Genomic DNA, 72,089 nt, shown 5'->3' with positions numbered 1-72,089 from the left:
GAAGATGAATTAATTCCTAAAAGTATACACTATACCAAGAATGAATCAGGATGAAGTGGAAAATATGAACAGACTGATTACTAGCAAGGAGACTGACTCAGTAATAAAAACATCTCAACAAACAAATATTCAGGACCATATTGCTTCACTGCTGAATCCTATCCAGGTTTCAAAGAATTTATATCAATTCTTCTCAAACTTTTGGAAAAAATAAAAGTAGGAAACTCTTCTAAGCACATTTTATGAAGTCAGGATTACTCTGATACCAAAATCAAAGATGCCACAAAAAAGTAAATTATAAGCCAATATTCCTGATAAACATAGATGTAAAAATTCTCACTAATTATTAACAAACAAAATTCAATAAATTTAAACGATTATACAGCATGATTAAGTGGAATTTATTTGAGTGATACAAAGATGTTTCAACACCCACAAATTAGTCAATATCATATGCCACATTAGCAAAATACGATCATCTCAATGAAGTGAAGAGAAGTCGCTCAGTTGTGTCCGACTCTTTGGGACCCCATGGACTGTAGCCCACCAAGCTCCTCTGTCCATGGGATTTTCCAGGCAATAGTCCTGGAGTGGGTTGCCATTTCCTTCTCCAGGGGCTCTTCCTGACCCACGGATCGAGCCCAGGTCTCCCGCGTTGGAGGCATACGCTTTACCCTCTGAGCCAGCTGGGAAGTCCTGGTAGACTCAACAGATGTAGGAAAAGCTTTTGATAAAGTCAAGCATGCATTTGTGATAAAAACTCTAAGTCATACAGTGGGTATAGAGGGAAACATGCCTTAATATTATAAAGACCATATATAACAAACACAGCTAACTTCACTAATAGTGGAAAGCTGAAAGCTCTTCTTCTAAGATTAGGAAAAAGAAAAGGATGCTCACTCTTAGCACTTTTACTCAATACAGTACTGGAAGCCCTAGTTAAGCAATTAGAAAAGAGAAAGAAAATCCATCTAAATTGGAAAGTGACAAGTAAGACTGTCATTATTTGTAGATGACATGATGCTGCTTACAGAAAAATCCTAGAGTTCATCAGCAAACTTTAGAATGAATAAATTCAGTACAGTAGCAGGATACAAAATAAATATGCAAAAATCTGTTGTCTTTTTATATTAAACAGTATATTATTAGAAAGAGAAATTTATAAAACAATTTCATTAACAATTGCACAAAAAGTAAATCCCTAATATATTTAACTGAGGAGGCAAAAGACCTACGCATTGAAAACTGTAAGACTCTACTAAAACTAACTGAAGAAGACACAAGTGGACAAATCCCCCATGTTCATGAGCTGGAAGAATTAATGTTGTTAAAATGTTCATACTATGATAATCAATGTACAGATTCCATGTAATCCCAATCCCTATTTTGATGGTATTTTTCATAGAAATAAAACAAAAATACTAAAATTTGTATGAATGATGAAAGATCCCAAATAGCCAAAGCAATCTTGAGAAAGAACAAATATATAGGCATTGCATGTCCTGGTTTAAAACTATATTACAAAGCTATGCTAATTAAAACACCATGGCATTGACAAAAAAAGCCACATGGGTCAATGAAACAGGGGAGCCCAGAATTAAACTGCAGCATATGCTGTCAACTAAATCCTGAACAAAGAAGCCAATAGTATACAATGGTAAAAGGACAGTATCTTTAATAAGTGGTGTTGGCAAAACTAGATAACCAAGAGCAAAGAACGAAACTAGACCATTTTCTTACACCATATACAAAAATTAAATCATAATGGATTAAGGACTTAACATAAGACTTGAGATAGTAAAACTCTTAGAAGAAAACACAGGCAGTAAGCTCCTTGACATAGGTTTAATGATGATATTCTTTAATCTGATATCAAAAGCAAAGGCAACAAAAAGAAAAATAAACAAGTAGAATTACATGAAACTAAAATGCCAAAGAATGCTCAAACCACCACATGATTGTACTCATCTCACATGCTAGTAAAGTAATGCTCAAAATTCTCCAAGCCAGGTTTCAGCAATACATGAACTATGAACCTCCAGATGTTCAACCTGGATTTAGAAAAGGCAGAGGACCCAGAGATCAAATTGCCAGCATCCGCTGGATCATTGAAAAAGCAAGAGAGTTCCAGAAAAACATCTATTTCTGCTTTATTGACTAAGCCAAAGCATTTGACTGTGTGGATCACAATAAACTGTGGAAAATTCTGAAAGCGATAGGAATACAAGACCACCTGATCTTCCTCTTGAGAAACCTGTATGCAGGTCAGGAAGCAACAGTTAGAACTGGACATGGAACAACAGACTGGTTCCAAATAGGAAAAGGAGTACATCGAGGCTGTATATTGTCCACCCTGCTTATGTAACTTATATGCAGAGTACATTATGAGAAACACTGGGGTGGATGAAGCACAAGCTGGTATCAAGATTGCCAGGAGAAATATCAATAACCTCAGATATGCAGATGACATCACCCTTATGGCAAAATGTGAAGAAGAACGAAAGAGCCTCTTGATGAAAGTGAAAGAGGAGAGTGAAAAAATTGGCTTAAAGCTCAACATTCAGAAAACAAAGATCATGGCATCTGGTCCCATCACTTCATGGCAAATAGATGGGGAAACAATGGCTGACTTTTCTTTTTCTGGGCTCCAAAATCACTTACTCCTTGAAAGCCATGAAATTAAAAGACGCTTACTCCTTGGAAGGAAAGTTATGACCAACCTAGACAGGATATTAAAAAGCAGAGACATTACTTTGCTAGCAAAGGTCCATCTAGTCAAGGCTATTGTTTTTCCAGTAGTCATGTATGCATGTTAGAGTTGGACTGTGAAGAAAGCTGAGCACAGAAGAATTGATACTTCTGAACTGTGGTGTTGGAGAAGACTCTTGAGAGTCCTTTGGACTGCAAGGAGATCCAACCAGTTCATCCTAAAGGAGATCACTCCTGGGTGTTCATTGGAAGGACTGATGCTGAAACTGAAAACTCCAATACTTTGGCCACCTGATGTGAAAATCTGACTCATTTGAAAAGAGCCTGATGCTGGGAAAGATTGAGGGCAGGAGGAGAAGGGGACGACAGAAGATGAGATGGTTGGATATCATCACCGACTCAATGGACATGAATTTGGTTGGCTCTGGGAGTTGGTGTTGGACAGGGATGCCTGGAGTGCTGCACCTCATGGGGTTGAAAAGAGTTGGACACAACTGAGTGACTGAATTGAACTGAACTGAACTGAACTGAAAAACCTTTTGTACAACAAAGGATCCCATTAAAAAAATGTCAACCTACTGAATGGGAGAAAATAATTGCAAATCATATATGATAAGGGGTTAATATCCAAAATTTACAAATCACTCATAGAGTTCAATAACAATAACAACAAGAAAACAACAAATATTTCGGTTAAAAATGAGTAGAAGATCTGAATACTTACTTTTCCAAAAAGGACATTCAGATGGCCAACAGATATATGAAAAGATGCTCAACATAATCAGTCATCAGGAAAATGCAAATCACAACCACAAACAGACATCACCTCACACTTGTTATAATGACTATTATAAAAAAGAGAAGAAACATAAGTGTTGGGGAGGATGTGAAAAGAAAGGGAACTTATGCACTGTTGATGGGAGTGTAAATTCATTCAGTGACTCAGAAAAGGTGCATGGAGGTTTATTAACAATTTTAAAATTTAATTATCTTATGATCCAGCAGTTCCACTTCTGGTACTTATCCAAAGAAAAGAAAAACATTAATTTGAAAAGATCTCACTCCCATGTATATTGCAACATTAACTGCAACAGTCAAGAAACAATCTAAGTGTCTATCAAAGGATGAGGGAATAAAAAACTGTGAACCTGGCAGATATTTCACTAAGTGAAATATGTCAGAGAAAGACAAATACTGTATTATCTCCTTCATAAATGGAATCCCCCCAAAATAAATACAAGCATACAGATGCAGAGAACAGATAGGTGGTTGCAAGAAGCAGGACTGAGGGTAGATGAAAGAAATGGGTGAACTGTTTTGTTCTTGTTTTTTAGGTTAAACAAACTGAATAAATTTTTAAATGGCTAGAACGTAATATATTAAAAGGAAGAACACGATGTATGTGAGACCATATGTCACACAGGAAAAAACACTATCTTTCACATAAATACAGTCATTTTTTAAATCAGAATTGCTGAAGCTATGGAGCTCCATTTGGTGATCTACATAGCTTTATCAGGAATTTGAGTCATTTACCCGAGCTATCAATGTGTATTCTCTCTTTCTCTCTCTGAATATTGTAAGATTCTGGCTCTGCTCAATAATCATTATGCTTCTCACCTGCTAGTAGCTGAATCAATAGAGTTTGTTCTCTACATGGATTTAAGAAGTGCATCTTGATTTCAATAAATGCTTTGTAGAACCAAGGGTTTTTAGGGCATGACTATGTTAAATACAGAACAACTTTACGATTGATACTAAATCTTGTTAAGCTTAGAAACTGTTAAGAATGCCATGAATATAGACAACCCATAATTTAAAAGATGCTATTCCTAATGAAAATAACTGTTATTGAGTTTAAAAAAAATTAATTGAATATTCATTCTGTCATTATGACAGTATAGGAGCTAGCCGTATAAAACAGGGAAATCATATATAATTATATTTAATTTTAGCAACATCATTATTCTTTCTTGGGCTTACTATATCGAGTCAAATATGACAAAAATGTGGGAATTTGGAGACTATGAAAAATGATTTTGACTTAGGGACACTTGGCCATCTATGTCCTAAGATTTCTTCTGTTATCTTTAGCTAAGAAAGAAACTGAATACTATGCATGGTTTATCCAAAAAAATATATGATTAATGTATCTCTTAGAGTGAATGATGATTAATAATAATAATAGAAGTAGAGTTCTTCAGAGTCCTAAGTTACACATGAACAATTGTGAATAGTACTTCACATGCATCATTTGATCGTTATACATTAATATTGATAATAACAACTACTATCTTTGTTCAAGTGTTTACTTGTATTTAGACACTCTGTAGAGGAAACTTCATAGTTTCAAGGAAAAGACATTAAAAACCCTGAGGCTTAAATACAGTATTTTACATTGCTACTATACTTTGAAAGCAATGAGCCGAGATTCTTTTTCACATTTATCTGACTCTGCCCAATACACTAGATTTCCCCCCAAAGTTCTTGAAACAAAGGCAAGATAATTATCATTAACCATTCAATAAGTGAGGCTCCATAATCAGAAAAATCTTACAGACTTTGAATAATAAACTAAATCAGATCCTGCTGCACCCCCATATAACCCTTCTTCAATTATGAAGATAATGAGTATGTACAATAAAGAATGAAAACTCAAAATCCTTTGTGGCATTAAAAAAGGGATATAAATAGTAATTTCAACAGACAAATATAGGTACTTTCAAATTTGTAGAATATGAAAGGAAGGGAAAATCATATGAAAAAAAATGCTTCATTCATCCACCTTACAACTTTTTATGAAAGAAAGTTGGTGAACAGTGGTATATTGATTAATTTCACCCTTCCTTTTTTTCTAATTCATTTTTCTTTTCTCACAGTTTTAGGAGATGGCACCTTAGAACCAGAAAACTTCTTTCTTTAACTTAAAATTATTTACATTATAAACATCAACTACTTAAGTTATTTTGAAAGAACTTTGAACAAGCAAACAAAACCCACTTACTTCCCACTTGTTCTTAATGGTTTATAATAGAGTATAATTATATTGTGTCCCTTTTCTTTCTTTTTCACTTATCATACAATGACACCATTGTTTTCAGATAATAAGATACATAATACTGTACTCTGCTTTTTCCCCTCTAGTAGGCTAGCACAATGTAAATGTTATCACCTAACAATGAAGATAATTGTTTTAAGAAAAAAAATCTTTTACATCTTCTGTGACAAAAATGATTTAAAAAAATTGATGTAGTTACAACCGCTAAACAGAATTTTTTTCTTTTACTTTCGGTTCTTGTCAAGAGGAATAAACACACAGCCCTTAGCACATTTTAGAATATATTCTAATACCCTGCATTTAATAAGGTATATCTCTCTGTCCCCACAAATCTTATGTATAATCCCCTAAGAATGTACAATAAACTGCATTCAGCCTGTTGTCAAGAGCCTGAAACCAGGAGGTCAGAGGCATGAAGCTATTAAGATATAAAACTTGTAATCTCAGTAATGTTTTACTTTGAACGCCATTTTATGAGGATTTTCCAATACCTTTTCCCAAGTTCACTGAGGTTCACAGGGGCAGCGTGAAACAAGGAGTTACAGGCCAAAAATTTGGGTCAAGTTCAAGCTTACTGACTGAATTCATTCAAAACTTTATAAGGTACATGGACCTTGTTTTTATCCCCATTTCCTCGCATAGAACTTGGCATGGATTAAGAACTAAATAAATATCTTTTGAATAAATAAAGACATGAGCTCAAACAAACTGTTAATGTTCCCTGAGTCACAGATTCTTCAGTTGAAAAATGGAAATAATAATATCTGAACTGGGATGACAATAAGAAACGATATGTGTGTTTGGTTGGTTTGTGTGTATGTGTACATGAAATGTTCTGAAGTTCGTGGTAGCTATAAAGTACATGTACATGTAAAGAATTATTATTATTATTTTTAAAATACTGGAATCCTTTTTGAAGGCACTAAGTGAGGAAAATGAGCACTTTATGATCCTCACTCACTATGATAAACATCAAAAAGCTTGTAAATCCAAAGTGAGGTTTATAAATACAAAATGTGAGAATGCCCCTATGCTTCCCACTTGTGATAAATTGTCCTGACCCAAATACTCACATCTGTTCCCCGAGAGGCAAGTTAAATACCACTTAATGTTGTCAATAGGATGTTCAAGAAGAAAACAGTGTCTTAACGTGTCAGAGACGTTCTCACACACTGCACTGCCGTTAAATATGCACATCAATCAGGGCCTCATTAAAGGAAGGAGTGGGTTTAACATTTAGATTATCCGTAAACCTTAGAGCACTCACTGCGATTGGTAGGAGCACGTCAAAGATGAGTCAGTGGGAGCCGTCCATCTGTGGAGCAGGCAATTCACGAGGTGCACTGTCGGTGGAGAATTTAGAAACAAAAATAGAACTTGACTAAAGTTGCTCTGCTTTTTATTAACACCATGCCTCAAGTCAGTGATAAAATTGTCCTTCCAGAAAAAATCTGTTTTTTTAAGTACTAAACAATTGCTATGGTTACTACTCAGTTTTAATAATATATATGTAAGCTTCAAATTAGCACATTTTTCTTACTTATCCTTTGGTAAACATTGTATTCTACATGGAATTTAATTTAACTCTCAGTTATACAGCTGGGCTTGATACATGCATTTGTTTCAACAACAAGTTTTTAAAGATGTGGAATCATTTAAGCTCTCTTCAAGCACAGTTCATGGTTCCATTTAAACAGCAGAGCAGAAATAAACAAGATAGGCTAGTGCTTGTAAAAAAGGAACAAAGCTTGATAATCTATACTTTTATTTGTGTTAAGTATTGGAAGCTGCTGGAATTACTCCTAAAGAAACAAAGATGTACAGCAATATGACACTTTCTGGAATTTACTGTAAAATGGGATTTTTATAACTATGGCAAAAGTTTTTCCTTATATTTTAGATTACTAAAAATTGTATAAATTGATTGTATCATGTGAAATAAAATTTTTGAAATTAAAATTAATAAGAAGTGTTTCTCAATCATTACTATAAGTAGTCATAGTGTTACTAGTTATATTGCCTATAACCATAAATATTTTAAGAAGATTCATTTGATAAAGTCATTGATATATCAACAGATTAATACTTTGAAATAGAAAATGTAAATTTATTATAACTCATTACAACTTTAAATATATGATATTTTCATAATCTTTAAAAGACACAGTAATAAACTAAGAAATACTAACTCACTATAATATTCCTTTCTGTAATATATAATAATTCCACATTTATATTCAATAATTTGTTTTATTGATATTATATATACGTGAAGTTCAGTAAATAAAACCTTTACTCTCTTTGTTCTTTCTGGACATTACTCTTATGACTTTTATTCCATGATTATTACTTGGTAATGACCCACTCAGTGTGTCATTTACGCTAGCTATGCTACGGATGATTCCTGACCCACAAATTGTTGTATAAAGAAAAGACTGTTGAAACAAGTTATGTCTATTTTCAAACAATATGGGAGTAATGGATTGTTCTAAATAACAGACAAATTCACTTCTCAATTGAATGGTACAATACCAAAGGGGAAAAAAAAAGTCAAGGTTGGTGGTTCAGATGGCAGAGAATCTGCCTGCAAAGCAGGAGACCTGGGTTTGATCCCTGGGTCAGGAAGATCCCCTGCAGAAGGGAATGGCAACCCACTTCAGTGTTCTTGCCTTGAAAATTCCATGGACAGAGGAGCCTGGCGGGCTATAGTCCATGGGTTGCAAAAAGTTGGACACTGAGTGATTTTTAAGGGACTAACACCACCTACCACGGGCAAATATACAGAGTAGCTAGTGGTCGGAGTCTAAACTGGTACAGTATTTTGCAAAAGCATTTAGTTATAGGCATAACCTGGGACCCAGAAGTTTCTTGTAAGAGGGACCTTTGTTGTTGATTGAAGTTGTGTCTGACTCTTTGTGATCCCATGGACTGGGGCATGCCAGGTTCCTCCCTCCTCGACTCTCTCCCAGAGTATGCTCAAATTCATGTCCATCAGGGTGATCTAGCAGCTTCATTTATGATGTTTAAGAACTGTAAACTACCCAGTCTCTTATCAACGGTAGAATAAATGAATTATCTGTGACATATTAATAGAATTAAATATTCTAGAGCAATGAAAATGGAAAATCTACTGCTAAATGCAGTAAGATGCATTCTCACAAAATTCACTAACATACTTTCTATAAAGTACATAGAAAAAAGAACTCCTACAAAATTTATATTAAGTTCAAAACTGGACAAAACTTTTATGGAAAAAAAATCCTTTATAGAGCATCAGAAATCAGGGGAATAACTAATTTGGGAAGAAGTATTAGTAACTGGGAGATACTTCAAGGAGGAATTTTGGCATGCTAGTAATATTCAATTTGTTAAAGTTTTCTATATGCTTGTTCTACTTCCATAAAAAGTGTTTATAATAAATGATAATACATAACACTTATTGTAATTTCAAGAACATAGCAAGTCTAAACCAGAATTTCACTTGTATAGCAGAGTCACAGAGACGATATCTCTAACCTATAAAGGCCCTAAACATAAACTGATCTTATAGCAGCCTTTGTCATAGGCATTGGTATAGACATTTATGTTTTATAAAAAATGTTTTAGATGTTAGTCTTTAATAGGCAATTTAGATACAATTGGATTTTGAGATTGAGGGGAAAAAATCTATTACTTTTGTTTCTTATATGAAGATTTGATATCTCGTTCACAGCTTAAATCATTATCTCACAAAGAATTATTAGACTGCCTAGTGGAATTACCAGTTAAAGAGATATAAAGAATATGTGTGTTACATTATTCTTAGTATGTCCTTTATGAGTTTTCACAGATGTCTTGAAATGTACATTAGGGACAATCACTTTGCCAGACATATAATTAATACTTTTCAAATCAAGAACCTATTGAAAGTTATACCTTCACTATTTTGAGCTTTTCTGATTAGGTATATGCTGTTATTTGTTGTAACTGATTTTATTTTTTTCCAAGAAAACTCAAACAGGTAAACTTTCTGGGTAAAAATCCTTGAATTTTCTTTAAGGACAGAGGATAAGGGAATAGTAACAATGTATTATAATGGCAAGAAGAATAAATGTGTGCTTTTCTTTTTGATTTCCTGGATTATGCATATTGATTAATATTTATAATAATGTTTTATAAGTCAATTTTATTATTATTATAATTATATGTGAAATTTCATCAAATATGAAATTATTATGTTACTGGTAAGTTAAGAATAAAAGCCCCCATACCAATGTTGTTCAAATTATTTAAATATTATCAAAATTTATAAATGAAGAAAAGAATTAGTAAACCAAAAGGATAAAATTTTAAAGTGCTTGACAGACAACTAAACCAAGGTTAATAAACTCTGTCCTTTTATCAAACAAGAAATGTTTCAAAACAATGTCTATATGATACCATTAATTCTTAAATCACTAGGAAATTACAAGTCCATATGCAAACAAACTCAGTTTTTTATAATGTGAGATAATTGTCATAAGTTATGTACACAGAAATTATGCAAGGGTTTAGCGTACTGACATCACTGAAAAATCTAAAAAAAAATATGATTTAGATATTATGCTTTGATACCAAGGCAGAAAATCATGGCTTGGGTCATGGAAAGACACTTAAAAAATAATTTTTTTTCCAACTACTACACAGCAAAACTATGATTGGGTAGAAAGTTAATTTTTTTCCATATTATGTAACTTATCAAAGATAATTTACTTTCATTCCCATAAATCACGCAGTTAGAAGGAAACATTTGTATATACCATTGCTCCACTTGTGGGTTTCTATTAAAAAAATAATATCTTAAAATGCAACGAGCAGTTAAAAAATCTTGGGTCTGCTATAATTTTCAATACTGTCATCTCTGTGAATTAGACTTCAATCTCTTAAAAAACTGTAATACACAACAATCCAGAAGTTACCTGTCCTGATGAAATTTTGGTACTTCTTTTTATAGGTCACTTTCTTAATACCCTTAAAAATGACTGTGCTAGGTGCTCAGTCACGTCTGACTCTTTGCAACCCTGTGGACTGTATAGCTCTACAGCTTGCCAAGCTCCTCTGTCCATGGAATTTTCCAGGCAAGATACTGGAGTAGGTGGCCATTTCCTTCTCCATTTAATTAATCATTAAAAATGATTAATATATTCAATTAACATATTTTGAAGCTGGTTTTTAAAAACAATTTTCAAATTAAAAAAAATTAGAATCTGATCATTTCAAATAATTCTCATGAAGTTCTATATGAAAATATATTCTTGGGACACAAAAAATTTGACCGGATGACCAACATTAAAACTGGGGCATCATTCACAACAAATTCCCAGTGGAAGCTTAATGAATAATTATTTTTCTGTTGCTTTCTTAATTTTTTTAATCTGTTCTAAATACAGACACAATCAGTTACCCCTTGCCTGAAATTCTTTACTACTGTGAAATGAAGGTGTGACTTTTTATCCTGAAATTTACTGGTAGGAAAGTAAAAGACCATAATGTTGCAGATGAAATATATGGATCAGATACCCTCAGACGAGTCAAGAAAAAGTGTGAAAAGTTGGCTCTGCTTGCTGTGGTATTAAATGAATGGGACATGTATATTTTCTTTTTTAAAATGTTTTTGATGATATTTGTTTAATTTGCGGATTTTCCAGGGGCTCAGTGGTAAAGAATCGCCTGCCAATGCAGGAGATGCAGGAGACTTGGGTTCAGTCCCTGGGTCGGGAAGATCCCCTGGAGAATACTGGCAGCCCACTCCAGTATTCTTGCCTGGAGAATCCCATGGACAGAATAGCTTGGCAGGCTACAGTCCACGGGGTCTCGAAAAGTCAGACAGGACCTAGCGACTGAGCACAGCACAGCAGCACATTTGCTCACTTTCTAGGTTCAAGTCAATGACGTCAATGAATTAAAGATTTTAAAGATTCTATTTAGATAGATATGAATTTTTAAAAATGTAGCCACAATATATTACCTGATTTAAAAATTACTATTTCCTTAATACTATCACAAAATATACAGATTAAACCATAATTTGACTTAACATGGATACAAATGAGATCAATATTCCCCAGTTTTCTTCTAAGTGTTTATTGTGAATAATTCATATTTATTTAATTATATTTTCCCATAATACCTCTTTTTCGACTTGCAATTTTTTTATTGAAAAAAAAAAAGAATTGTTCAGTGGAATATCACAAAGTTTGGATTTTTCTGACTGCAGTGTCATTTATTGAACATATTTCTTCACAGTTTATATCGCCTGAAAACTGACAGGTAAATCTTGAGGCTTGATTTTACTTCAGGTGAGAGACTTCATAATTTTTTTCATTCAACATCAGCTAAGAGTTTGGAAAATTTATTGTTGGCAATTAAGCCTACATTGTCCTTATTCCCAGAGTGTTGTTACTCTGAGTGGTGATGAGGTTTCTTCTCGATGAGAATCAATGTAAAACATCCTGTGGCAGAAAATATGAGGACGATACAAAGCATCATCTCTCTGGGGTTCCTGTTTGGATTGGATTTATAAGGTAACAGTATACCTCTGTATTTCACTGGGGAGACATAAGCAGAGTCTTTAATTCTAATGAGTCCTGCTGAATACTTAGCAGGGCTAAGCTACTTTCTATGTGATCTTCTACTTATTTTCTGGAGAAAAAGTTTGTTTTATCTTGGCCTGTAGTGAGCTTTTGGGAATTAATGACAAAGTTTTGTCAACTTAGTAGAAAGGAGTACTGAGCATTTGTGCTTTAATTCTCCACATATTAGATGTGGCTTAGTGGTAAAGAATCTGCCTGTCAATGCAGGAGATACGGGTTTGATCTCCGGGTCGGGACGATCCCCTGGAGAAGGAAATGGCAACCCACTCTAGTATTCTTGCCTGGGAAAACCCATGACAGAGGTGCCAAGCAAGCTACAGTCCATGCAGTTGCAAAAGAGCCGGGCACAGTTCAGCAGCTAAACAACAAACACCTCTGGGCCAGGCACTGTTTTAGAAAATGAGGGTATAAATATTAGTGAAAACAGATACGTTTTCTTTTTATAGCACTATGATGATATGAGAAATATAGATAATAGTACTGTTCATGGATTTCTCCTGGCAAAAATACTGGAGTGAGTTGCTATTTCCTCATCTGATGGAGGCAAAAGGAGAAGGGGGTGGCAGAGGATGAGATGGTTAAATACTATCACTGACTCAACAGACATGAATTTGAGCAAACTCTGAGAGATAGTGGAGGACAGTGGAACCTTGTGTGCTGCAGTCCATGGGGTCGCAGAGTTGGTCACAACTTGATGACTGGGTAGCAAGTAGCCACCAGGATAATTTGTGGAACATAAAAAAATATTTCTCAGTTTCAATCCCAGATATTCATTAAGGAAGGAAACTCAATTCCTGAAAACGTTTCTGAAAATCTTTGAGATATCATCCTCACACTTTTTAAAACTAGACATTGAATACAAGGATTATCCCTGAAAGGAAGAGAGAGATAAGAGATATAATTTCTAACTCACAACTGCTTGTAAATCACAGGCCTTCTCATCCCTCTTGTTTGCCCATATGGTCCACATGGAACATATTGGGTAAGCAAAGAACTATATCTGGTCACAGAGTTCTGACTTCTGGATAGGTCCAAACATAATTTTCACTGCTGTTTGTAATTCAAACTAAATAGTGTAGTGAGTATATCAACTACATCAATACTAGGCTAACTAAGTTGCTTTGTCTAGAAATAGAGACATTTCTCATAGGCCACATGTAAAGCAACCATAAATAACCATGTGAAAAAATATGAACGCAAGCTGAACAGCTTTAGAAATACAATATCCCCTACATCATGAACTATTTCTCTACTTTGGCAGTTCTTTGTGTGAGAGAGGCACCAAGACACTTTAATATACAGAAACCACAACTTTTTTTGTAATAAATGGGAAACAGAAGAATTGAAAAACAGAATATAGGAAATAATTTATGAAGAAAAAGATAGAAAACAAAAGAACAATTTTTTACTTATAAAATTTTGCAGTCTGATACCTGTCTTGCTCATAGGAACCATTTTTCAGAGAAGATAAGTGGTGACAGATGCGGCTTTGTTATGGAAAGAATGGAATGTCAAGCAGCTGAGCAAGTACACTTCTTAAAGAAATTAATCCTGTCTTCCTAATTGGACTCTTTTTGTCTCCCCTTTCCTCCTTAAATTTCTAACTGGCATTTTCAGTAAATGATAACAATCTTGATGGCATCTAATGGTCTTAGTGATATTACATTCCCAATTCTTTCTGTTGGTGGTATTTATAAACACCTTTATAGTACAAGTGCCCAAGGTGCAATAATTCATTTGAAAGGATGGCTATTTATTTATGATATGTTATCATTTCCATATATATTCTCCTATTACTATATATTTTCTTTCTTGTTATACTTTTTTCAAAGGAGAAATAGGTGAAGTGAAAGTTGCTCAGTCATGTCCGACTCTTAGTGACCCCATGGACTATACAGCCAATGGAATTTTCCAGGTCAGAATACTGGAGTGGGTAGCCTTTCCCTTCTCCAGGCAATCGAACTCAGGTCTCCTGCACTGCAGGTGGATTCTCTACCAGATGAGCCACAAAGGAAGCCCAGAAATAGGTTAGACAATGATAATACTAGTAATTCTATTTTATAGGAGACAAAAATACCATTTTTATATGTTATATATTTAACCATGACATTTGAGATTCCTGTAGCATGAGGATAACATCTTTTAGTGGGGAGGGGCAGTTTTGCATTTCTACTAGCTAGAATTTTATACCAAATCCTTTTTTTCTTTTAATCCATAATAAACAACAGAACAATCAATGACAGAATACCAAATTAAAGGCCCTCTGTGTGTGTTAAGTCGCTTTAGTCGTATCCAGCTCTTTGCGACCCCATGGACCGTAGCCCGCCAGGCTCTTCGGTCCATGGGGTTCTCCAGATAAGAATCCTGGAGTGGGCTGCATGCCCTCTTCCAGGGATCTTCCTGACTCACGGACTGAATCTGCCTCTTTAACACCTCCTGTGCTGTCGAGTGGATGCTTCACCACTGCCGCCACCTGGGAAGCCCAAAGGCCCTCTGGGACCTTTTTTTACCTTCCTAAAGACCCTCTGTGGAAGATATATAGAGGGTGGAAATTTTATATATATATATATATATATATATATATATATATATGTATATGTATATGTATATGTATAATACCTTTCCTATTGCCATATGTATTGGGTTGGCCAAAAAGTTTGAGTTTTTCCATAAAATGTTAAGGAAAAACTCACACAAAATTTTGGTCAACCCGTATTTTGGTCACCACACCATGAGGACTCTCCCAGTGACAGTAGGGCCTTGGGGCTATCCCTGGGTGGTGATGGTGATGGAGTGAGGAGCAAGGGGGTGATTTATACTGTGGGAGCCTCGTGAGCTGCTCAAGGAGAGACTGTGATTCCAGTGATACTTCCCTGGTCTTGAACGACCATTTTCACATTCCAATGAAACAGCTCCTCACCGCTGTGTGGCGTTGCCTGGCTCTGCATGTGTAGTCTTTCACCTGGGATTTTCTATTTTCCTGTCCATCGTCTTCTTACATCATGGTTAAGCTCCTCAAGGAATTCTAAATCCGTGCTGTCCAAGAGAAATATTATTCATGATCCATACATAATTTACAGTTTTCTAGTAACTATATTAACGAAAGTAAAAATGAGTAAATTTTAATGTCTCTAAACTAAGATATTAAATATTATTTCACACACATCTGGAGAAGGCAATGGAACCCCACTCCAGTACTCTTGCCTGGAAAATCCCATGGACGGAGGAGCCTGGTAAGCTACCGTCCATGGTGTCGCTAAGAGTTGGACATGACTGAGCGACTTCACTTTCACTTTTCACTTCCATGCATTGGAGAAGGAAATGGCAACCCACTCCAGTGTTCTTGCCTGGAGAATCCCAGGGGCGGGGGAGCCTGGTGGGCTGCCGTCTATGGGGTTGCACAGAGTTGGACACGACTGGAGCGACTTAGCAGCAGCAGCAGCAGCACAAGGCAAGACACAATGGAACCTTCTCATTTTCAATGGAGTTTATTCTCAGAAAGGACTGTAAAAAACACTTAAAAAATACTTTTAATATTGGAGTGGGTCGCCATTTCCCTTTCCAGGAGACCACATTTTGTCAGAACTCTTCACTATGACTCTTCATCTTGGATGACCCTGCATGGCATGACTTGCAGCTGCACTGAGTTATGCAAGCTCCTTTGCCCCAACAAGACTGATCCATGAAGAAACACATGTGCACAATGGCTACCATATTGGAGAGCACAGCTCGAATTATTCCTCCTTCATGTAGCCCCAGGCCTACGTCAAGCAATCATGTTCTTTATCAAGGATACCCCTCCATTTTTACACACTGAGAAATCTATTAATAAGACAACCAAGTCAAATCCTTAGAAAGCCAAATATCACCTTTTCTTTTAAAGTTCATCTGATCTGGACACAATTGACATGAGTCTCTACAACCCAGTTCATAAACAGAGCATATGAAATTTAATTCTCAGTCTCCTTGCATCCCACACCTAGACATCAGGTTTGTACATTATTTCCTCTTTAAACTCTCAGGTATCTGTTTGTTGACCAAGCCCTTCAGTTCAGTTCAGTCGCTCAGTCGTGTCCGACTCTGTGACCCCGTGAATCGCAGCACACCATGCCTCCCTGTCCATCACCAACTCCCGGAGTTTACCCAAACTCATGTCCATCGAGTTGGTGATGCCATCCAGCCATCTCATCCTCTGTAGTCCACTCCTCCTCCTGCCCCCAATTCCTCCCAGCGTCAGAGTCTTTTCCAATAAGTCAACTCTTCGCATGAGGTGGCCAAAGTATTGGAGTTTCAGTTTCAGCATCAGTCCTTTCAATGAACACCAAGGACTGATCTCCTTTAGGATGGACTGGCTGGATCTCCTTGCAGTCCAAGGGACTCTCAAGAGTCTTCTTCAACACCACGGTTCAAAAGCATCAATTCTTCAGTGCTCAGCTTTCTTCACAGTCCAAGTCTCACATCCATACACGACCACTGGAAAAGCCATAGCCTTGACTAGACTGACCTTGTTGGCAAAGTAATGTCTCTGCTTTTCAATATGCTGTCTAGGTTGGTCATGACTTTCCTTCCAAGGAGTAAGCCCTTAAGATGCTCTTAATATAAATTAGGCAGAAATAGGAAGCAAAAGAGAATTCAAAACTCAAGAGAAGTTGGGAATCATATACGCCATATATCATGTTCCTAGGAAATTAGTATGTTCATAGTAAAAGCCAAAAGCAAGGCTATTAGCTTGTTATATTTGTTCAGATAGAGCTATATTCTAATTCTGCCTCTATCATCTGTTTGCATGTATGCTAAGTCACTTCATTCATGTCCAAATGTTTCTGACCCTATGGACTGTGGCCCTCCAGGCTCCTCTGTCCATGGGATTCTCTAGGCCAGGATACTGGAGTGGGTTGTCATTTCCTACCATAGGAAATCTTCCCAACCCAGGGAGCGAACCCACATCTCTCATGTCTTCTGCATTGGCAGGTGGGTTCTTTACCTCCAGCACTGCCTGGGAAATCCTAGAATATTAGAGCTGGTTACCATGCCCTTCTCCAGGGGATTTTCTTGACCCAGGTTTCAAACCCAGGTCTCCCACATTGCAGGCAGATTCTTTATCATTTGAACTACTTGGGACCTAAAATTTTCACTATAGGAACATTTTTTTGCTATAATATAGGAACAATAATATTAATAGTCCTTGATATTAAGAATTACAATTGCAACCATACCTTTAATACTTGCACTGGATCAGATACTTTGCTAAGGTTTTCACATTCATTATTTATTAAATAAAGGAAATATATCTCACCAAATGTGGTAATACATGTACTATTTCTATCTTATATTTGCTTATGAATATAGTCAGTATAATACATTAACTATTATGATTATAATGATTTCTTTATTATTTCTCATCTATCTTAAATTTTCTTAATTGATGATAACATCCCTATTTTCATAATAGACAGAAAATCTGCAGTGACAAAACAATGTGCATTATATGAATCTCCAGGGTACAGTTTGTTTATTTCTTATCAACTTCTGATGCTCAGCTGCTCAATAGATAATGAATAAATTAACAAATTAATTAGTGAGCCAAAAAAGGGAGAATTTCTGAATTCAATACCCATGGTATAGCAAAGCAAGATTATATTAATTATGTTCTCTATTTCATTTAGAGAGCTGTATTTTACACAGCAGCCTCCAAAATTTCTCAAAGCAAACCAAAAGAGATGTATGTTGTACCACCAGTGGAACAAATTGAATGTTTATTTAAATGGAGGCACCAGATTCTTTGACAATGAGACCAATTTGATTCCTCTAACTGCTGACTCATTTGAAAAGACTCTGATATTGGGTAAGGTCGAAGGCAGGAGGAGAAGGCGACAACAGAGCATGAGATGGCTGGATGGCATCACCGACTCAATGGACTCTGGGAGTTGGTGATGGACAGGGAGGCCTGGCGTGCTGCGGTTCATGGGGTCGCAAAGAGTCAGACATGACTGAGCGACTGAACTGAACTGATTGCTCCTCTCCTTCCCCTTCCCACTAGTGACGAGGTCACAGACGTGCCACTTGGTTTGTTAAACAGCAGTGCACAGACAGTTGTGAATTCTCTGGATGCAGAACAGAGTCATATAAAAGAGGGGCTGCTCTTTCTGAGATGTTAGATCTGGGAATTTACTGGATCTGCTCCCTTCTTTTTTTTTTTTTCAAAATCTTACAAAATATGAAGTTTTTGCTTCTACCATCAACATGTAAGTTATTAACAAACCATACCAAACCATTTGCATGCAAATGTTGAGGTAATGCCCTTTTGTGTACAAACTTCTAGTTTAAAAATGCTCATTTTGTAACAGCCAACAAAGTTAACTGGTAATGACATTGGCATTTTTGAGAAAATTAGATATTCATACATAAAAGAAATGAGACACCTATTTTACACTACTCAGAATTAAATAAAAATGTATTAAAGACTTAAATATAAGAGTAGACACTATAAAACTCCTAGAAGAAAATAGTTTTTAAAAAAAAGGCTGGACAGGGCTCTTGGCAATGATGATTTGGATGTGACATGTAAAGGACAAATAACAAGAGCAAAAATACACTTGTAGGACCATGACTGAAACGCTTCTGCACAGCAGAAGAAACAATTAACAAAACGGAAAGGCAGCCTATGGAATGGGAAATGGTATTTGCAAACTATGTATCTGACCACAGGCTAATACCCAAAATATATAAAGAATTCATATAACTCAATAGCAAAAAATTTCCAAATAATCCAATTAAAAACTGAGCAGAGGATTTGAATAGACATTTTTCAAAAGAAGATATATGAAAGGCCACAGGTACTTGAAAAGATGTTAAATATCACTAATCATCAGAGAAATGGAGTGAAAGCACAAGATATTATCTCATACCTACTAAAATGGTTACCATTAAAAAAGAAAGGGATACCAAGTGCACCGTTACTGTGACTGCAAATTGGTATAGCTGCTAGGGAAAACAGTACGGAGGCTTCTCAAAAACTTAAAAATAGAGCTGCTTATACAAGCCATCAACTTCAATCCATAAGATATATCCAACTAAGACAAAAGCCTTAAGTCGAGGGGTATCTGCGCCCCTGTGTTCATTGCAGCACTATTTACAATAGCCAGGTGTAAAAACAATATGTGTCCAAATAAAGACGTAAGGATAGAGAAGTTGTGACACACATACAACAACGGGGTATTTTTCAGGAATTAAAAAGAAGGGAATCTGCCATTTGTGACAACATGAATGGAACTTGAGAGCATTATGCTAAGCAAAATAAATTAGACAGAAACACAAATTCTGAATGATTGCTCTTACACGTGGTATCCAAAAACAAAACAAAAAGCCCCACCAAACTCAAAAAAGATAAGGGTTTGTACCTATTAGAGGCGGTAGGTGGCGGGAGGAGGGAATGGCTGAAGGTGGTTGAAATGGTTGAAAAAGTACAAACTTCAGTTATAAGACAGGTAAATAGGAGGGGGTCAGCAGGTAAAGAGTCCACTAGCAATGCAGGAGATGCAGTCCAACCCTTGGGCTGGGAAGGAGCCCACGGAGGAGCAAATGGCAACCCCTCTAGTATTCTTGCCTGAAAAATCCCATGGACAAAGGAGCCTGGTGGGATAGAATCTAAAGGGTGGCAGAGTCAGACAAGCCTGAGCCCCTGTGCACACGCAGGCACTAGGGATGCAATGCACACGCACAGTCAGCACTGCTGAATGACACATTTGAAAGCTATTAAGAGAGTAAATCATAAGAGTGGTCATCATAAAAACAAACAAACAAACATTTTTTCCTCTTTTTTTGTATCTATATGAGATTATGGAGGTTAACCACTTATAGCCATTTTACAATACACTTAAAGTAAGATCATTATGCTGTGTACCTTAAACTTATATAGTTGTTTAGTTGCTAGTCATGTCCAACTCTTTTGTGACCCCTGCATTGCAGCCCACCATGTTCCTCTGTCTATGGGATTTCCCAGGCAAGGACGTTGGAGTGGGTTGCCATTTCCGTCTCCGGGGGATCTTCTCAATTCAGGGACCAAACTCTTGTCTCCTGCATTGCAGATGGCCTCTTTACTAACTTGTATACCTGGTGGCTCAGAGGTTAAAGCGTCTGCCTCCAATGCGGGAGACCTGGGTTCGATCCCTGGGTCAGGAAGATCCCCTGGAGAAGGAAATGGCAACCCACTCCAGTATTCTTGCCTGGAGAATCCCATGGACGGAGGAGCCTGGTAGGCTACAGTCCACAGGGTCGCAAATAGTCAGACACGACTGAGCAACTTCGCCATAGTGCTATATGTCAATTTTATTGCAATAAATTTAGAAAAATTTAGAAGAAAAATAATCAGCATTTTGTATTAAATGCTATTTTGAGTGACAATCCATTTTCTTTACTTTTCTTGCCCTATTAAACTTTACTTAAATGGAAATATTTTTATGTAGCTACATTTCCTATTTATATGAACAGCAAATAATTGCTACTTTATATGTGATTGTATCCCTGGAGCAGGAAATGGCAATCTGCTGCAGCATTTTTGCCTGAAAAATTCCATGGACAGAAGTCTGGTTGACTACAGCCCATGGAATCTCAGAGTCGGACACAACCGACACACTGAGCTCACATGTGATTCTATATCGGAGTTACATATCATTATTTTGCATCTAGGCTGTTTATTTAAAGAACTTCTACATTAAAAGAACAAAAAACTACAACACTAAAGGATGAAATTTTCATTGAAACGGCTCAGGAATTCCTGGTCTAAAAATTTTCAGGATGTTTCCAATGCCAGTATTAGAACATATGCTTATAACAAATAAAAGAGATATAATTCTTTACACCTGGGAGATATTTAAGATGAAGTGTTTACTTAAAGAAAGAAATAAGATTCAATGTTTTTCCTCAAAGGAAAATTGATATAAAAATGTATCTCCTCTCTCCTTCCTCCTTCCTTCTTTCATTCCTTCTCCCTTTCCTTTCTTCTCTTTTTCTTTCCTTTCTTTCTTAGCAGAGGAATAAAGCTTCAAATATTGATATCATTGGAGTTCAAGAAATGAGATCCATTCTTTAGAGCCCTGAAGGATTAAAGATTATTGCCTGAGGGGACAAAGAGCTTGTCTCAGCAGACTCTGTAACTACCTCAACTGAGTAAAAGGTGTGCACGGTCCTGCTACTGAGCTTTCTGTGAAGCTCTCTGATCATCACATCGTTGACAAGGCATCTCACATACGGGAACAAGAGCACAGACCCACAGACGCACTGCTCCGCCCTTCTATGCCCGGGGATTCAGCAAACACAGTCTGGATTATGCACAATCCTTAATGGAAATAGCCAGAAAACAGACTTGATCGTGCAGCAAACTGACAGGAATCTTAGCCTGAACGTTTGAAAGACAAAGACATCATTAAAAAAGAAAAAAAGGAGAGGGAGAATCATCAAATTATCAAGAATTGTCAAGCCATCCTAGTTTCAGGACCTATACAGTTCAAAGTTGAGTTAGAGGACTCCAAGCCAGGAAGGTTTATAGACTTCTAATTTTGTCTTCAAGATATTTAATTTTTTGCTTAAGCTCTTTTTAAAATGACAATTACAGGGAATCAAAAAAAAAAGCAAATTAAAACCAAAAAAGCAAAATCTCTGCTTTGTTAAGCTTTATGCATTCTCAAAGAGTTATCTATAAAGTAGAAGAATCTTGCTGAATAAATGAAGGTTAAATCATCAATAGCAAGATCATTATTTTCTCATTTAAAAGATCTATAAAAGGATGCAGCACTGCCCTTGCTGTATTAATTTGTGAGCATAAATACTTGAAGGTAAATGCTTGGGATATGTATCTGGTCCAAAGCTAAAATAGTAAATGAAAGCTAACTTCTATTTCTTTGAATCTATTTTTCTCCTAGATTATAAAGCAGATCAAATTATGATTTGTAAGGAAAGGAACCTTTCCTACTATATTTATCATATTGTGTATAATACTGTACTATATTTAAATATCAAATCGTATTTAACATCTGTGACAAAAGGTGTATCCATATATATAAATAAATAAGGGTTGTGTTACTAGGAGTTCCCCTCATTGGTTTCACTTTATGTTTATTATGAACGAAGTTTGGCATATGCATATAATTAAGTGAGATTCTTTACATATTTAGCACAACTAATACACAGCAAAGTACCTAGAAGTAAGAGATTTGTGCCTAACTTTTGATGAGAAATTTTAACATTCTGGGGCTCGTTGTTGTTCAGTCACTCAGTCGTGTCCGACTCTTTGTGACCCCGTGGACGGCAGCATGCCAGTCCTCCCTGTCCTTCACTATCTCCTGGAGCTTGCTCAAACTCATGTCCATTGAGTCACTGATGCCATCCAACCATCTTACCTTCTGTAGTTCCCTTCTCCAGACTTTAATCTTTCCCAGCATCAGGATCCTTTTAATGAGTCAGCTCTTCCCATCAGGTGGCCCAATGTATTGGAGCTTCAGCTTCAGCACCAGACTGTCTAATGATTATTTAGGATTGATTTACTTTAGGATGGACTGGTTTGATCTCCTTGCCGTCTAAGGGACTCTCAAGAGTCTTTGCCAACACCACAGTTCAAAAGCATCAATTCTTCATTGTTCAGTCTTCCTTATGGTCCAACTCTCACATCCATACATGACCACTGGAAAAAAACATAGCTTTGACCAGGCAGACCTTTGTTGGTAAAGTAATGTCTCTGCTTTTGAATATGCTGTCTAGGTTGGTCATGACTTTTTTTCCAAGGAGCAAGCATCTTTTAATTTTTTGGCTGGAGTCACCATCTGCAGTGATTTTAGAGCACGAGAGAATAAAATCTGTCACTGTTTCCATTGTTTCACCATCTATTTGCCATGAAATAATGGGACCTGATGCCATGATCTTCGTTTTATGAATGTTGAGCTTTAAATCAACTTTTTCCACTCTCGTGTTTCACTTTCATCAAGAGGCTCTTTAGTTCTTCTTCGCTTTCTGCCATTAGGTGAAACCTCTGCATCTCTGAGGTTATTGATATTTCTCCCTGAAATCTTGATTCCAGCTTGTGCTTCTTCCAGCCCAGTGTTTCTCATGATGTACTCTGCATATAAGTTAAATAAGTAGGGTGACAATATACAGCCTTGACAAACTCCTTTCCCTATTTGGAACCAGTCTGTTGTTCCATGTCCAGTTCTAACTGTTGCTTCCTGACCTGCATGCAGGTTTCTCAAGAGGCAGGCCAGGTGGTCTGGTATTCCCATCTCTTGAAGAATTTTCCACAGTTTTTGTGATCCACACAATAAACAACCTTAGCATAGTCACTGAAGCAGAAGAAGTTTTTCTGGAACTCTCTTGCTTTTTCTATGATCCAGCATATGTTGGCAATTGGATCTCTTGTTCCTCTGCCTTTTCTAAAACCAGCTTGAACATCTCGAATTTCTTGGTTCAAGTACTGTTGAAGCTATCTTGGAGAATTTTGAGCATTACTCTGCTAGCATGTGAAATGAGTGCAATTGTGTTGTAGTTTGAACATTCTCTGGAATTGCCTTTCTTTGGAATTGAAATGAAACTTTATCTTTTCCCATCATGTGGCCACTGCTGAGTTTTCCAAATTTGCTGGCATATTGAATGCAGCACTTTAACACTTTTAGGATTTGAAATAGCTCGGCTGCAATTCCATTACCTCTACTAGCTTTGTTTGTAGTGATGCTTTCGAAGGCCCATTTGACTTCACACTCCAAGATGTCTGGCTGTATATGAGTGATCACACCATTGTGGTTATCTAGGTCGTGAAGATCTTTTTTTATAGTTCTTCTGTGTATTCTTCTCACCTCTTCTTAATATCCTCTGCTTCTGTTAGGTCCCTATCATTTCTGTCCTTTGTTGTGCCCATCTTAGCATGAAATTTCCCCTTGGTATCTCTAATTTTCTTGAAGAGATCTCTAGTCTTTCCCATTCTATTGTTTTCTTCAATTTCTTTGCATTGATCACTGAGGAAGGCTTTCTTATCTTTCCTTGCTATTCTTTGGAACTCTGCATACAGATGAGTATATCCTTCCATTTGTCCTTCGTCTTTCACTTCTTTTTTTCTCTGCAATTTTGTTATGCCTCCTGAGACAATCATTTTGCCTTTCTTTTTCTCGGGGAGGGTTTTGATCACCATCTCCTGTACAATGTCATGAGCTTCTGTCCATAGTTCTTCAGGCTCTGTATCAGATCTAATCCCTTGAATCTGTTTGTCACCTACACTGTATTTTCATAAGGGATTTAATTTAGGTCTTACCTGAATGCTCCAGGAGTTGGTGATGGACAGGGAAGCCTGGCGTGCTGCAGTCCATGGGGTTACAGAGTCAGACACAACTTGAGTGACTGAAGTGAACTGAACTGAATGCTTTAGTGTCTTTTCCTACTTCAATGTAGCCTGAATTTTTGCAATGAGTTCATGATCTGAGCCATAGTCAGTTCCTGGTCTTGTTTTTGCTGACTGCATAGAGTTTCTCCATCTTTGACTGTAAAGAATGGCCTTAATGGCCTTAATGTCCTTATTTGTAAAATCGTTTTTTGAAAAAAAAAAAAAAAAAAAAGGTTAGAGCTAGTTGTTCAAGGTGTTATAATTTTTTTCTGGACAGGGCACAGAGACACATGCTTAAGAATCTATCTATATTATTCTTTCCTTTTCTATATAAAATAGCTTATTAACTGATTTACTTATTTTCTTGATCCTTAAAGATGTATTATTAAAGAAATATAGAGTCAGTTTTTAATTATTTTTTTCTCCAGCTTTTGCTTCGAGGAGCTTTCTTGTTTTATACATAAGAAGGTATGAAGTATTTCTCTGAAACTGCATGAAGAATAAGAATAAATAAAAACTATAAACCAGTTTTGTACCAGGTTTCAACAATAAAGAAATGCCTTTGGTTCTTTATATTACCTTTTGGACTATACACATGATTATAATTGACTGATCTAGTTACCTTTAATTCTAGTTTATCCCCATTTGATTCTAAGCAATTATCTGTCTAGATGAAGTAAGGAAATAAATCATCTGCATTTTATATGAGGTGTTGACATTTATTGATTTAATGTTCTCTTAAATACTTTCAGGGAAACAGTTTTTAAATTATAATAATAAGTGGACAGAAATTAATGGACCTAACAAGAGTAACATGTTGCCGTATAATTCACTGTCAAAATTTTGTGAGTGAATTTTATTTTCACCCTTTTTAGTAAGAGAAAATTATGGCTCATAGGCTATGTAGCTGTCCTTTGTAACTTGCACTGCTCCTTTCCCACGAGCAGTGAGAGGATACTGCACTATTGGTGAAGTGAAAGTCCCTCAGTCGTGTCCGACTCTTTGCGATACTATAGACTATACACCCTATGGGATTCTCCAGGCCAGAATACTGGAGTGGGGAGCCTTTCCCTTCTTCAGGGGATCTTCCCAACCCAGTGATTGAACCCAGGTCTCCCGCATTGCAGGTGGATTCTTTAGCAGCTGAGCCACCAATGAAAAACATAATTACTCCTTTTAGACACTGACATGTATTATGTTTCCTGCTTTCACAAGACTAAAAGTCCTTCAAAACAAAACCTTTGAAAAAAATATTGTACTCTAAATAATTTAGGAAGAAATAGATAATCTATTATGAATATAATAAATGATTAACAGACACTTCTGTATTAATATTTAATACAAAAATGTGTTACAATGTAACAAGCAGTATCAGTTCAGTTCAGTCGCTCAGTCTTGGCCGACTCTTTGCGACCCCATGAATCACAGCACGCCAGGTCTCCCTGTCCATCACCAACTCCCGGAGTTCACTCAAACCCATGTCCACTGAGTCGGTGATGCCATCCAGCCATCTCATCCTCTGCCATCCCCTTCTCCTCCTACCCCCAATCCCTCCCGGCATCAGAATCTTTTCCAATGAGTCAACTCTTCGCATGAGGTGGCTAAAGTACTGGAGTTTCAGCTTTAGCATCACTCCTTCCAAAGAAGACCCAGCGCTGATCTCCTTTAGAATGGACTGGTTTCATCTCCTTGCAGTCCAACTTTACTAAACATTGTATATAAAAACATGAAGCATAAATAATTCAGACTACCTTTCTTATAATCTCCAAGAAAGCTGTGAGTACGTATTAAATGTGTCTTTCTATAAATACATAATCAGCCATCTTTCACCTTGTAATTCCTTTCATGTTCTTTACCTTGTGCTCTGTCAGTTTTACCCAATCCTTTATCTATCCTCTTGATTTTTTGGCTTGTTTTCATCTTTAAAACAACATGAGTTACAGCTTCTCTTTTTCATATGCAAATAAATTATATTTCAAAATTGTTATACTTTATCAGGTTTGATTGTTGGCTCAGTGGTAAAGAATCCACCTGCCAGTGCAGGGGATGTGAGTTCAATCCCAGAGTCAGAAAGATCCTCTGGAGAGGGAAATGGCAATCCAGTTCAGTATTCTTGCCTGGGAAATCTCATGAACAGAGGAGCCCTAGAGGGCTACAATTCATGGGATTGCAAAAGAGTTGGACATGACTTACTGACTAAACAACAGACAACATAGATACATGCAAGGTAAGTATAAAATTAGAATATACCACTTATCCCATATCAGTTTCATATTTAACCATCTTTAATAAAATCAGCAGATGACACCACCCTTATGGCAGACAGTGAAGAGGAACTAAAAAGCCTCTTGATGAAAGTGAAAGAGAAGAGTGAAAAAGTTGGCTTAAAGCTCAACATTCAGAAAACGAAGATCATGGCATCTGGTCCCATCACTTCATGGGAAATAGATGGGGAAACAGTGGAAACAGTGTCAGACTTTATTTTTGGGGCTCCAAAATCACTGCAGATGGTGATTGCAGCCATGAAATTAAAAGGCGCTTACTCCTTGGAAGCAAAGTTATGACCAACCTAGATAGCATATTCAAAAGCAGAGACATTACTTTGCCAATAAAGGTCTGTCTAGTCAAGGCTATGGTTTTTCCTGTGGTCATGTATGGATATGAGAGTTGGACTGTGAAGAAAGCTGAGTGCCGAAGAACTGATGCTTTTGAACTGTGGTGTTGGAGAAGACTCTTGAGAGTCCTCTGGACTGTAAGGAGATCCAATCAGTCCATTCTAAAGGAGATCAGGCCTGGGTATTCTTTGGAAGGAATGATGCTAAAGCTGAAACTTCAGTACTCTGGCCACCTCATGTGAAGAGTTGACTCACTGGAAAAGACTCTGATGCTGGGAGGGATTGGGGGCAGGATGAGAAGGGGACTACAGAGGATGAGATGGCTGGATGGCATCACCGACTCGATGGACTTGAGTTTGAGTGAACTCCGGGAGTTGGTGATAGACAGGGAGGCCTGGCGTGCTGTGATTCATGGGGTCACAAAGAGTTGGACACGACTGAGCGACTGAACTGAACTGAACTGAAAAAAGTTAGGATTTTTCTAACATTAATAGCAATAAAAATTTTGTTGTCAATAAAGATTAGGTTAAGGGAGCAATAGATAGATCATAACAAGTTCACTCAAAAAAAAAAAAAAAAGAAAGAAAAAGAGAAGTGAGCTGCTTTTGCCTTAATAGGAAATATAGAGATGGTGAAAAGAGTTCAAGTGTCAAAATTTTACCTTAGGTTGAATTCTTGCCTTATTTGAAATCATAGTGAAGGGCTGTCTCCTTTTAGACACCTGTGTTTAACCATACTGTTTTCTGATACAAACTATTTTTCTTCTGTTACAAGTGTCTATGCTACATTGTTAAATCTGAAGTCTGAGGTCAAAGAAGACAGTATCACTTCATGATTCAGACACACTACAAGAGGCGTTCTCCCATACCCCTCTGATGCCTGAAGTGCTCTTGTGAGTTTCCAGAGCTTAGCCTTCCAAAGAAGGGAAGGCTAAAGTGAATCTAAGACATGGGTTAAAGCAACTTTTAGATTCTCACTATTGTGGAAAATAAACCCCCCGTCTTGAAATTTTACTTCAGATTGATTAGGCAAATAAATGATGCTTGAAAAAGCTGTTCCACTTCAAAAATCTTTGGCTTTTGCACACTGTTCTCAGTTTGATTTTTGAAAAAACTCTCTTCTCTGCCAATTGTGCTACCCCCAATGGTCTTTTGGCATTATCTGTTGGGTTATTGTATGATCTCAGTGTACACGAAATGCAAGCAGCTGAAAAACGTACTTTATATTAAAGATATACTCAAGTTTTTAAATGGAGAAACAAAAAAAACCTTAATGGAAGTGTGGAAATCAATCCAAAGAAACTACAAAATTGACTTAACTTGGCAGGTTTAGACTTATTGAGCTAAACGGACTATTCAGTTGGATAGTGAAGTTCAGGAAATACAGTTATTGTTCTGTTACATTGGTGACTCTGGAGATTTGGCCTCTGAGGTTGTTTCAGGACAAATCTTTTACAAAACATCTATGTAAAACTCTCTCTTTACCCTTCCGGTGTGTCGGTCACGATATTTAGTCAGTTACTATTGATGTTTACCAAATATTATTTTGCTAATTTTAAGAATTTAAAGTCTCATATATCCATGGTACACTCATTTAAAGCCCCAGCACCTCTCACCAGGATTGGTTGCATTCTTGATTAATCCCTGGAGCATATAGGATAACTCATCCTAACTAGATGTATGAGGAAGTGGAGAATCTACAGCAAGACTGAAGCCCTACGGTTATTCTAAGAAAAGCACCCACCCCTTCAGTCTCACTTTTGTTTTTCTATTATGCGTATTACTAGTCACTAAAAATCAAGTGATACTTTTCTATCATTTGATTTGGCAAAAAGGCTTTACTGTTTTCAGCTTATAAGACCCATTTTCTTAAGCTAACATGTTTCATAAATCATCAGACAATAAGAATGTTAGTGGCTCTATGAAAGATATATTTGGGAAGGCCTTTTTAAAATATTCAAATAAAATTAGAATCTAAAATTTTATATTATTTAATTTATAATTTGAACTTATAGGTCATACAATTTTAACATGATTATACTTAGCATATGTAGTGAGATAAGTTTGATACTTTGCAATAGAAAATTTGTGGTGACTGAGGGTTTTCTGTTCAATGATAGTCAGCATTGGAGAAGCAATTATTGTATGCTGAAAGCAACCATATAACCTCATGATTACACCCATATGAATGCCTTTAGAGTTTACTCAGATGAGTACACAGCAAGATGACAGAAAACCATTCAAGCAATAGACACAGACTCCACGCTTCTGAGTTAGTGCACTGTGAGTAATACAAAGCTAAAAGAGACCTAAGATATAGGAGTTTAAAGTCGTAAGATATAGAACTTCAGTGCACTAGATTTTTCATGTCACTTTCAAGGGCTCACAGAGTACCTGTAATTCAGATTATACATCACTAGCTTATATGGAGACTGTGAAGAAAAATCTTGGGTTACCACAAAACATTTTAGCTGGGCCAAGAGCATTATGAGGACAGGCATTTTAAAAAGAGAGAGAAAGAAAGAGCTGCTCTTGTTGAAAACCTCATCAAAAATCCCAAGTCAGGACTGCTTTACCTTTCTGAATCATCCTGTAAATCTGATTATTTTATAAGGGTGATCAAGTGAAGAGAAATGACAGAAAATTCACGTTCAGGCTTTGAATAACTGCAGTTCAGATAAACGCTGAGCCTTCATGAGAAATGAGTATCTTGTAGAGTCAGAGTGGCAAATAATGGATACAAACTCATGATAAGTCATTCAGCAGAGGCTTGACACAAACAAGGAATCTGTGACCACTAAAGTGGGTGCAAGCAACAGAAACTAGAAAACACACAAAAATCGAAAAGATGACTTTGGTGGGTTTTGTGAAAGACAGCATCCTTTGCTGCGTAGCTCTGCTGAGATGTCGTCAGTTCAGAACTTTACCTGTTCGATGTCTAGGAGGACCTGTGACTCATGCTACTTCTTCCCTTTTCCCATTTGCTATTCAGGGTCCTGGCTGGATTCCTGGAACACAGGGGACATTTAGAAAATGGGTTAATCAAGTATAATAAATCAAAGTATTCCATATATTATGCAGTTAGTGGCTACTTGGTTATTTTCCATAATGAAAAATAGTATAAATAATCTGAGTTTCTCAGTCTTTTTCTACCAAACACTCTTTTCAGATCCAATTCAAGACATAAATAACTAGTAGTTATCTCTCTTGCAATTGGTATTTCAAATGCCCATTTGTATTTCTCTTCAAATTCCTTCCCAGGAAATATTTAATGAGTGCTTGTTAATTATGTCTGTGTTCAAAGATGGGATGTATCATTTGTAAGAAAGATCAAGTTTTGGCCTTTCATGGAGCATCTATTTTAGTGAAAGAAAAAGACATGTGACGCAAAATTACATAATACAATTTATCAGATAAATAAAATGGGAAGTGAGAATAAAGAATAATAGAGGTGATTTTTAGACAGAGTTAATCAAGGAAGGCCTCTGTGCAAAACTAGCATCTATGATAAACAATTTCAGGAAAATAAAAGGCAAATATGATGATTTCATGGAATGAAGAGTTTTGTGAAGCAGAGGATTAGAAAGAAGTCCACTGAGGGTGGGGCTTATGAGTGAATGGGAGACTGACAAGCAAGAACCAGATGTTCCGTGGTTGTGGAGATGCTTGGATTTTATTCTGATTGTGACAAAAGCCACCAAAAGTTTTGAAAAGAAAGTGATCTGATCTAATTTAGGCACTAAAATGATCATACTGACTGCTCTGTGGGAAAGAGGTAAGAAAATGGAATACAGCAAGAAGAGTCTATTGCAGCCTATGGTGGCTAAAGTGGGGGTGATATTAATATAAAACTGGAGAGAACAGTTTGGATTCAGCCTTTATTTTCAGGCAGGAACAATGTGACTTCCTATAGATGAGAATTAGGTATAAAGGAAAGGAAGGAGTCAGATATGACTCCTCATATTTTGGCTTAAAATAACCAGATGTTTTGATGGCCTCATTTATTCAAGTAGGGAAGAAAGGGAATTTGAATTTGAAGATACCATTTTTGCATTATTTTTCAACCTGGGTATCAAATGTACTGGCTTATGCATTTAGAATTCTTTACGAGAGTAAATTAAGTTGTCCTTTTAGTTAGTAAACTAACTCTCAGTATGATAACATATATCAACAATCCTAAAAGCAAGTATCAGTAAACAAGGAAAAGGCTTTACTGAGAATTCTCTTCAGAAGTCATATAAGTGTTTTCAATATTATTATTATCCCTTTGTTAGGAAAGAAAATATTTTACCAAATATTTTACCAAGAATTTTACCAAAATCTTGCCTTCTTTATCCACATACACTCCCACTGGACTATTGTAATGTACCAAAAACCCCAAGGAAATACTGACAAATGACAAGTTTAAGTATTTCATTCAAGGTGAAATAACAGTTCATTTAAACTTCCTATTGTTAAATATTATTACTAAAATAAGTGTTTTATCCAGTAGAATAAGGATATCTTGGTTTTCCCAGGTGGCTCAGTAATAAGGAAACTGCCTGTCAATGCAGACATGGGTTCAATCTTTGGGTCAGGAAGATCCCCTGGAAAAGAAAATGGGAATTCATTCCAGTCTTCTTGCCTGGGAAATGCCATGGACAGAGGAGCCAGGTGGGCTATAGTCCACAGGGTGGCAAAAGAATCAGACACGGCTTAGTGACTAAACAACAAGAACATAAGGACGTCTTAACTGACTAGACGTTCACAAATTTTATTTCCTTTGTCTTTTGAGGTAACTTCATTAACTGTTTTTGCATTTTTTTTTTTTTTTTGCATTTTACCCACCCAGCATTCATTCTCTTGGTTTAATTCAAATCATTTCAGTGTACTTTTATAGAATTCTGTATCTACTACATGGTTGGTCTTTAGATCAGGATATTTTCTTTTGTTCTTAACTGAAATGATAGATTTGTGCCATCAAACCAAATTGGAATTTTTCTTCTATTACTTTCCAGTAAGAATAGAGTTCAGAAAGGAAATAATATAGATGCTTTTATTCCAAGGACAGAGTCTTAATGAAATCTTAAGTGGTCCCTATGAGAAAAATATCTTTTCCTTCCCAAGTCTTATTTTTCAGCTGTTATTTATATTACATGTCCTTTCATATCCTTCAAATAAATGTCTTTTTTTTTTCAAATCCAGTTATTCATATTTGGTTTATAAATTCTACAGACATAGAAATTTAAATATATGAGGCTTTCTTTTATCCAAAGAATTTTAGTATTGCCTTTTTTGAGGAAGTACAGAAGCTTGTGGAGTTTAAGTATGTTCACAAAATATCTGGAAATAGTAAATTATTACAAAATCATCTTGCAAAAAAAGTGGCAACTGAAGCACTATTGGTAATTGATTCATGCTAAAATAAAGCTGCTGTTGTGGTTCAGTCACTAAGTTGTGTCCAACTCTTTGTGACCCAATGGAATGCAGCACACCAGGCTCTTCTGTCCTTCATTATCTCCATGAACTTGCTCAAATTCATGTCCATTGAATTGGTGATGCTATCTATCTAACTCATCCTGTCAACCTCTTCTGTTGCCTTCAATCTTTCCTGGATCAGGGTCTTTTCTGATGAGTCAGTTCTTTGCATCAGGTGACCAAAGTATTGGAGCCTCAGTTTCAACATCAGTTCTTCCAATGATTAATCAGTGTTTTGATTTCCTTTAGCATTGACTGGTCTGATCTCCTTGCAGTCAGAGGGACTCATGGGAGTCATCTTCAGCACCACAATTAGAAAGCATCGATTCTTTGGCACGCAGCCTTCTTTATGATACAACTCTCACATCTGTACATGACTGGTGGAAAAACCATAGCTTTGACTATACGTACTTCTGCTGGAGGGCTTCCCTGGTGCCTCAGAGGTTAAAGCGTCTGCCTCCAATGCGAGAGACCTGGGTTCGATCCCTGAGTCGGGAAGATCCCCTGGAGAAGGAAATGGCAACCTGCTCCAGTATTCTTGCCTGGAGAATCCCATGGACGGAGGAGCCTGGTAGGCTACAGTCCCCGGGGTCGCAAAGAGTCAGACATGACTGAGCGACTTCACCATCACCACTTCTATTGGTAAAATAATGTCTCTGCTTTTTAATATGCTCTCTAGGTTTGTCATAGCTTTTTAAAAATTCTTTCATTCAATTTCAAGACTGGAGTCGCCATCTGCAGTGAATTTTGAGCTTATGAAAATAAAATCTGTCACTGCTTCCAATTTTTCCCCCTTCTATTTGCCATGAAGTGATGGACCTGATGCCATGATCTTAGCTTTTTGAATGCTGACTTTCAAACCAGCTTTTTAACTGTCCTCTTTCACTCTCATCAAGAGGCTTTTAAATCCTCTTCACTTTCTTCCATTAGACTGGTATCATCTGCACCTTTGTGATTTTGATATTTCTCCTCGCAACCTTGATTCCAGCTTGTGATTCATCCAGCCCAGCATTTTGTACTCTGAATAGAAGTTTAATAAGCAGGGTGACAATATACAGCCCTACTGTACTCCTTTCCCAATTTTGAAGCAGTCCATTGTTCCATGTCTGGTTCTAACTAATAGCTTCTTAACCCATATACAGGTTTCTCAGGAGACAGGTAAGGTGGCTGGTACTCCTATCTCTCTAAGAATTTCCCACAGTTTGTTGTGAGCCACACAGTCAAAGGCTTCCTAGCCTAGTCAAGGAAGCAGATGTTTTTCAGGAACTCTCTTTTATTGTCCATGTCCAACAAATGTTGACTATTTGATCTCTGGTTCCTCTGACTCATTGAAGCCTAGCTTATACATCTGGAAGTTCTTGTACTATTGTAGAAGAACTTCATGCCCTTTTGAAGCCTAGCTTGAGGGATCTTGAGCACAACCTTCCTAACATGTGAAATGAGTGCAGTTGTGTGGTACTTTGAACATTCTTTAACATTGCCTTTTATTGGGATTGAAATGAAAACTGACCTTTTCCAGTCCTGAGCCACTGTTGCATTTTCCAAATTTGCTGATATATTGAATGCAGCACTTTGATAGCATCACCTTTTAGGATTTTAAATACCTCAGCTGAATTCCATTACCTCCACTAGCTTTGTTAGTACTAATGCTTCCTAAGGAACACTTGACCTCACACTCCAAGATGTCTGGCTTGAGGTGGGTGACCACACTATTGCGATTATCTGGGTCATTAAGACCATCTTTATAGAGTTCTTCTGTGTGTTCTTGTCCCATCTGCTTTTAAAAATATTATTTTTAATTGAAGGATAATTACTTTACAATGTTGTGATGGATTTCTGCCATATGTCAACAAGAAATAACCACAGGTACACATGTTCCCTCACTTCTGAACCTCTGTCCTTATCTCCTCTCCATCTGCTTAATCTCTTCTGCTTCTGTTAGGTCTTTACGGTTTCTGTCCTTTATCCTGCCCATGTTTGCATGAAATGTTCCATTGGTATCTCTAATTTTCTTGAAGAGAGCTCTAGTCTTTCCCATTCTATTGTTTTCCTCTATTTCTCTGCATTTTTCATGTAAGAAAGCCTTGTTTTCTCTCCTCCTCCTGCCAACAGAGGATGAAATGGTTGGATGGCATCACTAACTTGATGGACAGGAGTTTGAGCAATCTCCAGAAGCTGGTGATGGACAGGGAGGCCTGGCGTGCTGCAGATCATGGGGTCACAAAGATTTGGACACGACTGAGCAACTTAACTGAACTGTTCTCTCTCTTTGCTCTTCTCTGGAACTTTGCATTCAGTTGGGTATATCATTCCTTTTCTCCCTTGCCTTTCACTTATCTTCTTTACTCAGCTATTTATAAAGCTTCCTCAGACAACCAATTTGCCATTTTGCATTTCTTTTTCTTTCGGATGATTTTGGTCACTGCCTTCTCTACAGTGTTACGGACCTTCATCCATAGTTCTTTAGGCACTCTCTCTACCAGATCAAATCTCTTGAATCTATTATTCATTGCCATGGTTTTTTACCTAAATCAAATACCTTATGATTTTAGGCATTTGATTTAGGTCATATTTGAATGGTTTAGTGGTTTTCCCTACTTTATTTTCAATTTAAGCCTGAATTTTGCAAAAAGAAAACATAATCTGAGCCACAGGCAGTTTAGGTCTTGTTTTCACTGACTGTATAGAGCTTCTCCATCTTCAGCTGCTAAGAACATAATCAATCTGATTTCAGTATTGATGATTTGGTGATGTCCATGTATAGAGTCTCTTGGGTTGTTGGAAAAGGGTATTTGCTATTACTTGTGTGTTCTCTTGACAAAACTCTGCTAGCCTTTATCCTGTTTCATTTTGTACTCCAAGACCAAACTTGACTGTTATTCCAGGTTCCTCTTGATTTCTTACTTTTGCATCCTATTCCCCTATGATGAAAAGGACACCATTTTGGTTTTGGTTTTATTTCAGGTAGATGTTGTCAGTTTTCAAAGAACCTATCAATTTCAGCTATTTGGCATCAGTGGTTTGGGAACAGACTTGTATTATTATGATGTTAAATGGTTTGCCTTTTAAACAAAGCAAGATCATGTTGAAACAAGTTAATTTATTATTGACACACTATGTAATAGTCAATTCTGATCACTTAAACTGTTTTTGATAAGATAAAAATAATATATATAAAGACAAATTTGACTTCAAAAATTTCAAATAACTAGAACTTTCTGTTCAGTTGCTGAGTAGTGTTCAACTCTTTGCAACCCCATGGATTGCAGCATGCCAGGCCTCCCTGTCCATTACCATCTCCCAGAATTTGCTCAAATTCATGTTTATCAAGTTGGTGATGCCATCCAACCATCTCATCCTCTGTCATCCCCTTCACCCCCTGCTTTCAATCTTGCCCTGCATCAGGGTCTTTTCCAATGAGTCAGTTCTTTGGATCAGGTGGCCAAAGTATTGGAGTTTCAGCCTCAACATCAGTCCCTCCAATGAACACTCAGGACTGATCTCCATTAGGATGGACTGGTTGGAATGCCTTGCAATCCAAGGGACTCTCAAGAGTCTTCTCCAACAAACACCACAGTTCAAAAGCATCAATTATTCGGTGTTCAGTCTTCTTTATAATCCAACTCTCACATCCATACATGAATACTGGAAAACCATAGCTTTGACTAGAAGGACCTTTGTTGGCAAAGTAATGTCTCTGCTTTTTAATATGCTGTCTAGGTTGGTCATAGTTTTTCTTTCAAGGAACAAGCATCTTTTAATTTCATAGCTGCAGTCACCATCTGCAGTGATTTTGGAGCCCAAGTAAATAAAGCCTCTCAGTGTTTCTATTGTTTCCCCATCTATTTGCCATGGAGTGAGGGGACCAGATGCCATGATCTCAGTTATTCAAAAGTTGAGTTTTAAGCCAAATTTTTCACTCTCTTCTTTCACTTTCATTAAAAGGCTCTTTAGCTCTTCACTCTGCCTTTAAGTGTGGTGTCATCTGCATATCTGAGGTTATTGATATTCCTCCCAGAAATCTTGATTCCAGCTTGTGCTTCATTCAGCCCAGTATTTCTCATGATGTACTCTGCAGAGCAATTAAATAAGCAGGGTTACAATATGCAAACTTGACGTACTCCTTTCCCAATTTAGAACCATTCCATTGTTCCATGTCCAGTTCAAACTGTTGCTTCTTGACCTGCAAACAGATTTTTCAGGATGCAGGTCAGGTGGTCTGCTATTCCTGTCTCTTTCAGAACTGTCCATGGTTTATTGTGATCCACACAGCTTTGGTGTAATCAATAAAGCAGAAGTAGATGTTTTGTTCTGGAATGCTCTCGCTTCTTCTATGATCCAACGGATGTTGGGAATTTGTTCTCTGGTTCCTCTGCCTTTTTTGAAACCAGCTTGAACATCTGGAAGTTCCCAGTTCACGTTCTGTTGAAGCCTGGCTTGGAGAATTTTGAGCATTACTTTGGTAGTGTGAGATGAATGCAGTTGTTTGGTAGTTTGAATATTCTTTGGCATTGCCCTACTTTGGGATTGGAATGAAAGCTGACCTTTTCCAGTCATGTGTCCACTGCTGAGTTTTCCAAACTAGGACTTTATAACATAACAAATTCGCTTAAGGTTTTATTTTACATACTTCTAAAGTAGTAGATCCCTTGGTAATGTGCCATTTTAACACTTCCATCAACTCAGGTAAATTGGGATGGTGCGGTCCTTCAGTGTGGGCTTCCCTGGTAACTCAGTGGTAAAGAATCCACCTGCAGTGCAGGAGCCACAGGAGACGATGGTTCAGTCCCGGGTCAGGAAGATCCCCTGGAGGAGCGCATGGCAACTCACATCAGTATTCTTGCCTGAAGAATCCCCATGGACAGAGACACCTAGCAGGCTAGAGTCTATAGGATCGAGTCACAGAGAGTTAGACAAGACTGAAGCAACTGCACATATCACTCCCTTAGTGTAGTTCTTCATATTTACAAACATCTATTTTCCTATCAGTAAATTTCCAAATAAAGCTCTGATAAATTCTGGAGCCTGTACAGAGCTAGTCACAGAGTCTATATATTTGATAAAAAATTATGGAATGCATTTCCCCATGATTCTCTGTATTGTTGATATCAACTCTATCTGGATATTCTGTATATTCATTTACACCTGAAATAAATTTAAGAAACCTGAAATGATGTGAAGTCATTTTAGAGCACTTCTGGGACTTCAGTTCAGTTCAGTTCAGTTCAGTCACTGAGTCGTGTCTGACTCTTTGTGACCACATGAATTGCAGCACGCCAGGCCTCCCTGTCCATCACCAAATCCCAGAATTCACGCAAACTCGTCCATCAAGTCGGTGATGCCATCGAGCCATCTCATCCTCTGTCAACCCCTTCTCCTCCTGCCCCCAATCCCTCCCAGCATCAGAGTCTTTTCCAATAAGTCAACTCTTTGAATGAGGTGGCCAAAGTATTGGAGTTTCAGCATCAGCATCAGTCCCTCTAATGAACACCCAGGACTGATCTCCTTCAGAATGGACTGGTTGGATCTCCTTGCAGTCCAAGGGACTCTCAAGAGTCTTTGCCAACACCACAGTTCAAAAGCATCAATTCTTTGGCGCTCAGCTTTCTTCACAGTCCAACTCTCACATCCATACATGACCACTGGAAAAACCATAGCCTTGACTAGACAGACCTTTGTTGGCAAAGTAATGTCTCTGCCTTTGAATATGCTATCTAGGTTGGTCATCACTTTCCTTCCAAGGAGTAAGCTTCTTTTACTTTCATGGCTGCAGTCACCATCTGCAGTGATTTTGGAGCCCCAAAATAAAGTCTGACACTGTTTCCACTGTTTCCCCATCTATTTCCCATGAAGTGATGGGACCAGATGCCATGATCTTCATTTTCTGAATGTTGAGCTTTAAGCCAACTTTTTCACTTTCCTCTTTCACTTTCATCAAGAGGCTTTTTATTTCCTCTTCACACTCTGCCATAAGGGTGGTGTCATCTGCATAGCTGAGGTTATTGACAGTTCTCTCAGCAGTCTTGATTAATGTTTACATGGTATAAATCTGATATTCTTGTACTTTCAACCTGCCTGAATTGTTATATTTGAAATGAGCTTAAAAGACAGCAAACGCTTGAGTCCTGTTTCTCCATTAAGTATGCTAACATTGCTGATTTGAATTATATGTTAAGCCATTTACATTTATTATAATTATAATTATAAACCTGTTAGGGATCAAGGTTACCATTAAAATTTTGTTCTCATGTATGTTACTTATGATTATTTTTTCTGTGAGTTCTTTGTTTTCTTCTAGTCTTCTGTGGGTTATCTAAATGTTTTTTAAATTCCATTTTTATTTATCTACAGTGCTTTTGAGTGTATTTCTTTGAATAACTGTATAAGTCATTTACTCTAAGCACTTAATTATATGCACATAGCTTACCACATTCTGCTGATGGTAACATTTCATCAGAAATTTTACCTCACTTATCTACTCTATCTCCAGGTTCACTGATTCTCTCTTGGTACCCTCCATTCTGTGGCCTTATTTTGCTTTTCATTTTGGTTTATATTGTATTTCAAATTCAAAAATGTTCATTTTTTAAAATATATATTTAAACTAATTTATTCTAATTGGAGGCTAATTATTTTAAAATATTTTAGTGGTCTTTGCCATACATTGACATGAATCACTCACAGGTATACATGTGTCCCCCATATCAAACTCCCCTCCCACATCCCTCCCTCCCCATCCCTCAGGGCTGTCCCAGTGCACTGGCCATGACTACCCTGTTTCATGCATCAAACTTGGACTCGTGATCTATTTCACATACAGTAATATACATGTTTCAACACTATTCTTTCAAATCATCCCACCCTCACCTTCTCCCACAGAGTCCAAAAGTCTGTTCTTTTTAGCTATGTCTCTTCTTCTGTCTCATGTATAGGGTCATCATTATCATCTTTCTCAATTCCATATATATGTGTTAGTATATACTGTATTGCTGTTTTTCTTTGACTTACTTCACTCTGCATAATAGGCTCCAGTTTCATCCACTTCATTAGAACTGATTCAAATGTATTCTTTTTAATAACTGAGTAATACTCCATTGTGTATATGTACCACAGCTTTCTTATCCATTCATCTGCTGATGGATATCTATTTTGCTTCCATGTCCTAGCTATTATAAACAGTGCTGTAATGAATATTGGGGTATATGTGTCTCTTTCAATTCTGGTTTCCTTGGTGTGTTTGCCCAGCAGTGGGATTGCTGGGTATATGGCAGTTCTATTTCTAGCTTTTTAAGAAATCTCCACACTGTTCTCCATAGTGGCTGTACTAGTTTGCATTCCCACCAACAGTGTAAGAGTGTTCTCTTTTTCTCCACACCCCCTCCAGCATTTATTTTTTGTAGATTTTTTGATGGCAACCATTCTGACCAGCATGGAATGTACCTCACTGTGGTTTTGATCTGAATTTCTCTGATAATGAATGATGTTGAGCATCTTTTCATGTGTTTGTTAGCCATCTGCATGCCTTCTTTGGAGGAATGTCTGTTTAGTTCTTTGGCTTTTTTCTTTTTTAGGAAAATTCTGATGGACATTTTCGCCAGGATTTATTTTTCAATTAATTTTTTTATTGAAAGTTAATTGCTAGCAAAAAAAAAAAAGAAAGAAAGTTAATTGCTTTACAGAATTTTGCTGATTTCTGTCAAACCTCAACAGGAATCAGCCATAGGTATATATATATCCCCTCCCTTTTGAAACTCTCTCCCATCTCCCTCCCCAGTTTAGGTCGTTTATTTTTCTGGTATTGAGCTGCATGTGCTGCTTGTATATTTTTGAGATTAATTCTTTGTCATCTATTTCATTTGCTATTATTTTCTCCCATTCTGAAGGCTATTTTTTTTCACCTTGCTTATAGTTTCCTTCATTGTGCCTAAGTTTTTAAGTTTAATTAGGTCCCATTTTTTAACTTTTGCTTTTATTTCCATTATTCTGGGAGGTGGGTCATAGAGGATCTTGCTGTGATTTACGTTAGAGAGTGTTTTGCCTATGTCTTCCTCTAAGAGTTTTATAGTTTCTGGTTACATTTAGATCTTCAGTCCATTTTGAGTTTAATTTTGTGTATGGTGTTAGAAAGTGTTCTAGTTTCATTCTTTTACAGGTAGTTGACCAGTTTTTCCATCACCACTTGTTAAAGAGATTGCCTTTTCTCCATTGTATATTCTTGCCTCTTTTGTCAAAGATAAGGTGTCCATGCTGCTGCCACTAAGTTGCTTCAGTCATGTCCAACTCTGTGTGACCCCATAGATGGCCTCCTACCAAGCTCCTCTGTCCCTGGAATTCTCCAGGCAAGAATACTGGAGTGGGTTGCCATTTCCTTCTCCAATGCATGAAGTGAAAAGTGAACGTGAAGTCGCTCAGTCATGTCCGACTCTTAGTGACCTCATGGACTGCAGCCTACCAGGCTCTTCTGTCCATGGGATTTTCCAGGCAAGAGTACTGGAGTGATGTGCCATTGCCTTCTCTGTAAGGTCTCCATAGGTGCATGGATTTATCTCTGGGCTTTCTATTTTGTTCTATTGATCCATATTTCTGTGTTTGTGCCAGTACCATACTGTCTTGATGACTGTGGCTTTGTAGTATAGTCTGACGTCAGGCAGGTTGATTCCTCCATTTCCATTCTTCTTTCTCAAGATTGCTTTGGCTATTCAAGGTTTTTTGTATTTTCATAAAAATTGTGAAAGCATTTGTTCTAGTTATCTGAAAAATACTGTTGGTAGCTTGATAGGGATTGCATTGAATCTATAGATTGCTTTGAGCTGTATACTCATGTTCATTATATTGATTCTTCCAATTCATGAACATGGTATATTTCTCCATCTATTTGTGTCATCTTTGATTTTTTTAATCAGTGTTTTATAGTTTTCTATGTATAGGTCTTTTCTTTTTTCTTTAGGTAGATTTATTCTTAAGTATTTTATTATTTTAGTTGCAATGGTGAATGGAATTGTTTCCTTAATTTCTCTGTTTTCTCATTGTTATTGTATAGGAATGAAAGGGATTTCTGCGTATTAATTTTATATCCTTGTTGCAACTTTATTATACTCATTGATTAGCTCTAGTAATTTTCTGGTGGTGTCTTTAGGGTTTCCTATGTGAAGGATCATGTTATCTGTAAACAATTAAAGAGCTTTACTTCTTTTCCAGTCAGGATTCCTTTTATTTCTTTTTCTTCTCTGATTGTTGTGGCTAAATCTTCCAAAACTATGTTGATAGTAATGGTGAGAGTGGGCACCCATGTCTTGTTCCTGACTTTAGGGGAAATGCTTTCAATTTTTCACCATTGGAGATAATGCTTGCTGTGGGTTTATTATATGTGGCTTTTATTATGTTGAGGAATGTTCCTTCTATGCCTGCTTTCTGGAGAGCTTTTATTATAAATGGATGTTGAATTTTGTCAAAGGTTTTCTCTCCATCTATTCAGATAATCATGTGGTTTTTATCTTTCAATTTGTTAATGAAATTCATTGATTTGCAAATATTGAAGAATCCTTGCATCCCTGGGATAAAGCCCACTTGGTCATGATGTATGATCTTTTTAATATGTTGTTGAATTCTGTTTGCTAGAATTTTGTTGAGGATCTTTGCATCTATGTCCATCAGTGATATTAGCCTGCAGTTTTATTTTTTTTCTGTGGCATCTTTGTCTGGTTTTGGTACTAGGGTGACTATGGCCTCATAGGTTTGGCAGTTTACCTTCCTCTGCAATTTTCTGGGAGAGTTTGACTAGGACAGGTGTTAGCTCTTCTCTAATTTTTTGACTGAATTCACCTGTGAGGTCATTGTGTCCTGGGCTTTAGTTTGTTGGAAGATTTCTGATTACAGTTTCAATTTCCGTGCTTGTGATGGGTCTGTTAAGATTTTCTATTTCTTCCTGGCTCAGTTTTGGAAAGTTATACTTTTCTAAGAATTTGTCTATTTCTTCCAAGTTGCCCATTTTCTCGGCATATAGTTGCAGATAGCAGTCTCTTAAGATCCTTTGTATTTCTGTGTTGTCTGTTGCGATCTCTCCATTTTCATTTCTAATTTTCTTGACTTGATTCTTCTCCCTTTTTTCTTGATGAGTCTGGCTAATGGTTTGTCTGTTTTATTTATCTTGTCAAAGACTAGCATTTAGTTTTGTTGATTTTTGCTATAGTCTCTTTTCTTTTTCATTCATTTTCTTATATGTTTTATTTGGTGACATTTTAAAACTTTTGAAAGTGTGTGGAATGTTGGATATAAAATATGTCAGTGATGGCTACTTCTAAAGTCTTTCTCAGATAATTCTATTATCTCTTTCATCTCAGTGTTGGTATCTATTAATTGTCTTTTTCATTCAATTTATGTTATTCCTGATTGTTGATATATATGGCTTTCAATTAATAGCTAGATAGTTTCATGTTAAGATTTAAAATTTTATTTTCCTGATGACTATAACATTTGACTTCCATTTGTAAAAGCATGGATGGACTTGGAGGGGATTATGATAAGTGACATAGTCTGACAGAGGAAGACATACATTGTGTGATTTTACTTACTTGCAGAATCAAAAAATGCAACAAACTAGTGAACATACCATAAAAGAAGAAGATTCACTGATACAGAGAACAGCCTAGTGGTTATCACTGGGGAGTTGAAAAGAGTATGGCAGATGGATACAGGAGACTAAGAGTTACAAATTATTATGTATAAAATAAGCTATAAAATACATAACACCAAGAATATACCCAATATTTTATAATAACTAAGAATGCAGTGTAATATTTAAAAATTGTGAGTAACTCTATAATATACCTATAATTTATAAACCATTTTTCATCAACTATACTTATATTAATAAAAATATTAATGTCATATCCATAGAGTTAATGATTAAAAATTACACAAATCAACATTGATAAATATTGAGTAACTACTACTAACAATAAAATAAAAACAAATAGCCCTTGGGAAAAATATAGAACCAGAATCAACCGGCAGAAAAGTTTAGTAAGGGAATCATCCAGAGACTGCCTTTGGAGAGAGAAGTGTATGAAGCTAAAGCAGAATGTTAGGCAGATTTGAGTTCTGAGAATTTAAACCATAATATTACTCTAAGTAATGAATGAATGATAGTGATGGGATTGGTAATAGAGTCAAATAAAAAGGGAATATTCTATTATGGCAATTACATGACATTTCTTGCTCATATTAAAGACAATTATGATAGAAAAGCATCATTTTGTCATATAAAGACTGTAATTTGCATGCTTTTGAATTCTATCTTTTCAGCTAAAACAACAAAATTTTTCTTCTAGTGTTCTTTTTCAAAAAAATCAGTGTCTTTGTATAGATTAGGGCAATGTTATTGGGTTCTTCCATCACTTAATCTTAAGACCTATTATTTTGGTCTCTAATTTTTGTTCGTTTTCTGAGCAAAAGTTTGTAGAAAGTGCTCAGCAAACATTTGTAATTCTGAGAGGATGCTATTTACTTTCTAATCTTTGACTAACTAAATCTGTGACCTTAGGTTTAAAATCTTCAATAAAAAAGATGCATATGACAGTTGGAACTGTTGAAATGTCTTTTCCCTGATAGAAGAATTTTCTTTAAAGGTGGTAGTGATGAGGTCTAGAAAGTCTACAAGACTTTTTTGTATTTATGACTGTATTTTCTAAATATGCTTTATATTTTGGAACAGTTTAATATTTGTGGAATAATTGAGACTTTAGTGTAGAAAAATTGAGAATATAGTATAGAAAGTTCTAACATATATGTATATGTTCCCATATATCATGTATAGTTTTCCTATTATTAACATCTGACATTATTAATAAGATTATAAGATTATTAATGAAGTTTAATTGAAACACTATTGATACATTGCTGCTGCTACTGCTGCTAAGTTGCTTCAGTCGTGTCCGACTTTGTGCGACCCCATAGATGGCAGCCCACTAGGCTCCTCTGTCCCTGGGATTCTCTAGGCAAGAATACTGGAGTAGGTTGCCATTTCCTTCTCCAATGCATGAAAGTGAAAAGTCAAAGTGAAGTCACTCAGTTGTGTCTGACTCTTAGAGACCCCATGGACTGCAGCCTACCAGGCTCCTCTGTCCATGGGATTTTCCAGGCAAGAGTACTGGAGTGGGGTGCCATTGCCTTCTCCAACTAACTAGCTTTATTGATACATTACTATGTATCATTATTATTATAATGAAGCATTATCAATATATTATTGTTAGCTAAAGTTTGTACTTTTTCAGATTATCTTAATTTTTTTTAATGTATTTTTCTCTTCTAGGATCACATTCAGGTTCCCCATGTCTTTTTAGATTCTCCTTTGTTGTGCCAAGTTTTTGGACTTTCCTTGTTTCTGATGAGTTTGGCCATTTTATGGTTTTCTGGTCAGCTATTTTTTTAGAATTACACTCTACTGGAATTTTATTGAATTTTCTTCCTCCTTATCAGACTGGAGTTATGGGTTTGGCCTTGTGTGGAGGAGCATCACAGGAAAAGTGCATTTCTCGCTACATACTATTAATATAGTTTATCACTGTTGATCTTGACCTTGGCTACCTGGCTGAGGTCATGTCTGTCATGTTTCTCCACTGTAAAGTTTCTCTTCTTTCCCCCTTTCCACACTACAGTGTTTGAAGGCAAGTCACTGTGTATAGTCTGCACTTAAGTTAAAATGATCCTCCTGAATGCTAAGGATTACATACATTATTTCGAAGTCTTCTATACAGGAAATTTTTCTCTCCTCACAAAGTTGTTTATTTATTCAATCATTCACTTATGTAAGTATAGACCAATGGATATTTATTTTATACTTTGGGTTATAATGCAATATAATTTTATTTTCCTACTCAAGTTATTCCAGTTTTGGCTTCTGGTGACTCTTTTAGTTTCTCAACATCATTAAAGTGAAGTGAAGTGCTCAGTTGGGTCTGATTCTTTGTTACCCATGGACTGAAGCCCACTAGGTTCTTCAGTCCATGAAATTCTCCAGGCAAGTATACTGGAGTAGATAGCCATTCCATTCTCCAGGGGATCTTCCAAAAAACTAGAGATTGAAAGAAGGTCTCTTGCACTGTAGGTCTTTACCAGCTAAGCCACCAGTGAAGTTTGCCTATCAACCTGTTTATGTGTGTATGTTTAATCAGTTTGTTCTCAGATAACAGAAGAATGTTTCAGGCTCATCTTGCCTATTTTCTGCCCTAGTCCTAAAACAAGCCATTTCTCCAAGGGAGCCTTGGTGCTTTAGTCTGGAGAATGGTATAGACATTGCAGTCTGAGAGCTATGACTGGAATCCTGACTAATCATTTTTGATAGAAAAGTCCTTTGGGAAAGTTCTAGGCTGAATTGTGTTAGACTTTTCAAAGTGCTGTAGAATAATCAATGAAGTCATTCACTGTCCTTGGTAAAATTCTGCCAGAATTTCAAATATTTAGTTATATTTACATCATAAAATTTGTACATGTAAGAAGTTGGACATAAAATCAGATTATCATTGAATAACTGAGAATATCATATGCAAATGACAGTAAATAATAGAGAAGTAATAGATAAGAAACTTGGCACTAAACGCCACCTTAGTTTTTATTGCTCTTGGTAAATAAACATAGTCCAGTCAAGAGGCTGCTGCTGCTAAGTCGCTTCAGTCGTGTCCAACTCTGTGTGACCCCATAGATGGCAGCCCACCAGGATACCCCATCCCTGGGATTCTCCAGGCAAGAATACAGGGGTGGGTTGCCATTTCCTTCTCCAAGTCAAGAGGCTAAAAGAGAGTAAAAGCTTAGGCTGCCCTGGAAGCAGAGTAGGTATGCTCATCACCAAATGGAATTACTCAACTGCCCAGGCCTTGGGATATTGAGTATGAGGATGTTAAAAGCTGTTGTGTGCTATTCAGGAAGTGACATGGGCTGAGTGTGATATAATGAAAGCATGAAAAATGATGGGGGAAAACTAACCTGATCACCACTAAGGGTGCACATGTGCACGTTAAATCACTGCAGTTGTCTCCAACCCTTTGTGAGCCCGTGGACTGTAGTCCACCAGGCTCTTCTGTCCATGGGATTCTCCATGCAAGAGTGTTAGAGTGGCTTGCTATGACCTTCTCCAGGGGATCTTCATAATCCAGGGATTGAACCCATGTCTCTTACATCTCCTGCATCAGCAAGTGGATTCTTTACCACTACTGCCACCTGAGAAGCCCACCATTAAGGATAATCTTTCTTAAAAAATGCTATAATATGTCCAGCTTTGAAAGACTGATATACCATAAGGAATAAAAGTAGTTTTGTAGAGTGTTTGCAGAAAGATAAGAAGTTACATAAGTTTTGGGAAGTGTTAGAAACAGTTCTTGGAAAAGAGAGATTATTATTGCACTTTAGACACTGATGGCTAAGCAATTTAAATTTAACAAATGTGACAGGAGAAAGAGAGCCTAATGTCACATAAGGACTACCATAAGGGAAAGGGGAAGCCATTTAAGGGGCTGAGAACATAAGAGTGCCATAGTGAAAATTTTCAATCATTTAGTGTCTTTTGCTTGATTATATTAAGCACCAGTGCTCTTCAGTTTACAGTAGATACAATTATCGTACCCTCCCATACATTACTTCTATTGATTTCAATGTTTTAAGTTAAATATAATAAGAACACTGTATCAGAGGATCATGTACTTCTATACATTTTTCAGAATGCTCCTTGTCCATATAAGGTCCTAAATAAATATTTTGTGAAAAATTATGCATTTAAAGTACAATATTTATGATTTATAATTAAAGAACACTATACTTATCATTAAGAACCCCTACAATATAGAACTAAGCAAAATTGATATCCTCTATCCTTCCTCTCTATTTCTATTCCCACACTCACATATTTTCCAGGGATGGTGATTATTAGTATATTTGCATTTCTAAAATATATATGACAGGAATACTGCTAGCTAAAATCTATTGAGTTGACCCAGGCAATGGGATAAGTAATTTCTGTATTTATTCACGCTTACTTTTATAAAATACCTTAAAATGGTATTATTATTTCCATAATAACATAAAAAGAAAGAACAAAATGAAAGAATACGGTACTTATACTGTCAGTAAGTACTTATGTGATATCAGGCTGCTTTACTAATATCTGCAGTTGGTATGTGGAGAAGGCAATGGCAACCCACTCCGGTACTCTTGCCTGGAAAATCCTATGGGCAAAGGAGCCTGGTAGGCTGCAGTCCATGTGGTTGAGAAGAGTCAGACACGACTGAGCGACTTCACCTTCACTTTTCACTTTCATGCATTGGAGAAGGAAATGGCAACCTACTCCAGTGTTCTTGCCCAGAGAATCCCAGGGACGGGGAAGCCTGGTGGGCTGCGGTCTATGGGGTTGCACAGAGTCGGACACGACTGAAATGACTTAGCAGCAGCAGCAGCAGTTGGTATGTGCCATTTTCAAATTCTCCATGCTCTGTCCTGATAATAGTCTCACTTGCTTCTGTGCCTCTGCTGGGGCCTCTTATCCAGCCAATCAATGGCCCCAACCACTAGCACCCATGGCAGCTACAACCCACGTGGAGCCCTGCTCACCATTCCACCACAGCTGTCACTGCTCTACCAAAACAGAGGGCAGCCCACATAAGGGACACCCATTGAGTGTCTGGCTCTGTGCCCAGGCAGCACTGTTCTGAGCCTTACAGGACATCTTCTAAATAAAGTCATTCCTTTAAGACTGGGAGTTAATTGATAGGCCTAATACATAGAAACAAAAACAAAAAAATTGCCAAAATGAAGAGACAAATGTGTTCCATCTGAAAGAATAAAATAAAACTACAGAAAAATAACTAAGTAGAATGGAGATACAATGAGAATCATCCTTACAGAGGAGCAAAGTGAAAAAACTAAAGATGTGAAGATACCATAACGCAACTTTGGGACAATATTAAACACAGTATCATTTGCATTTTAGGTACCCCAGAAGGAGAAAAAAGAGAAAAAGTGTCAGAAAAAAAATATCTGAAGAAATGGTAGTTGAAAATTTCCTGAACCTGGGGGAGGAAAAAGATGTCTAGGTCCCTGAGGCACAAAGAGTTTTAATAGGATAAGTCCAGAGACATATACCAAGACACATTATAATAAAACATGGCTGCTGCTGCTAAGTCACTTCAGTCGAGTCCAACTCTGTGCAGCCCCACAGATGGCAGCCCACCAGGCTCCCCGGTCCTTGGGATTCTCCAGGCAAGAACACTGGAGTGGGTTGCCATTTCCTTCTCCAATGCATGAAAGTGAAAATTGAAAGTGAAGTTGCTCAGTCATGTCCGACTCTTAACGACCTCATGGACTCAGCCTACCAGGATCCTCCGTCCATAGGATTTTCCAGGCAAAAGTATTGGAGTGGGGTGCCATTGCCTTCTCCAAATAAAACATGGAAAATGTAATAAAAAATAAAAAATAAATCCTAAAAGAAGTAAGAGCAGAAGGACTAACGTAGAAGAAAAACCTCATAAGGCTATAAGCAGAATTTTTCAGCAGAAACTTTCCAGGCCAGAAGAAAGTGCCATGACATAGTCTAAGTACTGAAAGGAAAAAAAAAAAAAAACTGCCAAGAAGAAGCCTCTCCACAGAAAGGTTATCATTTAGAATTGAAGGAGATGCCAAGAGTTTTACAGGTAAGAGAAACTAAAAGATTTCATCACCATTAAACTGTCCCTATATGAAGTATTAAAGGGATTTATTTAAGGTTAAAACAAATTTCATTAGTTAATAACAGGATAACTTACAAAGTAAAACTCTCGCTGAAAGAGGTAAGTACATATTGGGTTGGTCAAAAAGTTTGTTCAGGTTTGTCCATAATTTGCAATGGAAAAACCCAAACAAACTTTTTGGCCAATGCAGTAATAAAGGTCACTCACTTATAAAGGAAGCATAAAGGTTAAAAGACAAAAGTACGAAAAAGAAACTATAATTATAATAATAATTTAAGGAATGCATAAAATTAAAAATGGTAAAATGTGGCATGAAAACTACAAAATATGGGGGAGTGGAGTAAAATATGAAGCTTTGGAATGTGTTTGTATCTAAATTGCTGCCAACTTAACATAAGCTACTACTTATAGGATGTCATATGTAATCCTCATGGTAACCATAAGGAATTAACTTACATTAAATATACAAAATAATTGAAAAAGGAATATAAATATAACACTAAAGAAAACTACCAAATGCAAAAAAAAAGAAGAAAGGTACAGAAAAGCACCATAAAATATCCAAATAATACATATAAAATGGCAATAAGCATGTGCCCATTAGTAATCACTTTAAATGTAAATGGAATGAATGTTCCAATTTAAAGACACAGAGTGACTGAATGGATTAAAAAAAATAACATCTCTAAGGAAACAAAAAACAGGACCCATCTATATGCTGCCTGTAGAAGACTCAGATTTAAAGATGAGTGGACTGAACGTGAGCAGATGGGAAAAGCTGTTCCATACAAATGATAACAAAAAGAAAAAGTTGGGCCAATATTTATACCAGACAAAACAGACTTTAACATAAGACTTTAAAACATACTTTATTATTAGAAAAAATTGAAAAAAAAATCTAGAAACAAATGAAAACAGAAATGCAATATAGCAAAATCCATTGGATGGCAGCAAAAATAGTGCTAAGTGCCAGGTCACAGCAAGACAGGTATACCTCAAGAAACAAGATAAATCCCAAATAAACAATCTAACTTAACACTTAAGAGCTATAAAAAGAACATGTGAAAGCCCAAAATTATAAGAAGGTAGTATAATAGAGATCCATGCAAAAATAAATGAAAAAGACTAAAAAAATAGAAAAGATCAATGAAACTAAGAGCTGGTTCTTGTAAGATAAACAAAATTGACAACCATTTAGCTAACTCATCATAAAAAAAGAGAAAACAAATGCAATCAGAGATGAAAGGGAAGTTTCAGCTGATACCACAGATAGAAAGGTTCATAAGAGATGACTATGTATACCTATATACCAATGAATTGGACAATCTAGAAGAAATGGATAAATTCCTAAAAACATACAATCTTCTCAGACTGAATCTTAATGACATATAAAATCTGAATAGAATAGTTACTAGTAAGGAGACTAAACCAGTAATCAAAACTTTCCAAAAACAAAATCCCAGGACCAGATGGCTTCACCGACATATTCTACAAAACATTCAGAGAAGATTTAATACCTATCCTTCACAAAGTCTTCCAACAAATTGAAGACAGGAAATCTTCCAAACGTATTTTACAAAGCCACTACTACAACAGATATTAAAAGTAAGCAAGGACAACACACAAAAGAAAAATACAAGTGCTATTCCTGATGAATATACATGCAAAATTCTTCAACAAAATGTTAGCAAACCAAATTCAAAAATACATTAAAAATGTCATAGACCATGATCAAGTAGGATTTATTCTAGGGAAACAAGGATGGTTTAACATCCAGAAACTAATTAAAATGCCGTTTATATTTTAAAAATAAGGGATACAAATCATCTGATCATCTTAATAGATGAGAAAAAGCTTTTGATAAAATTCAGCATTCATTTACAATAAAACCTGTGAACAGAGCAGATATAGAGGGAATGCATCTCAGCATAATAAATGTGATATATGACAAGCCCACAACTAACAGCCTATTTAATAATGGAAAGCTGAAAAATTTTACTTTGATATTAAGAACAAGACAAAGCTGTCAATATAGTCACTTTCTTCAGCAAAGTATTGGAAGTCTTAGAGCAATTAGGCAAGAAAATAAATAATAAATAAACTGGAAAGGAAGAAGTAGGACTATCACTGTTTTCAGATTATATGACATATATAGAAAACCCTAAAATACTCCATCAAAAACCTATTAGATCTATAGAATGAATTCAGCAAAGTCACACAATACAAAATAAATATACAGAAATATGTGGCATTTCTATACACTAATAAAAACTATCATAAAGAAAAATAATCCCATTTACAGCTGCATCAAAAATAATAAACTATTTAGGAATAAATTTAACCAAGGAGGTGAGGAATCTGTATACTGAAAACTATAACACTTTCATAAAAGACACTGAAAAAGACACAAACAAATGGAATGATATTCCAGGATCATGGATTGAAAATATCAATATTGTTAAAAATGTCAATATTACTCAAAACAATCTACAGATTCAGTGCAGTCTCTGAAAGTGAAGAGGAACTAAAAAGCCTCTTGATGAAAGTGAAAGTGGAGAGTGAAAAAGTTGGCTTGAAGCTCAACATTCAGAAAACGAAGATCACGGCATCTGGTCCCATCACTTCATGGCAAATAGATGGGCAAACAGTGGAAACAGTGTCAGACTTTATTTTGGGGGGGCTCCAAATCACTGCAGATGGTGACTGCAGCCATGAAATTAAAAGACGCTTACTCCTTGGAAGAAGAGTTATGACCAACCTAGATAGCATGTTGAAAAGCAGAGATATTACTTTGCAAACAAAGGTCCATCTAGTCAAGGCTATGGTTTTTCCTGTGGTCATGTATGGATGTGAGAGTTGGACTGTGAAGAAAGCTGAGCACTGAAGAACTGATGCTTTTGAACTGTGGTGTTGGAGAAGACTCTTGAGAGTCCCTTGGACTGCAAGGAGATCCAATCAGTCCATTCTGAAGATCAACCCTGATATTTCTTTGGAGGGAATGATGCTGAAGCTGAAACTCCAGTACTTTGGCCACCTCACGCAAAGAGCTGACTCATTGGAAAAGATTCTGATGCTTGGAGGGATTGGGGGTGGGAGGAGCAGGGGATAACAGAGGATGAGATGGCTGGATGGCATCACTGACTCGGACATGAGTCTGACTGAACTCAGGGAGTTGGTGATGGACAGGGAGGCCTGGTGTGCTGCGATTCATGAGGTCTCAAAGAGTCAGACACAACTGAGCAACTGAACTGAACTGAATGAACTATCAAAACTCCAATGCCATATTTCACAGAACAAAAAGAAACAGTTTTAAAATTTGTAAAGAACCACAAAAGGACCCATTTAGCCAAAATAATCCTGAGAAAGAAAAACAATGTTGGAGGTATTATTTGCTCTCATTTCAAACTATATTAAAAAGCTACAGTAAGCAAACTGTATGGTTCTGGCACAAAAACAGATTCACAGACCAACAGAACAGATTTGAGAGCCCAGAAATAAGGCACAAAGAACATACAAGGAAGAATATTAGTTTTTCAATAAATGGTGTGGGAAAATTAATAACTATACAGAAAAGAATGATACTAGTTCACTAACTTACAACATACGTAAAACTTAACTCACAGTGTTTAAAAGACTTGAATGTAAGATATAAAACCATAAAATTTTTACAAGAAAACTTAAGCAGTACCTTCATTGACACTGGTATGAGCAATACTTTTGTGTATCTGACTCCAAAGTGAAGGGAAACAAAAGCCAAAATAAACAAATGGGAATCCATCAAACAAAAAGCTTCACAACAACGGAAAACATCATCAAAATAAAAAGACAATTTACTGAGTGGGATAAGATATTTGTAAACCATATGTTTGTTAAGAGGTTAACATCCAAAACATATTTTAAAAAAAAACTCATATGATTCAATAGCAAAAATCAAACTGTCCAATTGAAAAAATGAGCAGAAGACAGGAAAAGACATTTTTTGAAAGACAAAGACAGTAAAAAGGCACATGAATAGATGTTCAACATCATTAATTATTAGGAAAATGCAAATCAATAGCGCTAAGAGGTATCACCTCTCACCTATTGCAAAGGCACTTTTTAAAAAGACAAGCAGAAACAAATGTTGGAGATGATGTAAAGAAAAAAGAACCCTCAAACACTGCTTGGTGGGACTAAAAGTTGGTGTGATATATCGCAGTTAGAATTGTGGTATGGATGGCAATCAGACTTGTAGTATACACACAGATGGCAAAAATTATAATGCTGTACACTGACACATATGATATTAATGATTATTATTTTAAAGAATATGATACTCAATGTATCACATCAAGGTGGGCCCTCAGTACCTATTCTTAACAAAATACTAATATCCATTCCAATTTTTAAAGTTTTCCACACACAACTTGCTTTCATTGCTAAATAATAAATGTTATATCTCTTTCCATACTAGAATACAAAGATAATTCTGATACTTTTGAACAGTTGCACAGAACTGTTTTATGAAGGCAGGGAGATTTCTTAAACCACAATTTTATTGGAGCACATAAATGATAATTTTTCAGTGAAAATCTTTGTAAGTATATTCCTATACTATTTTCTGCAATAACTTTAGGATAAATTTGTAGAACTAGAAATACTCAAGGAATTTCAGCATTTGTAAGATTACATCAATTTATACATGCTGTTTTTCTGGAAGAGTAATATGTTCCCCTTCAAACAGTTGACAACAAAACCTATTATCAAAGTTTGATCAATAGCAATCTGATAACAGAATAGTCTTGCTATTATAAGTGATTTTGATTGTACTTTCATTTGTTAATGGACCATTCACCTTCTTCAGCTATTAACTGCTTCTTCATGCTCATTGCCCATATTTGTACTAGATCTAATTCATTTTATTGTAAAACTTTCTCAGTGTAATAAGAGCATTAGCATTTATATGTCATAAGTATAAATTTCAGTTTGGTTCATTTCAGCCACTCAGTTGTGTCCGACTCTTTGTGACCCCATGGACTGCATCACGGCAGTCTTCCCTGTCCGTCACCAACTCCCGGAACTTGTTCAAACTCATGTCCCTCGAGTCTGTGATGCCATCCAACCATCTCATCTTCTGTCCTCCCCTTCTCCTCCTGCCTTCAATCTTTCCCAGCATCAGGATATAAGTTTACTGTTCTCTGTTGTTTACTGTCACCAATTATATTTTTACTTCCTCTGGGTGTTCAGTTCTTTCCATAGAATTGTCAACATGTCATATAGTGAAATTTATCCAACTTCTTCATTTTTTTATCCTTTAATTTTATATACTTAGACCTTACCCAGTCTATGAGCATAGGCAATATCCACACATTTTATCTGTCATTCCATTTTTTAAAAAAATTTCCTTTTTGACTCTTTTATTCATTTGTAATTTATTATGTTGCAATCTTTAGCCCATTGGCCCCAACAATTTCTTGAGTAGTGTTTCTTTCCTTCGCTAATTTTAATTACTTCTGCATAATATATTAAGGGCTTTGCAGGTGATACTAGTGGTAAAGAACCCACTTGCCATTGCAGGAGACATGAGAGATTCCTGGGTGGGGAAGATCCCCTGCCAGAGGGCATGGCAAACCACTCAAGTACCTTTGCCTGGAGAATCCCACAGACAGAGGACCTTGGCTGGCTACAGTCCATGGGTAGCACAGAGTCAGACAAGACTGAAGTGACCCAGCATTCATACAATATACTAAATATTCACGATGTAATTTAAAATAGAAACAAATATGGTATAAATGTTATGGTGTTCATAGTGTTGCATTCACCTGCATTTTTGAAATACAAGGAATATTTTACTTTCAGAAAAGCGAAGCTCCACATGAAACTTTTGCTAGGGGACCAAGAATTTAGAACTTTGCAAATAGCGAGAGCCATGCCATTTTTTAAAAGATTAGAAACACATGAGAAAAGACTATAAGCATAATTCTCAGACTTTAAAAGTTGTAAGTTCTACTCTCTCCAATGTATACAGAGAAATATCCTTTCCTTTTCTATATCCTTTTGGACGTCTGGATACAAAACAAGCTCGGTGGTTTCCTGTGCTGCACTATTAACACTGCTCATTCTTTCATATTTATCAAGCAAAGCTACTTAGAAGTATAGTAGATCTATGGCCCATGTTACTATCAGAGAGAGCAAAAGGGAAATATCAAATCCCCACTACAAAACACTGAAGCTGAGCATACCTAAATATTACTGGATAGTAACATCATTGCCTACCTGGTCGTGAATTCTGTGTGATTTTCTGATTCACTCTATTTATAGTCTATCTAGAGTCTTTCTCTTGAAGTTTAGAAAAGTTACACAATACACTCTTTATTTAAATGTAATATGGACAAACAAACAACCTGAGAGGAAAAATTCAAAGCCCCTCTGACTTTCCAGAGAGAAATTTGGGGGATTAGGCACAAAAAATATATTTCATTCAGGCGGCATGACCCTTATCTCAATAAGCTGTGCATTAGACATGGAATTGGTGCTTTTCTAAGTGGATGAAAATCTCCAGCCCCAAAAGTTTATATGATTTTCTCATGCTTCTGCAGAAGCTAAGCCATAATTTCTGAGTTCATATCATGCATGCAACCATCAGTCTCTCTGTTTACAGGCATAAATGGCAGCCTTATTTGTTTCTTTTTAGATGTAGTGCCCCTTGGAGAATGAATGTGTATATACACAAATCAGAAAAAAAGAGAGTATGACAGAATTCTAGAGGGCAATATTTAATTTTGTTTTAAAAATGAGCTCTCACCTATTTCTCATACTGAAAATGAAGCCTGTAATTTCCCAAAGGTGTGCAGTGGGAAATAGATAATATAAGGAAATTCATCAGTGGATTTTTCTCCTAAAATGAAAAATATGGACATGGAAGGAAAGATTGTTTCTGCTACTCCTGGCAGCATTTAGGGAAGCATGGAAAGAGGTCTTAATAGTAAGTCTGATCATAAACAAAGAAACTATTATAAATTCAATAAATTCATTTTTTTCTCAGGTTCAAGTGTGACAGAAAGATGGAAACACATAGATAATGAGTGAATCAAAGGGACAGTGGTTGTGTTTTTCCCCTCACCTCTCACCAAGGTGAACTCAATTTTATTCCTTAAGTAAAGAAAAGGGCATCAAAAAGCAAGAATGAAAAAAAAAAAAGCAAACAACAGTAACTTTTGAAAGAACTCTGATCAGATATATTCTCTGTGAGTATCTTTATTTATTTAGCTACTTCTGTCTAGATATGAGGATATTTATTATTTACCATTATTTTCCACTGTACCTTATAACCAGTAGTGAGTAGTATCCAAAAAATAAAAGAACAAATTAGATATGATTAAAAATAGCAAGTTAATACATGTGATTTCATTTAAAGAAAACATAACTAAAAGATCAACTCCTATGTTAATCTGGCTATCCTGCAGCCACTTGCCAGTATTTTTAATGTCTTTATCAACAGCAATTTACCTCATTCCTATTTTTTCTTAACGTTCTTCTTTGTAAGGAATCTGGATTTCTTTTCATCTTTAAAAATTTGAAGTTTCTCTCTAATGACAATATATAATAATTAAGTATGTGCAAAATAGGGAATCTGTATCTTGAAATGCCATGGCATATACATTCCATTTTACTGTTCTTGCAGTGAATTATGAGTTTTCCACTTAAAAGTAATGAAAGTTACATAGCAACATTGAAAGCAGAAGAGATGCCTTAAGATAGTCTATCATCTAAGTCATTCTTCTACTCCTGCTGCAAATAAATCTGTCACATGGCTAAAATGCATCTCAAATATTAGATGAGTCATTCCACACATTAAGATCAGACAGATTCACCGAGCTGGGGATTCAGAGCAGGGAGAGGCAAAGCACCGACTGGGAGTTTGATGAACCAGACTGCAGTAGGTAAAGATATGGTGAAGGATGATTCAAACAAACACTTGCTCTGCAGATGACTGGGACTCCAAAATTCTATGAAAATCAGATCAAACACACTGTAAAGTTATGTAGGCTGCTATTTCCAAGAGTTATTTAACTCTTGGAAGACTGGAACATAGCTAAGAGTCATAAAGAACAGAGCTAAGTCATTATAGCTTTAGCTTACCAATTTGGGCATTTGGAAAGAAAACATCATCAGATAATTCTACAAATTATTTTAAGAGTGAAGGGGTCTGATAAATACCATAACTTCATGAGGCATAGCACTTACTTTTACCACTTTTATTCAGTGAAGGGAAATTTCTTAAAATCAGAAGTAAGACTCAACATCCATCTTAATCTCAGTGTATTTTTGGATTCTCCCCTTTATGGCATAATAATAACTTTAGAATACACAGAATAGACCACCTGGCTGTCAAGAATGTACACAAAAGTAGCTTGATAATAATGTAAGCATTTCAATGTTAGAGAATTAACTGTATTTTCTTCCTGGAATTAAAAAAAAAAGTCCTCTAACATATTGACTCTGAATCCTCGATAATCAGTTAGACTGGTTATCTAACTGATTAGATAATCCAAAATATTGATTAGATATATCAAATATATTGATTAAATAATCAATAACCCTGGATAATCAATTAAATGTTTTTTTTAATTAAAAATGAGTTTCTAAAAGGAACATAAATTCTGCTTACGTTGAATCCATGTCTTTTTGATTGATTACAAAATTGGCTTAAATCTGGGAAGAGAGTCAGGCTTGAAGTCCTCTCACATCTGCTATTGTTGATCTTGCTGCTCGTGGTGTTACACGTTGTAGCTCATCAGGCAAAGCATACAAGCATACACGGCTATTGGCTCCAGCACTCAGCAAGTTGGACAGGTCGTATGCATGGCCCAGTGAGAGACTACTGTGGTCTATTCTCCTTACTGCCTACCCTGGAACCCTTGATTCACCACAACATTAGTATACATTTGTTCATGGACTTGCTGACTTTGGTTTCCTAAGTCAGCAATATTCTATAAAAAATACTGGAGATATCTAATGCATTCAGTGGTTGAACCATCAAAAACACAAAAAAAGCTATCAAAGTTTAACATGACATAAATGAACTCAACACATAAACAGAAGGAAGGGGATCAGATATGAGATATAATTTTCTGCATTTGTTAGGAAATTTATAACTTAGATAAAGTATTTCATGACTTTTGGTAACTTTCAAAAAAGTAAATCACTAATTTTGAAAGCATTTTATGTTGCAACTGAAGAGACAAGACATATTCAATAGTTAAAAGATTTTTTTCCCAAAGCTATTTTTTCCCACAGGAATTTTTCATGTAACAAAAGAATATCTGGATCTCATCAATGATAGTAATTTGATGAAAGGTGATCTCAGTGAATAATGAGCCTATACCTAAATGCAAAATGGAGTTTAAGACCATTCAACTTGAGCATTTCTGATGTATTCAGTTTTATTCCCATTCCTGGTAAAAACGGGTCTAGGGCTCATTTTGCTATTTTTGACAACATACTTTTATTTGATAACATTTCAAGTCACTTGTGTACAACAACACAAAAATAGAAACCACTCAACTGTGAGTGAAGACTTACTAGCTGCTATTTAATAAAAATATCTTATCTCTCTATAACTAGAACAAGATAATTATAGTGATAACATAGCTTTTGTGTTTTTAAAGATTCATAATAAAACATACTCATGTTAAAAATTAACAGAGTACAAAAGAAAGGGAGGGGTAATATAGAAGTGAGAAAGTGGGTGTACAACCTACTGGGTGTAAGATAGACTCAAGGATATATTGGACAACATCAGGAATATAGTCACTACTTTCTAATAACTGAATGGAGGCGTGTCCAACTCTGTGTGACGCTATGGGCTGTAGCCCACCAGGCTCCTCTGTCCCTGGGATTCCCAAGGCAAGAATATCGAAGTCGGTTGCCATGCCCCAGGGGACCTTTCCCAACCTGAAGATCAAACTCATGCCTGCCTGCATCTCCTGTAATACAGGAGGGTTCTTTACCCACTGAGCCACCTGGGAAGACCAACTGAATGAAAGTTAGCCTTTAAAAATTGGATTAAACATTAAAAAAAAATTAAAAGAGTCCAAAATGAAATACAGTAAAATATTAGTCTTATGGGAGTTCCACTTCCCACAGATACACTCGCTCTGTGTATGTGTGTGTTGGGGGGGGGGGCGGGTATTTTTTCACATAATTACACGAGTAGAGAATTAACTAAAGAAAAAGAGCAAATAGTGTACTTGAAAACACCTCTTTCACAACTACATACAAGAAATAGACACAATTTTTACCTATTAGAGAATGCATATTAAATTTGACAATAATAGGAAGAATGCAGAGAAGCAGAAACTCCTATGGCTATTGCAAGAGTTAACAGTGTGCACTAGCAATATTTTAAGCACAGGCAATCTGACCAGTTTCTTTTTCCTTAATGACTTGCAAGTGACCACTATCTAAAATAAGTGACTGATATTTGTGTAGGTTTCTGGGTGTCAGTTTTTTTCCAATTTATAATCTGTCTTTCTACTGTGTCTTCAATACTGACTTTGCAGATAAGTTTCAACTTTTATCACTTTATGCCATCAAATTAATTGGTTCTCCTTTAAGTCTTAGTTTTTGTCTAGCTTTAAAAGGGTTTCTTTCATAAAAAAGAAAGGCTTACTTTTGATTTATTTCTGCTGTTTTATGTGTGTTTTTATTTACTGGTTTGTTTCAATTTTTAACTATAAAATATTAATCATAAACTAAAAGATAAAGACTTGTAAAACATTATACATATGATTTTTACAAAGGTTAATGTTTTGCTGTTTTAGCTTTATGTACTTTTTCTTTAACTATTTTAAGTTAAAAATATCATATTTTACCCATTTTATGGAAATACTCCAGTATGTATACCTAGAAAACATAAGCACAGATACTGCTTTATAAGAATTTCAAACATTCTAGTATAGGTCATTTTTCTTTCTTTCTTCATTTTTATACAATTTTTAAAGGTCAGTTTCCACTTACAGTTATTACAAAATATCATCTACATTCCTCATGTTGTACAGTACATCCTTGAGCCTATTATACACTATTTATCATTCTCTGTCTGACTTATCTCTTGCATAATGTCCTCCAAGTCCGTCTGTGAGGGTACAAATGGCAAAATATCATTCGTCTTTATTGATTAATAGTACTCCATTGTATGCTTGTGTGTACATATATGTATACTATAGCCTCTTATACATTTATCTGTTTACAGACACTGAAGCTGTTTCCATGCCTTAGCAAAGTAAATAATACTGCTATGAACACTGGGGTTCATGTGTCTTTTTAATTAGTGTTATTATTATTATTTTTTGATATATGGCCAGGAGAGAGATTTCTGGGATATTGTGGTAGCAGTAGTTTTCGTTTTTGAGAAACCTCCATAATGGTTTCACCATTGTTTTCCATAATGGTTGCACCAATTTCTATCCCCACCCACAGTGTAAAAGGTTCCCTTTTCTCAACACCCTTGCCAACATTTGTTGTTTGTAGAAGACTATTTAAGTGAATTATCAAAACTGGTTTAGAAAGATTTCCACAAGAAAAAAATAAGAGATTAAAAAAACTACCGCAATTTTTAATAGATGATTTGAAAGGTAAGCCTTTTGAAATCCAAAGCAATTGGCCCACAATATACTTATATTTTCTGACCTAGTTTAACAATGAAGGAAGTATGTTTTTTGAGAAATAAACACTTTTGAGAGGTTAACAATTTTGAGATATTAACTGTTTTGCAATAACCAGATTCAGTCTGGCTAATTAATGTTTTTATGTGATAAAAGAAAAAAAACTTGTGCAGACCTCCTGGCTATCTGTCTCTTTCCCATTAAGTATACACCAATGGCAGAGACTCTGAAGAGTTGTTGAGCATATATCATGAGAAGGATTGTCATAAGCAGCCAAATTCATAATAATTAATGGAAGTAATTGATTGACTCCTAAATTACCGCATTCAACACCAAAGTATTATTCAAGTGTGAAATTAAAAGAAAAAAAGTTTCTAAGTCACAATGCAGTAGTGATATATATGTGTATATATATATATATGTGTGTGTGTGTGTGTGTGTGTATATATATTTCTAAAAGAAACCTATTAAGTGTTAATGATTTTAAATGGTCCTAAAAGAGCTAAAATGCAATTCAGATACAACATTTAAAGTACTGATAGATTCCCCTTTTTCCCTACTGACATCAGACTCATATACACTTCAAATTCACATTTTTAGAACTCATTTTCAGCACAATCTGTTATTTATTTTACCCCATATTTATGATACCCCAAAATGGTAGCCTAATGTACACTGGAAAATATAACAAATTGGACTCACTGCTTTTGCCTATATGCATTTTCTTCTCTTTTTTCTTTATGTCAATAATCTTTCCAATCAACTTTTATTCAGAATTAAGACCCAGTAGGGGGCTGGCATGTTAAAATTATTTCTCATGGAACTCTTACTAAAGTTGTCATTTTTTAATTTTAAAAATACAATATTCGATGTATATGTTTTAATCTTTGATCACTTTCATTATATATTATATTATCACAATATATTATATTATATATATAAATGTACATTCATCAAAGAAAGAGGTGAAAAAATAAAATTATAAAGTGGGACAAATATACATATATATTATATATAATATATATACATAATACAAACAACAAATTCTTCACATATCATGGCTTAAAGAAAGAGACAAATAATTTTAGGCCTAAAGCTAAATGGTGATGTCTCTTCATAATAAGGGTTTTATATGTAATTCAAAAAGAAATGGGAGAATGGCATTGAAACATATATAATATCACATAGGAAATGAATCGCCAGTCCAGGTTCAATGCATGATACTGGATGCTTGGGGCTGGTGCACTGGGATGCAGAGGGATGGTACAGGGAGGCAGGAGGGAGAGGGGTTCAGGATGGGGAACACGTGTATACCTGTGGCAGATTCATGTTGATGTATGGCAAAACCAACACAATATTGTAAAGTAATTAGCCTCCAATTAAAATAAATTAATTTATATTAAAAAAATAAAAACAAAACAAAAAAAGAAATGGGAGAAAAGTCCACTGACTGATAACAGTAAATATCATAAAAAGTGATATTTTATCATTACTTTACCCTTTATTCACTGATTAGGATAATGGTTTGTGATGTCAGAGAAACAAGGCAGAAAAATGAGAAGTATAATAACTGAAAAATATCCTCCTCTTAAAGAATGCCAGATATGCCACGTCCATGCAGCCTAAATATTTTGGTTTGCTTTTTTTTAAATTTCAAACTCTATTTAAATTTTACTTCAAATACAAAAATATTAAAATATTGTCAATGTACTTCAACAATTTGACTCTCCAACTTGCAAGCATTTGAATCTAACTTGAACTTGATAAAATCTTTCCTGCTGCTGCTGCTAAGTCGCTTCAGTCGTGTCCGACTCTGTGTGACCCCATAGACGGCAGCCCACCAGGCTCCGCCATCCCTGGGATTCTCCAGGCAAGAACACTGGAGTGGGTTGCCATTTCCTTCTCCAATGCATGAAAGTGAAAAGTGAAAGTGAAGTCACTGAGTCGTGTCCAACTCTCAGCGACCCCATGAACTGCAGCACACCAGGCTCCGCCATCCCTGGGATTCTCCAGGCAAGAGTACTGGAGTGGGGTGCCATTGCCCTCTCCTAAAATCTTTCCTAGGATCTATCAATCCCACATCAAAAATAAGATACCTTAGTTTCAGTAAGTTTTGACAAGAAATTTATATTCAAATTAGAATATAATATCCAGTCATAATATTTCAAATATTAACACAAAGTTTCTAAACATATAAATGTATCTTCTTCTGGATTTAGAGCAGAAAATAGTTCAATCCTAGTGATTACTTTAAAAAAATATTATAGTACATATAGTGCTTTGCAAAGTATATTGAATACAGCGCCAGTTCTATCACATCAGAGGCTACTGTAACACAATATCAGGGAGTATTAGGGTAAAAATAATTAGGGGATAATTTAAGCTGATATCTTTATTGCCGAACATCTCTGAACCTTGATGTTATAATTTCAAAAAGGGCAAAATGGTATACCACATTGCAAACATATTGACCATAGATTCACTTTGCTTCAATCTTGCAGAAACAGTATTTTAAAGCACAGATTTTGGCAGACACTGAAATGTTTTGTTTAGAATTTTTTTTATAAATATTAGGTAATATTTTAAATAAATACCTGTAGCCTAATACATTTTAATTTTGTATTTGTGATTTAATATGAACAGGGGCCTAGGGGAAGACTGCTTAGCATAAAAATGAGTAGTCAAAGGGGACAGATTTCTATTTTTAATTTTCATTCTATTATTATTATGTGTGTAGGTTTTCAGTGAATAACTTAAACCATTCTTAATATCCTAGGAAGTGAAGTCACTCAGTCATGTCTGACTCTTTGCGACCCCATGGACTGTAGCCTGCCAGGCTCCTCCATCCATGGGATTTTCCAGGCAAGAGTACTGGAGTGGGGTGCCATTTCCTTCTCCAGAGGATCTTCCTGATCCAGGGATCGAACCCAGGTCTCCCGCACTATAGGCAGACGTTATACCATCTGAGCCACTAGGGAAGTCCTAATAATATCCTAACACACTATGAAAATTAATGATATGACATAAGTGACTTTTGAGAATGTCAGATAAACATGGTCTTATTTGAGTATTATCAGAGATGTTTCTCAGGAAGAAGTGAAGTTTTTCATAGACACTGATTTTCTAGAGTCAGTATATGTTCAAAGTATCTTATTGACCCACTGCAAGAAATAATGTATTTAATTTAATGCAGGTACTTGGCAGTGATTTTTAATTGCTTCTATTCAACGGCACATTTGCAGAATAACTGGTTGGCAATAAATATACTATTCACAAAAATGAGTGAGAGATGGAACTGAAAAATCAAACCTATTTCTTTGGTTTAAGGTCTATCTGGGAGGTCACTACCTCTCAAACTTAAATGCATATAATGATTCCCCTGGGGTCTTTTTAAAATCATTTCCTGGACCTTACTTTCTCCAGAAAATCTACCCAGTAGGTCTGACACTGGCCCATGAAACTGATTTTTTCCAAATGCTCCAGGTCACTCTAAAACTTTTGACCCAAGGCCACGCCTTGTCAAATATGGGATTAGGTGAATCTCACAGACTTGCCTGATCACTTCCTTCTACTACTGAAATGGCTGCATTTTCTCAGTTGACCAGATTTTAGTAGTATTGGTATTATAATTTTGTCTCAAGGCAGATTCATCAAAGAATAAAGAACAGTACTCATACTTTTTCTAGAAATAGAAAACATTTCAATAATACTAGAAGTTAAAAAGAAATAAAATGCATCATAAATGTGCCATATTATTTACTGATGACCGACACACTGAGACATTAGGCCAGGGACATTTTCCTTCTCCAGTATGCTTCTCAAGAAAACAGAACTTCGAACTGTAGTCTCAACAACAAGTTACAATCTATTTTCGCATTTAGTTACACATATTCATTCAACAGCTATTAGATATCACTGACTCAATGGAAATGAGTTTGAGCAAGCTCTGGGAGATGGTGAAGGACTGGGAAGACCGGTGTGCTGTAGTCCACAGGGTCGCAAAGACTCAGACACAATTGAGTGACTGAACAACAACATGCTTCATGCTGGATACAAATATTCAGATAAAACATATACACCTTCAAGTTATTTATGTCAATTGACTCAAGGTTCCATGTCTGCTCTATATTCAGGCACTCTGAAATCAGGTAAGTGATGACTGATGAAATTTTTATATAATTAACATATATTTAATAATTTAATCTATATTTGCCTATATAGTTTTGATTTTTCAGCTTTAATAAGCAATTTTTAGGTTTAATTCTTAGAGAAATACTCATGTTTCAGTACTGTTCTTCTCTTTACAATTATTGACCATTTTTGTTCAGGAATCTGCCTAAAAGTCACTAAATTGCCCCTTTTTCCAACTGAGCTATAAAGCCAGATCTTGATTTCAGCAGCAACTGTGTTATTGTGTATGCTACATGCCTTTCACTAAGGCAGTGTAGGCCTGATTTTTATGTTTTGAATTAGAAATCAGTATTTAAAGAAGACCTATTAACTTCTAAGAAATAGGAAATTCCATGGATAATAGACTGCTGTAACCATTATAATATCATATTTATCCACAATTAAATTCACATATCTTGACATTTTATATATACATGATTATTTATAGGTAGACAGATATAAAGGGACAGACTGACACAATAGAAGCTATTTTAACGTTGTCAGCCTATATTTTGCACGTGTTTCAATAAGGAGCTTGAGTTATTTGTGTAGAATTTTTCTCACCTTCATAGATACACTTACTCGGTAACTTCCATGAAATTATTAATTACAGCTTTGAATTGTAATTAATTAAAAATTTAAAAAGTATACTTAAACACATGCAAACATAGTATATGTAAACATACATACACTATGTGTGTATGTGTGTATGTATTTGTAAACTCAGAATTTATCTATTTAAGATGCTTTCTTCATTCATTAACCATTCATCACAGACTATTGACTCTGGGTAAGGAAATGTACAAGAAAAATGGTGGCAACAGGAAATATCACTTACTTGATTAGAGTTATTCAATTCTTTTTCAGGAATGCATTTCAAATACCTAAACCAATCAAACAAATTTTCTAATCTGTGTGTTTCAAGAAGTCTTTATGAGTTTTCTAAATTACTATCCAATAACACAGAGTTTCTATAGCAACTGTGTTAAGAACACAGCACTTGTGTTCCAGCACTTGAAAAAAAGAGAAATGCTCCATAGGTACTCAAATACAGTTTAGAAATTAGATAATAACCTGTCTTTCAGTGAGTAGCATACCACAACATACACACAAGTAGAACTTCATATTGTCTTTCCTGGAGAATGATTATACCTATACTTATATCTACACTTATGTCTATATACAAATACATTTTCAAGGAAATTAGCTAGAGAAGTTGTACCTTATGGAAAACTGTATTTATTACTAAATAAGTGACTGCTGTTCTTCATCCCAAGTATCCCCACTGTTATTTACCTTTATTTAGAAGACAAGATTATTGAATTCACTTGTTTGGGTTTGTAAAGAAAATCTAGAGATATTTTAGATTTACAATAAAATTCAGAGGAAGATATAGAGAGTTTCCATATACCCACTGACCTGACACATGAATGTGCTGTACTGGGCTTAGTCACTCAGTCATGTCTGACTCTTTGTGACCCCATGGACTGTAGCTCACCAGGTTCCTCTGTCCATGGGATTCTCCAGGCAAGAATACTGGAGTGGGCTGCCATGCCCTCCTCCAGGGGATCTTCCCAACCCAGGGACTGAACCCAGGTCTCCCACATTGCAAGTGGATTATTTATCGTCTGAGTCAAGAATATTGGAGTGGGTAGCCTATCCCTTCTCCAGGGAATCTTCCGAACCCAGGAATCAAACTGGTGTTTCCTGCATGGTAGGCGGATTCTTTGACACACCATAATCACCCAAAGTGGATAATTCACATTACCATTCACTCTTGGTGTGGTATATTCTATGAGTTTGAACAAATGTATAATGACATATATACCATCATCATCATATTATTATAGGGTATTTTCATTGCTCTAAACATCTTCTGTTATCTGTCTATTCATCTGCCAACCACCACTAAGTCCAGTAACCACTGTTTTTTTGTTTGTTTTTTTGTTTTACTGTCTAATAAGGTTTTGCCTTTTCCAGAATGTCATACAGTTGGAAACATACAATATATAGCCCTTTCACATTGGCTTCTCTCATTTAGTAATATGCATTTAAGTTTCTTTCATGTCTTTTCATGCCTTTTTTTTAAGCTCATTTATTTTCCATGCTGAATAACATTCCATTTCCTGATATACCACGGTTTATTTATCCATTCACCTAGTGAAGGATGTGTTGTTTGCTTCCTAGCTTTGGAAATCATGAATAAAGTTGCTAATAAATAACTATGTTCAGGTTTTTGTGTGGACACATTTTCAACTCCTTTGGGTAAATACCAAGGAGTATGATTGCTGGATTCCATGGTAAGATTACACTTAGCTAAAGAAACTGTCAAACCATCTTCCAGAACAACTGTAACATTTTGCATTCCCATCAGTTAATAAGCAAGACAATTCCTATTGCTTCACATTCTCACCAGCATTTGGTGTTGTTAGTGTTCTGGATTTTGATCTTTCTAATTAGTGGTATTTCACTGTTTTACTTTGCAATTTCCTATTAATATAGGACATGGAAGATTCTCTCATATGTTTGTTTGTCATTTGTATATTTTCCTTGCTGAGTTGTATATTAAAGTCTTTGTCCTATCTAGTCATCAGGTTGTTGACTTTTTTTTAATTGCTGACTTTTACTATTTTTCTTTGCACATTGTGTATAGTAATAGTCTTTGATCAGATATTTTGAAATATTTTGAAAATATTTTCTCCTAGTCAGTAGCTTGTGTTCTCATCATCTTGAAAACATAGCAATTTGTAGGGGGGAATGAAAGTGTTTAACTTACAGAAGCCCAGCTTATCAATTATTTCTTTCACAGATTATGCCTTTGGTGCTGTATGTAAAAAGTCATCATCATATCCAAGGCCATCTAGGTTTTCCCCCATGTTATCTACTAGGCATTTTGTAGTTCTGATATCTAACTTTAGTGTGTGAACAATTTTCAGTCAATTTTTGTATGGGTCTGCAACACATTAAAATTTATAGACACAACAATAAAAAATTCATCCTTTCACACTAGATAGTTTGGAAGAACTGCTATAGTCTACTCAATTCAATTCAGTTCAGTTCAGTTCAGTTGCTCAGTTGTGTCCGACTCTTTGAGACCCCCATGGACTGCAGCATGCCAGGCCTCCCTGTCCATCACCAACTCCAAGAGTTTACTCAAATTCATATCCATTGAGTCAGTGATGCCATCCAACCATCTCATCCTCTGTTGTCCCCTTCTCTTCCTGCCTTCAATCTTTCCCATCATCAGGGACTTTTCAAATGAGTCAGCTCTTTGCATCAGGTGGCCAAAGTATTGGAATTTCAGCTTCAACATCACTGTTTCCAATGAACACTCAAGGCTGATTTCCCTTAGGATTGACTGGTTGGATCTCTTGGCAGTCCAAGGGACTCTCATGAGTCTTCTCCAACACCACAGTTCAAAAGCATCAATTCTTCGGCACTCAGCTTTCTTTATAGTCCAACTCTCACATCCATAAGTGACTACTGGAAAAACCATAGCCTTGACTAGATGGACCTTTGTTGGCAAAGTAATGTCTCTGCTTTTTAATATGCTGTCTAGGTTGGTCATAACTTTTCTTCCAAGGAGCAAGCATCTTTTTTTTTTTTTTAATTGGCTTTGTCCATCTCACAAAGCCTCCAAAAATTATGAGCCACATAGCCTCTATTTCCCCAGAGGCTTAACTGCATTTCATGGCTGCAGTCACCATCTGCGGTGATTTTGGAGCCCAAAAAGTAAAGTCTCTCACTATTTCCACTGTTTCTCCATCTATTTGACATGAAGTGATGGGACCAGATGCCATGATCTTAGTTTTCTGAATGTTGAGCGTTAAGCCAACTTTTTCACTCTACTCTTTCACTTTCATCAGGAGGTTCTTTAGTCCTTCTTCACTTTCTGCCATAAGGGTGATGTCATCTGTATATCTGAGGTTATTGATATTTCTCCCGGCAATCTTGATTCGAGCTTGTGTTTCTTCCAGCCCAGCGTTTCTCATGATGTACTCTGCATATAAGTTAAATAAGCACAGTGACAATATACAGCCTTGACGTACTCTTTTCCCTATTTGGAACCAGTCTGTTCTTCCATGTCCAGTCCTAACTGTTGGTTTCTGACATGGATACAGATTTCTCAAGAGGCAAGTCAGGTGGTCTAGTATTCCCATTTCTTTCAGAATTTTCCACAGTTTGCTGTGATGCACACAGTCAAAGGCTTTGACATGGTCATTAAAGCAGAAATAGATGTTTTTTTTGGAACTCACTATAGACTAATACTTGGCACTAATCCCATTTTCCCCTCTTTCTATTCAAGGCCCTTTTGTTTAAGTAATTTGGAAGACTTCATAAATTACCTATTCATTGCAGTCACTGTCAGTGTTGCAGTCTCTCCTGTTTGTCCGTTGACGCCCTTATTTGACCACTTTCCCCATGCCATCACCACACATGCTAATGACCCCTAGTAGAGGAATGAATATCTCTTTGTTTTGATGATCTAGATAAGTAAAGTTGAATTATGTTCTCAAGTATCTCTAACAGATGTTTTGTCTGTCTACCATTCCTACAATTCTTTCTGCAGCCTCATTTTTCTGGATTCTGATTGGTATGCATGAAGGCAGATGAGCTATCTACTTAACGGCTTCACTCATTTTGCCCATGCAGTTTTGGCTTCCACACTCTTTTCTTCATTGTTTATCTTCACTGTCTTTCACTCTCCCTGATCAACTCAATGATCATATATATAATTATTAGTGAACATTGTTGTTAAAAACTAAATTATAATGATTTTAAATATTTTATACCTAGTTTGAATTCAATGTCATTGAGTACTGAATATTAGCTTTGAAAACTGAAATACATATACTCAGAAATCTATGTCTGCTGAAAAATATATTCAAGGCATTTCAAAGCTTCAAATTTTATTAAAGTGAAATATAATTTAACTGTAAGGGCAACTTAATACTTTCATCTTATTTTATTTCAAATATTTGACATTGTCATAAACTCAAATGAAGGTATCAAAACTATGATTGTGTACTGAAGATCTCACATATCTACTGACTTTTCTAAGTTTTTTTAGGTTAGAATCAAAACTCTAAGGATCTAGATCATTCTAAATACACTCTAATGAGGTAAAAGAAAAAAGAAGTCTACTAGCTTGTCAGCATTTCAGAACTGTAACTCACAGAGATCCATATGACTATATATTATGTCAGACTTTAATTATAAAATACCTCTTAAATATTTTAATTTGCATTTTGCATTATCTAATTCATAGATATTTAAAACTTGGGAGAAAAATGTAGATCTTAAAGTATACCCATGATAATACAGTAACTTTTTAAGCAAAGGCACTGGGTCATCTAGGACTCTAGATAAAGAATTGGAAACCAGCAAACTGTTAAAAGTGTTACCACCGCAAGGTAGGATTTCAATACATACAAGGTCTTTAATGACTACCTACACTATTGGACTTTCCAGCCGTATTCATATACAGAGATCAAGTATATTCCCATGGTATCACATCAAAAATAAAAAATGTATATAATTGATATAATGTATATAATTGCACTCAATATGCCAGCAAATACAGAAAACTCAGCAAAGGCCACAGGACTGGAAAAAGTGAGTTTACATTCCAGTCCCTAAGAAAGGAAATGCCAAAAATGCTCAAGCTACCACACAATTGCACTTTTCTCACATGCTAGTAAAGTAATGCTCAAAATTCGCCAAGCCAGGCTTCAATAGTATGCGAACAGTGAACTTCCAGATATTCAAGCTGATTTTAGAAAAGGCAGAGGAACCAGAGATCAAATTGCCAACATCCGCTGGATCATGCAAAAAGCAAGAGAGTTCCAGAAACACATCTATTTCTGCTTTATTGACTATGTCAAAGCCTTTGACGATGTGGATCACAATAAACGGTGGAAAATTCTGAAAGAGATGGGATACCAGACCACCTGAACTGCCTCTAAAGAAATCTGTATGCAGGTCAGGAAGCAACAGTTCAAACTGGACATGGAACAACAGACTGGTTCCAAATAGGAAAAGGAGTACATCAAGGCTGTATACTGTCACTCTGATTATTTAACTTCTATGCAGAGTACATCATGAGAAACGCTGGGCTGGAAGAAGCACAAGCTGGAATCAAGACTGCCAGGAGAAATATCAATAACCTCAGATATGCAGGAAGAAGGAAATGGCAACCCACTCCAGCACTCTTGCCTAGAAAATTTCATGGACGGAGGAGCCTAGTAGGCTACAGTCCATGGGGTCTCGAAGAGTCAGACATGACTGAACGACTTCACTTTCTTTTTTCACTTCCATGCATTGGAGAAGGAAATGGCAACCAACTCCAGTATTCTTACGGGAGAATCCCAGGGACAGCGGAGCCTGGTGGGCTGCCATCTATGGGGTCACAAAGAGTCGAATACAACTGATGCAACTGAGCACCAGCAGCAGCAGCAGCAGATATGCAGGTGACATAACCCCTATGGCAGAAAGAGAAGAAAAACTAAAGAACCTCTTGATGAAAATAAAAAAAGAGAGTGAAAATTTTGGCTTAAAGCTCAACATTAAGAAAACTAAGATCCTGGCATCTGGTCCCATCATTTCACAGCAAATAGATGGGGGAGACAGTGGAGACAGTGGTTGAGTTTATTTTTGGGGCTCCAAAATCACTGCAGATGGTGAGTACAGCCATGAAATTAAAGCTTACTCCTTGGAAGGAAAGTCATGATCAACCTAGACAGCATATT

Source organism: Capricornis sumatraensis, chromosome 9 (assembly GCF_032405125.1).
Source record: "Capricornis sumatraensis isolate serow.1 chromosome 9, serow.2, whole genome shotgun sequence".
Classification (NCBI taxonomy): domain Eukaryota; kingdom Metazoa; phylum Chordata; class Mammalia; order Artiodactyla; family Bovidae; genus Capricornis; species Capricornis sumatraensis.
The sequence above is the reverse complement of the archived record's forward strand: the minus strand, read 5'-3'. Positions refer to the sequence as shown.